The sequence below is a fragment of the Rhinatrema bivittatum genome, chromosome 1 (assembly GCF_901001135.1).
Source record: "Rhinatrema bivittatum chromosome 1, aRhiBiv1.1, whole genome shotgun sequence".
Classification (NCBI taxonomy): Eukaryota; Metazoa; Chordata; class Amphibia; order Gymnophiona; family Rhinatrematidae; genus Rhinatrema; species Rhinatrema bivittatum.
This window is the reverse complement of record NC_042615.1, coordinates 803,033,618-803,105,706: the sequence shown is the minus strand read 5'-3', so window position 1 is coordinate 803,105,706 and position 72,089 is coordinate 803,033,618.

Below are 72,089 nucleotides of genomic sequence, written 5' to 3'. Positions count from 1 at the left end.
AAGCTGGCAAACAGGAAAATGTTACCTGGATAACTTTAACCAGATATTCAGAAGAGCTTAGCGGGATAAGTATTGTGCTGAATATATCTGGCCCAGGCTATCCAGAGAATGTCATGTACATAACTCTAGGGCAGGTATTTTTCTGAGCAGGCTGATTGGATTTATACTTGATATTCTATGCTTCCTGAACAAAGTGAAACCGTACCCTAGAAACAACTCTAGCACCACCCTCTTTACATCCCAATTTCATTTTGTGTGGGCAATGAGTTGCCCAGCCAAAATTTACCCAGGGCACAAGGAGAAATATTCAGATAGCAAGTCTCGTTTCGGCTAAATCTGAAAGTTAGCCCGACAAACCTTTTGGATATTGATATTTATATGTTAGAGCAACAGATGGCAAAAAAAAAAAAAAAAAGCAAGCACTGATCTGAGACTCATGCAGTAGGTCTAAAAAAATGTGAGATTTATATTTCAAGCCCGGGTAATGGAAAGCTGCCTGGAGAACTTTATCTGAGTAACTTTAGCTGGATATTCAGTAGCTCTTATCTGGGTAAAAAGGGCTGCTGAACATACTCAAGTTTTCCTAGGCAAAGTTATCCAAGGCACATTCCTGCTCACTTGATTTTTTTTTCTTTATATAGATCTAGGGACCAGTGGCACCTGATCCTCTCCCTCCTGCCACCCCCACCCCCTGATTTAAAAAGTTGTAGCAGCTTGGAATTGATTGACCCCCAATCGACCTCAGTGGGGTTACAAAACACTAACCCGCAAAATATAAATATTGTAGTGGAGAACAGCATCAATCTCCCTTCCTCTTCCATATTCCTTTCCTTAAAAAAAACATGTGCAGTAAATCTCTACCCACCATCCCCACTCCTAAACCCTCCAAAATGTATCTAAAACCTAGTAGGGCGAGGGGAGGCTCTTACCCCCTCCCACTGGGCTGAATATTAAGTGCCGGTACACCAGACAGGTACCGGCACTTAATATTCATTTATTGACTGCACTCCAGAGTGGAAAGCCCAATCCTTGTTCGAACCTAATCCAATAGGATGGACTCTGTTTTGTCCACCATGGGCTTTTACATCTTATTTCCCTTTGCTTTCTTTCCTTCCTTACCTCTCTCTCCCACCATCTAAAGCTCGTGGAGTTACACATCTTCTTTGATGGGCCAAATACAAAAAAAGGTTTTGCAATTTAGCAACGTTCAAGCTTTCTCCAGGACCAATAATGTCCCACTTTTCCTTTCTAAAAGTAATGCAATATCTATATAGGTCACCATGGGCTCTGCTTTCAAAAGAGAGTTCTGCCATATGCACAGGAAAAGAAAATAACACATTTAAAAGAATTCCTTGAATTTAAAACGTTAGGCAGCTCTTAGCTCTTCATTGCTAATTTCAACCCTATTTTTAACGCAGTCACTTGCAATTAGTTTTTTTCAAACCTTGCTTTTAGGAGCCGACTTGTCTGCATTAATGAAGAAAACTGCTGGGAAAGAAAATAGCAAACTTACTAATCAGATTGTTAATCAGGTTATCCAATTCACATTATACAGAGACAAATTAAGATGGTTACTATAGTACCTCGAAAACGTCTGCTAAACAAAGTCAAAATTAATGACAAACAAAATTGAGTTTCCTTTTCTGGCTGATTTTTACCCAGCTGTATCCATCTATAAAAAGCTATCAAACAAATAAGCTCCCCATTAGTAGTAATGAGTCAGACATCTTTCTAACAACACCGACACTTTCCTTTCCTCAGTAGTTTGTGAAGCAAAAAAAAATGAAAGGCAGGGGCTAGGAGAAGTGAACAAGTTACATACACTGCGGAGCAGTGGAATTAGAAGAAAGAAACTGAGGCTCTTGTCTATTTTCTGCATGGAATTACTGAATAAAATTGTTTTTATTACTGCTTTCACAAAGAAATATCACATACACATGTCTAGAAGTGTATAAGTCAATAGGCAATTTAGAGACCAAAATCCATTTAAATGCATTTATCCATGTATAAGCTGAGGTTTAAAATGAGTGATCTATCAGAAAGATAAGAATACAAGAAAAGCCATGTCTGAATTAAAAAAACGGCACATGGCACGCTAACTTTAGGACAGGTCAGCTGGAGAGGATGGTGGTGTGTGGAAGGTGTGAAGAAAGAGGAAGGAGCGACATGAGGAGAGAAGGGAGAGGAGGAGGGAGGATGAGCAGGACGGAGGAGGAGGGCAGAAGTGGTGGGAAGAGGAGAGGTAGGAGTAGAAATAGGAGAGAGACAGGGGTAGAGATAGGGAGGAGTGAAGAGATAGGAGGAGGTGGGAGGAGGAAGGGGCTAGACAGGTGAATGTGGCAGGAGAAGGGTGGCAGGGCAGGTGCAGGAGGAGGAGGAGGAGAAAGGGAGGGGAACAAGGAGTGGGAGCGAAAGTGAGAAAAATGACACTGCTCCTGAAGTGGAAGTGGCAACCTGATCCTCTGGTAACCAGGCAGCAGGTCTGCTTCGTCTTCGCACTTACAAGTTCAGCGTCTAGGACAAGGAGTTGCTCATCACCGGGGTCCTTGAAAATTACAACCAGCTGCTAGGAAACCAGGCAGCAAAGACATCCAGGACAACCAAGGGCCAGATATGGCGTACCATCACCCAGGCCATATCCCGACACAAAGGAGTCAAGAGGACCAGAAGCAGGTGGCCCACCACTACCAAGACATCAAAGCACAGTTGAAAAACAAGATGGCAAGCCAGAACAAATATCTGCACTAGATGGGAGTAAGAGCCTCTTGCCCAATAATCCTGATGCCAATGGAGAAACACCTAATTCAACAGCTGGGACCAGACATGTTCAAGAGAATGGATAGGTCCTGGACACGATGCAAGCCAGGGCCAGTAAGTTCACATCTCCTGTAAATGTCAAGTCTGCCAGAGATGTCCATATTTTTTGGCATAAGATGCTCACATTAATGGAAGCAAAGGGCACATTTTATGCCCAACAGTACATGTGCACTTCTTAGTATTCATACTTATGTCTAGAGATGTGCATCGGGTGTCTGATCATTTTCGCTTTCGGGTTCGTGTGACCACGGGAAAATCTTGTTTTCCCATGGATCGGCATTTTTTTTTCATCAAAAATCATTTTTCGGCTTAGTGCACACTAACAGAAATAACAAAATATAACAAAAAGTAACAAAAATGAATGTTTTTTTGTTAGAGCGCACTAAACCGATAAATGATTTTTGAATGAAAATTCGGGGAAAATGCGATTGTTTTATCGGTTTCTCGATCCATGACGATTTAGGAAATGTCGTACGAATTTCCTAATCATCAAAAAATGATTGCACATCCCTACTTTGTTTCCACAGCTCTCATTCAAGAAACCTCCGGTTCCCGCCATGAATCCCCAAGGACCAGCAGCACAGCCCCGGGTCTCAGTGCAACCTTTCAACTGGATGCTTAGACCTAGTGGAGCAAGAAAGAGGAGGAGCAGCAGTAGCAGCCACCAGATCAGCAGCAGCAGCTACTGCAACCCCTTGGTCACCCCTACCCCTCAACACCAGCCTAAACTTCTCCAGCTTTATGGAGAGGACATCCCTGCCTTGGGAGGAAGATACCCAGACACCACCTGCCTCCAACATGCCACGTGACCAGAGGGATGCACCAGAGAGCCAGCCAGCTCAGCCTACCAGTCCAGCCATGCAAGCATTGGAGCCACAGACAATGCCTCAGCCACCATCAACCCCATTATTTGGAGCACCATCTGTAGCATCAGGAATGGATCTTACAGTCCAGAACACACTCAATTGCATCAAGAGGAGGCATGGGCTGCACCTGCACCATAATTGGGCAGAGATGGTCCAGCTTGAGGAGGGTTCAGGTTGCTCACACTCAGGCCATGCAGCAGCTGTCAGCAGCCTTTACACAAAGCCTAACCACCATCTCCACATCAATAAACAATTTAATGACTGGTGTCCTCCAACTTCTTAGATTTAGCTTTTTTATTTATTCCCATCCTCTAGCCTTTTAGGGATCCACAGTGTTTATCCCATGCCCTTTGAAATCCTTCACAGTTTTAGTCTTCACCACTTCCTCTGGAAGGGCATTCCAGCATCCACTAGGGATGTGCAGAAGGAAAAAAAAATGTTTCGATTTGGTTTTCTTTTTGTCGTGACCCAAATTAGTTGTATTAGTTTCATAGGGGGGAAAACCAATTCATTGATTACTTTTATTCGTTGTCCGTTTTCCCATTAAAGTCAATGCGGGAAGTATTTGCAGCCTATTTTTGGCTGCAGAATTGGGGTTTTCTTATCAATTCTGATGAAACTTCTGGGGAGCAATCATCAGAACGAGAAAAGAGCTCCAAGATACTTAGACTGTGGCAAAGTGGCACCAAAGTGGCATGAATAGCCTAAGGCACTGTAAAGGGGCAAAGGGGTACCAGGAGTGGCAAGAGTGCTTTAATAGAGGCACAAAGCAGCAGTGAGAGTGTCAAAAACACACCACAGCTTCAAAAGAGAGCACTGATAACAGTTGCATGAACCCTCGAAGGCAGCACGACAGGCAAAGTGGCAAGACAAGTGGCATCAACATCCAACAGCACAATGAAGGGGGAACATAGCAAGCAGAAAGAGTGTCAGAAAAAACCACAAGGTGCCGGTAAAGGGACAAAGCAGCAGAAAGACATTGAGGAACCATGATAGTGGCAAGAATACCACAAGGAGTAGAGTGAGTCGTCTGGTGTATGGCAGAATGGCAGAAAGTTGATAGGGGCAAAACAGGCTAGCAGAGCGGAAGTAGTCTGGTCCCTGTGATTTTGATAGGGGCTAGACAGGCTGGTCCCGGGGAAAGTTCCCTTTCCTTTGCACATGAAAGGGCTCCCTAGAATGGGTTTGACCCTAGAGTGGGGTGTTTCCGTTGGCGTCTAGTGAGCTCTCGCTGGTTTTTTAAAATCTTGTGGATGTAGCAGATATACAAACGAGAATTTTCAAGGCCGAGGCGGAGGAGGTTTCCATGTGAACAGCAGTTTAACAAGGGTCAGCGGGTGTTAAGAGATAGGGTGGCTACATCCGGGGAGAGTTCCCTTTCCTTTGCACTGGATAAATCTCCCTAGAATGGGTAGTTGGACCCTAGAGTGGAGCATGAGCCTTCAAGCGTGGCGAGTCGACGTGCAGGAGGCTGGCTACACCCGAGGAGAGTTCCCTTTCCTTTGCGCAGGAAAGGGCTCCCTGAAATGGGTTGGCCCCTAGAGTGGAGCACGCGCTTTCAAGCGTGGCGAGTCGAAGTGGAGGAGGTTTCCATGTGAACAGCAGTTCTGGTTCAACATGGGTCAACGGGTACAAAGAGATCCCTTCCCCTACCTAACCCACCCCCCAGCCCTATCTAACCCTCCCTAACCTTTGTTTAATAAATTGCGCCTGCCTCCGGACAGACGTAGGTTGCGCATGCCGGCCAAGTGCCGGCGCGCGATCCCCTGGCACGGCCACTGTGCCGGAGGCCTCGATCCTGCCCCGCCCTGCCCCACCCCTTTCACAAAGCCCTGGTACATATGCGTGTTCCAGGGCTTACGCACGTTGCCGGACCTATGCAAAATAGGCTCGGCGCGCACAGGAGCGGTTACGTGCGTAAATCCTGAGGATTTACGCATGTAGCCCTTTGAAAATCTGGCCCAATGTCTTACTTCCCCATTGACTTTAATAGAAAACAAATGAATGAAAGATACAAAGAAAAACATTGAAACAAACAAAATAAATCATGGAAGTAAATGAACCAAAATAAACTGAATGGAAAATGTTTTCAATGTACATCTCATGTGTTTTCACTTTCTTGAGGTGTCAATGTCACTCATCTTGATGTCTCCATTTCCACTTCATGCCTTTGGGTATTGATGCTACTTTGCACCTCTCTTATTGGTATGAGGTGTTCATACCACTATTGTTGGTGCACTTTGCTTCCCATCAGTGCCTTGGGCTTTTCATGCAACTGTTTCTGCTGCTTTGTATCTCTCCCCATGTCTTCATTGTGTGCTATTTGACTACTTTGTAGAGGTGTGAATCGTGTAATCGATCGTCTTAACGATCAATTTTGGCTGGGGGGGAGGGAAATCTGATCGTCGAGTTTTTTTTTTTTCTAAAAAACGTTAAAAATCGTAAATCGGGGGAGGGCAAGAAAACCGGCACACCAAAAAACCCCTAAAACCCACCCGAACCTTTAAAACAAATCCCCCACCCTCCCGAACCCCCCTCCCAAAAATGTTTAAAATTACCTGGGGTCCAGTGGGGGGTCCCGACGCGATCTCCTCCCGCTCTCTGGCCACCTCTGCGTTGAGAAATGGCACCGGTGGCCCTTTGCCCTTATCATGTGACAGGGCAAAGGTAGCACTGGCGCCATTTTGTTTCCTGGCTCCCGACGTCACGCGTGCGGGAGATCGCCCCCGGACCCCCACTGGACCCCCAGGGACTTTTGGCCAGCTTGGGGGGGGCCTCCTGACCCCCACAAGACTTGCCAAAAGTCCAATGGGGGTCCGGGAATGACCTCCTTCACGTGGGCCGTATTGCCAATCTTCAAAATGGCGCCGGCACTACCTTTTCCCTCACTATGTCATACGAGCGGGAGGAGATCACGTCGGGACCCCCCCACTGGACCCCAGGTAATTTAAAACATTTTGGGGGGGGGGATTCGGGAGGGTGGGGGATTTGTTTTAAAGGTTCGGTTGGGTTTTAGGGTTTTTTTGGTGTGCCGGTTTTCCCGCGCCCTATTTAACGATACAATACAAATGCCCCTGACGATAAATCGGGGGCATTTGTATTGTATCACGTATCTAATGATTTTGGACGATTTTAAAATTATCTGATGATAATTTTAATCGTTCCAAAACGATTCACATCCCTACTACTTTGCCTTACCAAGATTCTGTTCATTTTTTTCATTTTAATTCAGTTTATTTAATAATAATTATAATTTAGTTAAGGATATAATTTATTTATTTATATTCTGCTTTTCGGCATTTCAAAGTGGATTGCATTCAAGTTCTGTAGGCATTTCCCTATCCCTAGATGGTTTACAATCTAATAGGGATGTGAATTTGTTTAAAATGAACATGCAAAACGTGACAAATAAGGGCAATTTGTTTCATTCGGGGGGCCATCAATTCATTTCGGGCCCCCACCAAATGGAATAAATCTTATTTTTTGCATTCAGATGAAATGAATTCATCTGGCTAAGGCCTAGGGTCTCAGCCTATGCACAGGCCAATGTTGGGGACTCGGATGAGACCTGAGGTTCCTCACCCCAAAAAATCACTTACCTGATCCATCAGATATCCACGGAAGTGGCCAGGCTGAGTCCCGACACTGGGGCCTCAACCCAAACCCAGGATCGAAAGTGTTCTACACCAGTGTTAAATAACTCCGGTGTGACCACAACAGATGGCATCAATTGAAGCAGAAAAGAAGAAAGAAGAGAACATCATTGGAACTCCTCTGAGGCTTGGGATCCAGGCCTGACCCTGACCTTAGGCTAAGGCCAAAGCATTAGAACCTGGCCTCTAGGCCAGGCCCCAGCATTGGGCCTGGACCTCAGCCTGGGCTCCAGCCTTGGCCAAGGGCCTTGTGTCGGGACCTAGCCTCTGGACCAGATCGTGACATTGGGCCAAGCCCCAGGTGTCGGGACCTGGCCTTCGGGCCAAGCGTGACATCAGATCTGGGTCTGGGTCAAGACCCTGGCATCTGGACACAGCTTCCAGACTCAACCACGGAATTGGGCCTGGGCCTGAGTTTCGGTCTAGACCAAGGGCCTGTTCCCAGCATTGCGCCCGAGTCTGGATTGAGGCCCCAGTGTCGTACCTGTGTCTGGGTCGAGGCCCCAGCATCTTGCCTGGGTCCAGGTCAGAGCCTCGGCATCAGGACCCAGTTTACAGGCCAGATCATGTTGACAGGCTTGTGTCCGGACTATGGCCTATCCCCAGGCATTGGTCTTGCATAGGCCAAGAATGAAGTCCCAGTGACCTACTGGATCCTCGAACTATGCAAGGACAAGGCTTCAGCCTGGGCCTAGGCATTGCCAGTGGATCTCCATCAGACAGGGTAAGTTCGGGCCATGGGGGATCTTGGCACAGGCATTTTTCTGGGTAGTGGGAGGGAAGGACGGGGAGGCCCATTTTCTTTTTTTTGTGTGTCTTTGGCTTTGAGTTTTTTTAAATGTTTGATTCGTTTTTTTTCACATGAATGAAATGAATCAAACATTCCACAAACCAAAATTAATGAGAAAAATCCTCACAAAAATGAGCTGAAAATCGAAAACACATTTTTTCTCTGAACACCCCTACAGTCTAAGAGGGTCATTTACTATGCCATAATATTTTATTTCTGGTAGTGCAATTTATCCCAAGGGGGGGGTGTCCCTCAATCGTTCCCCCCCCCCCCCCCCGCAAAATATCATGGTATTTGTGCGATGCAATTTTTATACAGGAAAAATGCATGATAAAACAATGATACCACTAAACAGGCCGAGGACTGGCGGCTCACCTCTGCTGGGGCCATCCTTGCTTAAAGGGCCTGAGGCCCAAAAATCCCCTCTCTCAAATTTGCTGAACAGCTCCAGGGGGTCTTTTGAGAATCCTGCCACCTGTAGAGGTGATGATGACCCCCACAAGTAAAAAAAAAAAAAAAAAAAGACATTTTAAAATTCATGACATCATTCTGCCTCTTTTCTTATGTATGCTTTGGGGTAACCTGCATAGAAAAGCAGTTACTACCCTCCACAGAAATAGGTAGGTAACTTGTACCGAGCCACAGTTACTACCTTAAGAAATTGATGGGCCATCTGGTCTTTTTCTGCCATCCTGACTAAGTTACTCTGTTACTATGTATAAAACATATCCCACTACCCAAGCCAAATGCCCCCTTCAAAGACACCCCCCAGCATCAACCCACCTCAGCCTCCTCGTACCTCCAGATTTCAGCATTGAGATTCAGAGGGGGCCTGGAGCATCCCTTAGCCCGATAAGTGCCAGATTTCAAAATGGCTCTGAGCAGCCATTTCCTCTATCAAGTGGTGTTCTCTGGGTCATTTCCCCTATCACATGGTAAATTACATTTAATTAAAAATAAACAGAGTACACATAAAAAGAAATAACATACAATTTATTTTACAGAAAAACGATTTTAAACTGACATAGTAAAATACAAACTTATAAAACCCCAAACATATTTGTTACAATTTCATCTGTGGTACAGCCTTATTGTACCCTGATTCTGATGACTATGATGGCTCCCTGCTGCAGAGGCCTCCAGCAAGCCCTGTTCCCGGTGATCCAAACCATCTCTTCACTGCCAGCCAGCCTGACTATGCCTGTGATACGGGATCTTATCCTCTAGGAGCCCTCACCGAGTTTAGCCACCTGTCTTGCCAAATTCCTCCTCTCTGCCTGCACCACACCCAGACTCCAGCCCTACATAGCCTTGCATCACCAGTATACTGGTGTATTCTCATGGAGTCTCCCATATCTCCTTGACCTGGCCGCTGTTTCCTTGCCTCGCGAACCATGGGCCTTCTTGTTCCTTGCCTTGTAGTCTACAGGCCTTTTTGCTCCTTGCATTGCCTTGTGGCCTGCAGGGCTTTTTGCTCTTTACCTTGGAGTATCTAGGCCTTTCCTGGGGTCTCTCTGAACCTAGTTGTCTGCGGGCCTTCAGCCTTTCTGCCTTTGGGAGTCTCTGTTTCTTGTTCTGAGTTTTTTTGCTTTGTCTGGTCCTGTCTTGACTGGTCCTGACTCTGTGTGGTCTTGTCTCAGCCTGTATATATCTCCTTGCTTGCACTCTGTTGTGGTTCCAGTTCCAGTCCTTACCCACACTCTGTCAGGTTCAGCTCTGGTCCTTACCTGCACCCAGTCTGCCCAGCTTATAGACACTCACCATGATGCACTGCTGCTGCAGCCAAGCCCTAACGGGTCCCAGAACTCAAGGGCCCGACTTTCAGGGAAGGGGGCTGGCTAGGCGGAAGGCTGGCCCAAGCCTTGCCCTGCAGACCTGTGACCCTCCTAGGGTGGTGTTCCCTGCATCCAAGCAGGACCTCAGCCATGACAGAATGAGAAATCCAATGATCATCCGTAGGCGAAGAGCCCCACGCCCATTCCTATCTGGTGAGTCAGACTTTAACCTCAGTGCTCCTATCTCTGATCTCATGCCTTATTTTTCTTGCCCCATTTGCAAAATATGCAATCACCCACTTTTTCCTGTATGTTCCCATTGCCGATTTTTGATCCTGTGAAGAGGAGAGATATAAAACATCTGAGAAAATCCATATCAAGATTTGTGAAAATATCAGCACATCCAGGACCAGGTATGTCTCCGCACCATCTCAAGGATTTGAAACCAACTCCAGCACAGAAGAAAGCTGTGACCCAAGCCAAGCCAGTGAGTCTCCTAAAAAACCTTTTTACTCTTGACTTCTTCCTAGCCATAGCCAACTCTAACCCAAAATCTGCTAAAGGGGACCTGGCTATGGAACCCAAACCTGTAAAGTGGGGCTTTGGTCAAGCAACAATCTTGTGTTACTGGCAGTGTCTTAAACAGCATAGTCAAGGCAATCTGCCAAATTTAAGCCAAGTTTCTCATCAACAAAAGCAAATTTTGTTTCTGTTTCAGTACTACTTTAGCTTTCCTACCCTGGCCTCAGACGGCAGAAGTTTAAACAGAAAGAACTAGTTGAGTCAGTTCCAAGAACCCAGCACTCATCACGTGCAGGTAATACAATGCTAAGGAGATCAATTCTGACTCTTAGGAAAGCAGGGTGTGCCTTTGCTATGCCAGCCTTCTCTGGAACTCTCCTGAGTATGCAAGGCTCAGCAATTTGACTCCAGATTACTGTTCTCACCACAGCTGCAGTTCTGCCTTTAAAGAAGTTATGTGCTTCTGTTTGGTCATCATGCCAGGTAGAACTTCTTTCAATGTCTTCCGCATACTCTCCATTATCTTCCCAGCCAGAAGGAACAGTAATTCCACCTGAGGTTCTGCTGGTGGCAGCCCTGCCTCAGCTTCTAGAGGAGTCTGCTCCATCCATTCCACTCCGGGAGATGCCTAGTCCAGCAATTCCTCTAATGAGAGGCTCCACTCCTGCGGATCTGCTCCAGAAGGGACGGTCTATCCCAGCCAGTCTGCGCCCAGAGAGGGATGTCGTTACAGCCATCAAGCGCCATACAGCAGAAGCTGGTCTTGTCACTCAGGCCCAAGGAAACCCAAAGCTAGTGGTCCATTTGTCAATGGATCCTGTGCCAGAGGCTTCACGCTCCACTTACCCATGCCAGTGGCCTTAATCTCCAGTCACCCTTGTGCCAGTGCTTCTGCTTTTTTGGACATCCTATGTCAGAAGTCCTCTTACCCAGGCACCTGGACTGCCCAGAGTCTGACCTCCCAGTAGAGGGCGCTCTCTCAAAGGATAAGTAGGAAGAAGGAAGGGGGGAGGGGGAAAAGGGAAAGTCCTGTATGTTTAGGAGGTGCTCTAGTGCCCCCCCCCCAAAAAAAAAAAAAAGAATGCCTCTTGTTAAACTGACTAAATGTAAGCCTGCTATGGAAGCTCTCACATAGCCAGCAGAGATGAGTGATTAAAGACAGGATAAATCATAAAACTTTGTGTTGGCTAGTTATATTGACCTTTATGAACAGCTAACCTCCTTAAGTTAGATGCCTAATTTAGCCACCTATTTTCAACCATACTTAAGGCCCTACATTTTTAGTTGAAAATTCCCCAATATTCAAGGACCTAAAACTCAGGGATGAAATTTTGGCCTAATAGAGGTCTACATTAGGGGAATGACTAAGTTAGATGCCTCAAGCTGAAAATTAGTGCCAAACACCTACCTAACTTGTTTTCCCCTCCCCAAACTCTGCTCCTTTAGCCACCCACTTTTTTGGCTTTTAAATGTACGTGTCCTAGCGAAATAGGAGCCTACATCGAGGCATTCGACCCTAATGAATTTTCAGAAGAGCACATTTTGGAGCCTAACTCCAAAAGCTCGGCACTTAAACCCTTCGAAAGAAAGTCTCACAGCATCCAAAGAGTGAAAGAAAGAGAATTATATTTCTGGAAACTGCAAATGCCCAGCACCTTACATTCTGCTCAAGTGCTGTATCACATGGATTTACTCGATACAACAAAGCCCTTTGAAGCCTGATGCTGCCTGCTGATGCGAAATCTTCAAATACCGTATTGTATAGGAAATATCCGTCTGGGTGTTAATGTCCCTAGGGGTCAAAATGAAAATCTGTGGCTGCAACAAGAGACCAAACCAATTTCAGTTAAAATTAGGCCCCCCCCTAAACCAACAGAAAGATGCTTTCCAGTTCAAATCCTATTCTTGGTAGCATGTTCTACGTGATTGAAAAGACTAGTCTTTTGTCTTGGGTTTTTTTTGTTTTTAGAATGAGATTTTTCATGGCTTCTTTTCTTTTTTTTTTTTCCAAAAAGAACAGTATTCATTAAGTCATATCTGTGGAAGAAAGCCATCTCCGTTTGAAATTCATGGATTGATGTTTCAGTAAAAGAAAGGTGCATTGTTCTGACATATAAGCCTGCACTTTCAAGATACAGAGAGTGAGATTTGTGGGAGAAGAAAGAGAGAGAGGGGGGTATCTTCCCCTCCTACTGAAATGCCTTAGAGAAGAGGAATATTTACTGTTTATCAGGAACAGCATTTCAAATCAGTCTCATTTTTTAGTATACTTAAAGAAGGGTGATTATAAACCGTATGCTGAACGTGCCTCTTAAAGAATCTTAAAACATTGGCATGTATTGTGTGCCCAAATAGGTATTATGGTAGTTTAAAAAAAAAAAGTGAATTTTCAAAAGATTTAGGCTTCTACATGGGCTCTTTGAAAATTTACTAGTAGGTGCTTTTCTGCATTAGATGCCCAACTTAGGAGCCTAAATCAAGGCAAATGAATAGTAGCCATCCATTTAGGGGCTTAAGTTTAAATGACATTTCAGCTGAAAACTTATGGGTCCATATTCAGTGGCATTTCACTGGATAACTTGTGAATTATCCAGCTAAATGCCGACTTTTGAATATCTCAGCCACATATCTGGCTAAACTTTAGCCGTATAGCATAGGGACATTCTGGGGCCAACCCGGAGTGGAGTTAATTTAGCAAGACATGTTATTTAGCTAACTCCAATATTCAGAGTTAACTGGATAACTTATCCATCTAACTCAGGTCATGCTGTAGAGTAGTCCTAAAGTTATCTGGGTAAAGTTACCTGGCTAACTTTTAAGCTATTTGGATATATTCCATCATGTGGCTGAAATGCTGAATATCTTTCAAAAGTTATCTGAATAAGTTTATTCAGCTAACTTTCGGGCCGATTCAGTATGGTGCGCTCAGCCAAGTGCATCTTTAGCCCCCGTTTGGCTGCGCATTTTTGACGCGCTATTTTTACCCCTTATACAGTAAGGGGTAATAGCGCATGGAAAATGTGCGGCCAACCCCCCCCCCCCCCCGAAACTAATAGCGCCCGCAACATGCAAATGCATGTTGATGGGCCTATTAGTTATTCCCGTGCGATACAGAAAGTAAAATGTGCAGCCAGCTGCACATTTTACTTTCAGAAATTAATGCCTGCTCAAAGGCAGAAGTTAATTTCGGCTGGCACAGGGAAAGTGTACAGAAAGGAAGAAAAAACTGCTTTTCTGTACAACCTCCAACTTAATATCATTGCGATATTAAGTCGGAAGCCCCAAAGATAAAAAATCTAAAAAAGAAAAATGGGCCCGCAGCTCACGGGTTGAAAACCGGAGGCTCAATTTTGCCGGCAACCGTTCTCCGAACCTGTGGCTGTCAGCGGGTTCGACAACCGATGCCGGTAAAATTGAGCATCAGCTGTCAAACCCACTGACAGCTGCCTCCTTTTTACCGCGGGTCCTAATTTACATACCTTGGCTTCCTGAATTGTGTGCCAAGGAGAGTGGCCTGGGTGCGCGTCGGGAGAGCGCACACTTGCCGGTTCTCCCGCGAGGTTTTCTGTATCGGCCCGTTTGCAAGCCAGAAGGTGATTGAATACTACCCCATTAGACCCCTAGGTCTAATGGGGTAGTATGGCTGAATGCTGCATTGCGATTGCACACTCCACAAAGAAGCCTAAGATTGGCTAATAAAGCACTTTTATCAATTCCTACCATTAAATCGGCACATCTTAGTCAAGTTAGAGAAAGGGTGCTGTCAATTGCAGGATCAAAACTGTGGAATACACTACCAGTTCAACTGAGGATGCAGCAGGAGAAAAATAAAGTTAAAGCAGAATTTAAAACATGGTTGTTCAATGCGGCCTATAGCGAAGAAGAGAAAAAGACATGTATTTAATTGTACATTCACAGGTGGCTCTATTCTTAACCTTTAAATAATGCTGGAAGTATATATTTTTATGCTTTTTGTATTTTATTGGTTTAATATTTATGGTTTCATATGCTTTTCTTTTATGATATGAGATTTTTAAAATCATGAGAGGTCTAGAACGGATAGATGTGAATCGGTTATTTACTCTTTCGGATAGTAGAAAGACTATGGGGCACTCCATGAAGTTAGCATGGGGCACATTTAAAACTAATCGGAGAAAGTTCTTTTTTACTCAACGCACAATTAAACTCTGGAATTTGTTGCCAGAGGATGTGGTTAGTGCAGTTAGTATAGTTGTGTTTAAAAAAGGATTGGATGAGAAGTCCATTACCTGCTATTAAGTTCACTTAGAGAATAGCCACTGCCATTAGCAATGGTAACATGGAATAGACTTAGTTTTTGGGTACTTGCCAGGTTCTTATGGCCTGGATTGGCCACTGTTGGAAACAGGATGCTGGGCTTGATGGACCCTTGGTCTGACCCAGTATGGCATGTTCTTATGTTCTTATGTTCTTAATCTCTTTTAAATGTTTACCTGTTTTATGCTTACAATTAATTGTAATTTCTCTTATTGTATATTTAATGTATTGTTAACTGTTGTGAAGGCTATGCTGAGACAACGGTATATAAATAACAATAAACCTTAAACCTTAAACCTTATGATCGGTGGCTTGCGGGAGGGCCCTGCGAGCCATCTTACTTACCCCCAACGCCAAGCCTTAGCTGATCCTCTGACACTGAAGCCCACTGCCAGGCCTGCTGCTTCCAGGTGTCCGTCCTTAGGCACGCTCGTGCCCAACAGCCATGCTATTAAGGGGTCCATAGCAGTGGCACCTGCTGATGATATCATCGGCCCTGCACTTACTTAAGGGCTCCTCAGACTGCCTACCCTTGCCTCAGCAACAGGTCCTCTGGAGTCCTTGCCTCCCATTGTGTGTTGCACTTCTTGTGCCCTCTTCATGTTGCTTGTCTTGCCCTTTGCTTCGTCCATGCCTTGTCCTTGTTCTGTTCATGCCCTAGTCTTGTCTTCTGGTCATGTTCATCTGATTGTCTTATTTGTCTTGTTCCTTGTCTCTCTGGTTCCCTTCGGCTTGAATCCCTAGTTCTGACTCTGACTTGGATGCCCAACCTCACTTGCCTTCTGCCTGCCCTGACCTCTGTCCTGTTTCTTGTTTCTGCTGTCTGCTGCCTGCCCCAACCTTTGCCTGGACTCAGACTCTCTTCCTCTTGGATAGCCCTAGGAAGCCACCTAAGACCTGCCGGCTGCCAGAATCCGAAGGTTCAACCTGTGGGAGAGATGGCTGGGAGAAGTGAAGATCCAGCCTGTCCTGTCCAAGGGCCTCTCTGCCAGTTGTCTGTGCAAGCTTAGTGGGCTTGCCCAGTAGGTGGAGCTAATTGCACCAAAGCACTAAGGGTCCATTTTTCCTGACAGTGTTATACTAGGTTTGGCAGAAAATAAGTACCTAAAGGATCTAACTTAGGGGCCTAAATTTAGGACCTCAGCTTTTTTTGTACATCGGCCTCAAATGGGTTAGAAAAATATGATAAATTGGTATTTTTATACAAGCATTCCTCTTCTCCAATTCCTTTTAGGTGTTCATTAAGTCCTGTGCACTTCTCATGTCTTGCTCCTAATTTAGTCTACTATAGCTATATAAACCTAATAGCTATATAGGGGACAAGAAAACTCAAAGAACTGAAGCCTTTTACTTCTAGGTCTCAAGTTTATATCTGGCTCATATTTAGAGTAACCAAAAACATTTTTATTAGGGATGCAATTAATAGCCACTGCTATTAATTGCATCAGTAGCATGGGATCTTCTTGGTGTTTGGATAATTGCCAGGTTCTTGTGGCCTGGTTTGGCCTCTGTTGGAAACAGGATGCTGGGCTTGATGGACCCTTGGTCTGACCCAGCATGGCATGTTCTTATGTTCTTATGTGCAGGAAAAACATTTAATTTTGGGTTTTTTTCGGTGTATGTTTTTTTTTTCTCTGAGGTTTCATTTCATTTAATGCTTATTTGTTTATGTAGTTTGCAGAAACAAAATAAACAATTTAAAACAAAATAAAATGGGGCCTACTCAAGCCCTGCCTTGCACCCCATTTCTCCCACCCCTAAAAAATTTCCAGGAAAGGAAGTTCCTCGGCTTCCACTTACTTTGTCTGTGGGTAATCCCGATGATCAGCTCGACCAAGGACTAGTCCCGGCCTGAAGCCTGTTCCCATTGCCAAGGCCAAGGCCAATCATCAGGGACTGGCCCAAGGCCTACATCTCGGCCTGACGCAGGTGCCCAGCCCAAAGTCTATCCCCTTAGCAGATGCTTGGACCCAGCCCAGAGGTCAAGATCCATTCCTGAGGCCTCAGCCTAGGTTCAGGCCTGATGCCAGGGTCTGGCCTAGAGTACAGGTCCCGATGCCAAAGTCTTGATCTAGGCCCAGGCCCAGACTCAATTCTGGATACCATCTCTGAGGCAACTTGGCCCAGAGACCAGGTTCCATCACTGAGGCCTAGACCTAGGCCCAGGCCTGTTGATGCCAGGCCCTTCCGGAAGCCAATTCCTGATGTTGTGGCCTAGGCCCAAGACCAATGCTGGGACCCCAGCCAGAAATCTGGGTCTCATCACTAGGATCTTGGCCTGGCCTCAGGTCCCATGCCAAAGCCACACCCAGAAACTGGGTCCTGACACTGGGGTCCAGCCCATAAACTGGGTCCCAATGCCAAGGCCTTGGTCCAAGTCCAGGCTTGGAAGCCGGGGATGGCCTTTGAGATATCCTCTTCTATTGACATCTTCTTCAAATGACATTCTCTGCTTGGAGGATGCACCGTAGAGATATCTCTCTGGCATTTTCCTCGTGAGTGGAGGGCACTGTTTCGATGTATGGCCATTCATTTTAATGAGGTTTTCTTTTTTCAAAATGAAACATAAAAGCCCAATGAAATTTTTTAGCTTTTTCTATTGTTTAATTTTGAAAACGTTATAAGATGAAATAAGAAATGTCATTTCCTATATCATTTTCAACAATTGCACATCCTATATCTTTACCATATGAAAGCCATTCATGAGGCATACTGCAGGAAGTATGAGTCTGTGGTCTTACCCTAGGTCACTATGGCATTTATTTCTAACCCAGTTCATATTTTAAGCAAGAAAGCTGAGGGTTGACTTAGCATAGTGACTGAATAATGCTACTCCTTTTAGAAGTGGGTTGAGACAAGTTAGTCTGCAAAGTGGGGATGTTTGAACTATCACTACCTTTCCTGCAGTTCTTCTGTAAATAAATGGACCATCACTATATTCACTGCAATTCAGTTGCCATTTTTCAGGACTAATAAATTCACTAAAATGATCACCGACTATTTAAATATTTTTGTAAAGAAGCAATAGCAATAGCAAAAGAAATATGAAACTTACCTGGTTCTCAAAGGAGGTGGCTGATAAAATAAAAGAAAAAGAGCAGTGGTCAGGAAATATAAAGGATCCCAAAGGGAGGAACACAAGGAAGAATATCTGGTGAAACTGAGGGAGACAAAGAAACTAATCAAGAAAGCAAACATTCAAGTGGAAGAAAGGATTGCCAAAGAGGTAAAGTGAGGTGTTAAAACATTTTTCAGATACATCAGAGAAAGGAGAAAGGTTTGAAGTAGTATAGTGAAATTGAAAGGTGAAAAGGAGATAAAGAATTGTTGAAAATATTAAACAAATTCTTCAGTTCGGTGTTCCCTAAAGAAGACCCTGGAAAAGGACCATCGCTAGTTATTTATTTATTTATTTAAATACTTTTGATATACCGATACTCAAGACTAGTGTCTTATCGTACCGGTTTACAATGAAACAAGGGGTAACCGATTAACTAGGAAGATAAAGTTACAATGAACAGGGGATTTACAGCGTGGGAGAGTAGAGAGCAAAAGCATACGATTAACATAATAAATTGTAACATAGTAAGTGTTAGGGATGTGAATCGTGTCCTCGATCGTCTTAACGATCGATTTCGGCTGGGAGGGGGAGGGAATCGTATTGTTGCCGTTTGGGGGGGTAAAATATTGTGAAAAATCGTTAAAAATCGTTAAAAATCGAAAAATCGAAAAAACCGGCACATTAAAACCCCCTAAAACCCACCCCCGACCCTTTAAATTAAATCCCCCACCCCCCAAATAACTTAAATAACCTGCGGGTCCAGCGGCGGTCCGGAACGGCAGTGGTCCGGAACGGGCTCCTGCTCCTGAATCTTGTCGTCTTCAGCCGGCGCCATTTTCCAAAATGGCGCCGAAAAATGGCGGCGGCCATAGACGAAAAAGATTGGACGGCAGGAGGTCCTTCCGGACCCCCGCTGGACTTTTGGCAAGTCTCGTGGGGGTCAGGAGGCCCCCCACAAGCTGGCCAAAAGTTCCTGGAGGTCCAGCGGGGGTCAGGGAGCGATTTCCCGCCGCGAATCGTTTTCGTACGGAAAATGGCGCCGGCCATACGCGTATGGCCGGCGCCATTTTCCGTATGGAAAATGGCGCCGGCAGGAGATCGACTGCAGGAGGTCGTTCAGCGAGGCGCCGGAACCCTCGCTGAACAACCTCCTGCAGTCGATCTCCTGCCGGCGCCATTTTCCGTACGAAAACGATTCGCGGCGGGAAATCGCTCCCTGACCCCCGCTGGACCTCCAGGAACTTTTGGCCAGCTTGTGGGGGGCCTCCTGACCCCCACGAGACTTGCCAAAAGTCCAGCGGGGGTCCGGAAGGACCTCCTGCCGTCCAATCTTTTTCGTCTATGGCCGCCGCCATTTTTCGGCGCCATTTTGGAAAATGGCGCCGGCTGAAGACGACAAGATTCAGGAGCAGGAGCCCGTTCCGGACCGCTGCCGTTCCGGACCGCCGCTGGACCCGCAGGTTATTTAAGTTATTGGGGGGGGGGTTCGGGAGGGTGGGGGATTTAATTTAAAGGGTCGGGGGTGGGTTTTAGGGGGTTTTAGTGTGCCGGCTCACGATTCTAACGATTTATAACGATAAATCGTTAGAATCTGTATTGTATTGTGTTCCATAACGGTTTAAGACGATATTAAAATTATCGGACGATAATTTTAATCGTCCTAAAACGATTCACATCCCTAGTAAGTGTAACATAACACAGTTTAACATAGGAACGAATGTAGCAAGCTTAGATCATAGCTTAGATCATAGTTAGCAAGACCTTGCTTAGATCATAGTTAACAAGACCTTGGATAAGAGTGGAGTATGCAAAACTCTGATTACAGAAGAGAATGTATGGGGAAAAACTAGGAAAACTGAAAGTGGACAAAGCTATGGGACCTGATAAGAATACTGAGGGAGTTCAGAGATGTGCTGGCGGGTCCGCTGTGTGACCTTTTCAATAGATCCCTGGAAGCGGGAGTGGTGTTGAGTGACTGGAGAAGAGCGGTGGTGGTCCTGCTTCACAAGAGTGGGAGCAGAAACTACAGGCCAGTTAGCATCACCTCAGTAGTGGGAAAAGTAATGGAGACGCTGCTGAAGGAAAAAATAGTGAACTATCTACAGTCAGAAGAACTGCTGGACCAGAGGCAGCATGGATTCACCAGAGGAAGGTCCTGTCAGACAAATCTGATTGACTTTTTGGATTGCGTGCCTCAGGAATTGGATCGAGGAAGAGTGCTCAATGTGATCTACTTGGATTTCAGCAAAGCTTTTGATATGGTCCCGTATAGGAGGCTTGTGGAAAAAATAAGAAGCTTGGGAGTAAGCGCCAAGGTGGTGGCCTAGAGTACAAACTGGTTGACAGATAGAAGACAGTGTGTGATGGTAAATTGAACCTACTCTGAAGAGAGAGCAGTGTTAAGCGGCGTGTCGCAAGGATCAGTGTTGAGACTGGTCCTGTTCAATATCTTTGTGAGCGACATTGCGTAATGGATAAAAGGTAAAAATCTGCAACAGAGTGGATATACCAGAAGGAGTAGAGAGAATGAGACACGATTTAAGGGAATTTGAAAGGTGGTCGAAGATATGGCAGCTGGGATTCAATGCCAAGAAGTGCAGAGTAATGCTTCTGGGGTGTGGTAACCGAAAGAGCTGTATGTCTTGGCAGGCGAAGGTCTGTTGTGCATGAAGCAAGAGAGGGAGCTTGGGGTGATAGTGTCTAGCGATCCGAAGACAGCAAAGCAATGTCACAAAGTGATAGTTAACACCAGAAGAATGCTGGGCTGCATAGAGAGATGAATATTTATTTATTTACTGATTTTGTATACCGTCATTCGGTGAAGCCATCATAACGGTTTACAAGATGTTAAAAGAAATATACAATATGCGATATGTAAGAACATAAATACAATGCGTGATAAAATATCCAGTAAGAAAAAGGAAGTGATAGTCCCCTTGTACAGATCCTTGGTGAGGCCTCTCCTGGAGTATTGTGTTCAGTTCTGGAGACCATATCTCAAAAGGGACATAGACAGGATGGAGGTGGTCCAGAAAAGGGGTGGGGGTCTCCATTAATATATATATCCTGGAGGAAAGGAGGAGCAGGGGACATATGATACAGACCTTCAGATACCTGAAAGGTTTCAATGATGCACAATTGACAAACCTTTTTCCTTGGAAAGAAATCAGAAGAACTAGGAATCATGTAATGAAACTCCAGGGCAGACAACTCATAACCAATGTCAGGAAATATTTCTTTATGAAGAGGGTGGTGGATGCCTGGAATGCCTTTCTGGAGGAGGTGGTGAAGACAAAAATGGTGAAAGATTTCGAAGGGGCATGGGATAAACACTGTGGATCCCTAAAGGCTAGAGGTTGGATATGAAAAAAAGAGTGCATGGGGGTTTTGGTGTGGCAGTTAATACCCTTAGCCAATAAGCCTTCATACTGTTGATGCAACTTCAGTATTGCTCTCTGCTTTAATGGCAGGGGGAAAAGAGGAAAAGGGGAATTAGTTTCAGACAGCAACCAACAAGGACATTGGATTTTACGGTCTGGGAAAACAAATAAGCATGGGAGTAAATTTCTGTTGCGGCAGTTGCTACCCTTAACCAATAAGTCTGATACTTTGGATGCAACTCCAACATTGCTCTCTTCTTCAGTGGCAAGAGGTAACAGGGAATTGGACTCAGACAGAATCCAACAAGGGCCCTGACTTTGACGGTTTGGGAAACTAAGTAAGGGGGTGACTTGTATGGCATAGCAGATGCTACCATAAGCTTGCTGGACAGACTGAATGGACTGCTTTGTCTTTTTCTGCTATTATTTTCTATGGTTCTATGTATTAGCCCTCTTGCTTTTTTCTCTGATTACACATGTCTGGTGAGTTTGATGAAATTGTGATTGTCCAGTACGTCTCTCCTCTATACAGATAAATTCTGTTCAGAAAAAGTCCAAATCTGTGACAGTATGGGGGTAGATGTCAACCTTAAAAGTGTGTCAAATAATATTTCTTACCTTCTGTCTGTATGATAGGATCCTGCAATATAGGTACATCTGTTATATTGCAAGAGATTGTGTTTCATAGGACTAGATCAGATGCAAAAACTGATTCAAGAAGCAGCAGGAATAGATTAATCGGATTCCTGACATAAGGAAAAGCTAAAGAGCAAACAGGCTTACCAGCTTCAATATCATGTCACAACTTGTGCTACCTATTGGTGAGGAACATCTCATTAGATGAACTAAAAGCTTAGCAAGAAGGTGGGCCACAGGAGTCCCAGGGGCAAAGTTTGGAGAAGCCGCTGTTTCCTGTAAACCACTTTGAGCTGAACTTTTGGTTTAAGGAGGCGGTAAGTAAGTGCATCAACACAGCTGGTTCAAATAACTAATTAAGGCAACGCACTACTGCAAACAGCTAAAGCCAGATGAAAGGAAGCCGAAGCTTAGAGGAAAGCTGATAGTTAGGGAGCTGCTGCTGAGAGCTGTCCTAAAAGCACAGTGGGAAACTTCAAGCAAGGTTTGTTAGTTTCTGACCAAGTCAAATGCTCTTTTAAAGGGTGACGTGCTCTCGCTGTTTTAACTGCGAGGCTAGAGGTGAATATGGTAAAGGCCTCAAGTTGGTGAAGGTTAGGATATTCTTTATTCTGGTATCTTTTTGTTGTTGTTTCACTATTAATATTGAGCACTGCTAACAGAGGTCGGCCCTGACTGCTTCCAGGGTCACATAAAGAATAACCTACTTGAGACAGAAGGCTTGGTAATTAAGGGCTTGCACTACATAAAAGAGCTTTCCCCCTGAGCCTGGTGCGAACAGGAAAAAAAGTCTGTGTATGTGTTGAAGGAGGGAAAGGTCAGGGGAGAGCAGGGAATTCATTGAAATGGAAAAGTGAGACAGGGGGAATAGGAGGGAGGAGGCCAGGAACATATCAGCCAGAGTAAATAGAAGACCAGCAGTCCAAAAGGAGCAGATAAATAGGGGTAAAGGGCAATAGCTAGGGTAGATAGCAGTAGCCCAAGAGCAATGGCAGAATCTATCTCGGTTGTTAGCAAAGACAAAGGCAATGGGAGTAATTCACTCTTGGGCGGTGGCAGAGTCAGCTTTTCAAAGAAATCCAAAGGATCTTGACTAGGAAAACCAGGTACATAACAAGCTTGTTTCCAGCCCATCTGTACTTCACTGCCTATTGAGCTCCAAGACATTTCTCATTGACCCTTTGTTACCTCTTGTTTCAAACTGAGACACCTCATTCATGCTCAACAAGGATCACAGTTGCATCTAGAAAATCCTATGGAGGTGCACGCCAACATTTTTCATTTTGTTTTATTTCCATTTTGTTAATTTCACTTTTAGCAATGAATTTTAAAAAGTAGAATTTTTAGTGTGCAGAAACTCGAAATAGCCTGCGCTTCCAGACGGTGCACGCTCTTTCAATTTAGTGCGTTCTAAAAATAAAAAAAAGAAAATACATTTTGTGGGATCTTTTTGTCATTTCGTAAGGACATGAAACGACCCCCCCTCGCAGACAGCCACTTTCTCAAATTCAGCTAAAAGTACTTCTGGGTTCCCTAAGGTGCGCACTTTTAGATGCATTCAAAAGACCATTCCTGTGGGGAGGAAAAAGCAGGTGTATACATCTGGAAAAATGCGCGCTTGTTGATTGCCCAAGAAAGAGATTGGGACCCGTGGAGCAGCCACATGAGAGTCTGGGACCAGCAGTCCTGCCAGAGTCTTTAAACTCATACAGGCCGATATAGTAAAAAATGCGGGAGAGCAGGCGCTCCGTGCTGAGCGCCTGCTCTCCCAGCACGTGCCCAGGCACCTTTCCTGGGCATGCGCTTCTGGATTTAAATGAGGTGGTGCGCCAATAAGGAGGCGCTAGGGACAATAGAACATCCCTAGTGCCTCCTTATTAGCATTAGAGGTGGCTGTCAGTGGGTCCAACAACCGATGCTCTATGTGTACTGGCGTCTGTTTTCGATCCCGCTGACATCCACGGGTTAGGAAAATGGACGCTGGTAAAATTGAGCATCCATTTTGCTAACCGCTGATCAGCGGGCAGATTTTTTTAGACTTTTTTTTTTCTTTTTCTAGAACGTTAGTATTTTCTGCTTTTCTGTACACTTTGCCAGGATGCTCAGAAATTAACTCCTGTCCTCGGGTAGGTGTTAATTTCTGAACGTAAAATATGCGGCTTGGATGCACATTTTACTTTCAGTATCCTGGGCACTAATAGCCTCATCAACATGCATTTGCATGTGATGAGTGCTATTAGTTTTTGGGGGGGTTGGCTGCGCATTTTCGATGCACTAAACCTGCATAAGGGTTAATAGACGCGTGTTGAAAACTCACGGCCAATTGCAGGTTAAATGGTGAGCTTGGCCAAGTGTGCCTTACTGTATCGGCCTGATAGTAAATGAATTTTTTGTGGTTTTCTTATTGTGACCTCTCACCTCTCCCCTCCCCCTTATGGTCCTTTATTTGCATATGCAGTGGCTCAGTCACTGCACTCTGGCGCAGCACTGGCAGGGTGTACTCCTTCCTTTGTACAGTGCTGTTCAGCTGCCCTGGTTCACTCGACGGAGAGGTAAAATAAGGGGGGGGGAGTATGAAAGAGAGAGCAAGAAAGAATGCAAAAGGAATGTGTCACATGAGTCACGACGCTGACTCAGACTGGCATTAACGCTGGTGCTCCTAGCACTCCCACGACCAGCTGCCGTATTTTAATGGAGGCACTCTAGGAGAAAAGATGGGAAATCATACAAGAGAGAGAGAGAGAGGTGGAGATATATAGGACAGAAAGAGCAAGAAGGGTTTTTATTTTTTTTTTACATTTCATTTACATGATAGCAGAGGGTGAACTGGTGCAGGCTCGATTCAAATTCAATGCCACCAGGAAAGGGCGGAGAATTTTTCATAATGATTTTGAGGAAGGATAAACCAGTGGCCAGCGGCAGCACTAAGGACTAGAGATGTGATTCGGCCGAACCTTTTGGTTCGGCCTTTGTTATCAGCCTGCTGAGGGAAATTGTGGGCCTTTTTTTTTTTCGGCCCCAAATTTCGGGGTGAGCGCGCGCTAACTCCCCATTAGTGCACGCTAACCCCAAAAAATGAATTTTCCCAAAATTTCGGGAAAATTCCCTTTGTTTTTCAGGGTGGCCGAACCAGACGAATGAACATCCCTACTAAGGACTGGATTTTGGGAGTTGGGTGGTGATTACCAGTTCCAACGTTTGCCCATCCGGCTGTAAATGGAGAGGGATGACCCATGAGGTGAGAGACTCACTGTGACCGCACAACAGCAACACCTTTGGGTGGGATGAAAGGTGAAGCCTTGGGTTTTGCTCTGCTGTGGCTGTCAGGGCTGCGTTCAAGAGGCACAGAGTTGGGCATAATTAAGAAGAAAGGAACGTACAGGAAGATAGGGCCTCACTTTCAGGTCTGGACTGGTCTGTTTTTGCTTTTATAATTCACTGTTTCCATTTATGGTCCTCCTAAAGTTAATATTCAACCACTGGCAGTCCAGGCAAGGGATGCCGGTAAACTTACCTGGATAACTTAGAGGGGATATTCTGTGGACTATACCCAAATAAACCAAAGTTATCCGGATACATTTTATCTGCATAATTTTATCATGCCTCGTGTCCGGCATGATCAGACTTATGTGGTAAGTTACCAGGAAAGAGATAGATTTAAAAAATGTTACTCGTGCAAACATGGCCACAAACGAATGTATGGAGGCCGTGCATGAGCAATGCAAATTTGAAGAAGCTTTGGAATACATGCGCACATACCCATCAATTATAAGGGGGCGGAAAGGGGGCAGGGCTAAGACCGACGACCATAATTACGGATTTTAAAAAAAGCTAACCGTGGCACGTGTCCACGTGATATCCAGGATACTTTACTGCAGGTCCAGATGAGGAGCATGTCTAGGGATCTCGAGGTTTAGGGGTTTCAGCACAGCGTGAAGGTTTGGGGTCAAGTGGGGGAGGGGAGGGCTTACAGTAGGAAGAACCAGAGGGGACTGATTGGGAAAAAATGTTTTTTCCCTCGCATTCAAATTTGCCTGCATACACGTGTAAAAGCCGCTAAAGCCCTAGTGGAAATACGCACGGGAAACTTACTCGAGCTGCCTCTTAAGATTGCATGCACACATACGTGCGGCACGGAGACTTTAAATGATACGTGCATACTTACGCACACAATATAAAATTGAATCGTATATGACTGTTCATGTGTCGATACGTGCGTTTATGGGCGCAAGTGCGTTCCTTTTAAAATCACCCAGTAAGTTTGGTCCATCTTGAAACCCCCTCAGAATGCCACAATTTATCCAGGTAGATTTTATCTGGCTAAAAACTTGCCCAGATAAATTGGGCCCGTCCAATCTAACAGGATAAATCTGGCCCTGCTGGCCCCGGTTTATCTGGCTAACTCCCTTAATGTAGTTGGAATAAACTTCTGAATATTGAGCTCTTTATTTTAGTTATGGTTTTAATTGTATTTATGAATGGTTACACACTCCTTTGGCAGTTTAGAATAAAGGCTGGGAAGGTAATTTAGGAATGTTTGAAATATTTATTTATTTATCGTGATTTTTATTCCGCCGATTGCTGAAACCTGCAAGAAAACATAAAACACAATTCTACTAGATAAACAGTGCATTAACAATGACAAAGAACAAAATATTTAATTTAAAATCGTCAAAGCATTAAAAACAGTTACCTTATGCAAAGACTTTCAGAAATAAATAAGATAAATAAAATAGCAGGTGCAGGTGCTGACTCGGCTGGAAACTCTCACGTAGAGGAAAGTAAGGGGTAGCCTCGTGGTTAGAGGGAAGCCAGCGTTCAACTCCCGCTAAGGCTTCTTGTGACCTTGGGAAGTCGCTTCTCTATCTATCTATTGCCTACACTACCTGAATGTAATCTGCTTTGTCATGAAAAATGGAATAGAAATATTGAACATTTTAGGAACTTAGTTATGGCAAGTTCATTAAGCCCTCTATTTTTCTGATGCTCTTAAACGAGATTAGATGCATGCTATGCTATGTACAGAATTCTCATGTAAGCAAAATCTCTCTAAGGTATTTTGTAGTACTTGCTACAACCTGTGAAATATTTGCACTGTAATGAGTATCCCTCTTCTCCTGCCTTGACTTCCTTTTCTCTCTTCCCACCCTCATCCCATTCATCCCTTACCTATATCTCTCCTCCTGCACCTTACTTCTCTTCCCCTTACCACCTCTTCCCTGTCTCCCTCCACTCCCTAGCCGGACCTCAGCTCTTGCTCCCTTCTCCCCTTTCCCTAGCTGAACTCCCAGCATTCCTTCCTCTCTTCCCCAGCATTCTTTCCATCCTACTTAGCCTATCTTGTAGCCCACGTGGGCTGATTCACCCACCATAGTAGCTTTCATAGGCTGCTACCTGTGGCTACTTCTAGCCACATGGCTTCTGCTCATTCCAGTATGGAGGGCCCCTCAGTTGTGCCTTGTTCTGACCATTCAGGACTGCATTTACCTATAGTTGAGTATGTGTTGTTTCATTCACAATCTTGCAGTTAGAAAACTGTATGATTTCTTAGCTTAGCCTTTCAGTTGTGACACCCACTCTTGGAAAACAGTGCATGCTATGCATGAACAGTTTTGATGGCAATGTGCAGATTTTGAAAATAGCGGATGTTATTTACGAAGTATGCACATCGTGAACGAACAGTGCATGCTAAATGGACTGCGCCCTCCTCACAGTCATCGCCGAAGCAGCCCTGACAGACTGAGGACTGCCATGCAGGATATCTGTGAAAATGTTGCTAGCTGTGCATTTGAAAGGAAGGAGTATTATTCCTGACTGTGAGTATGTGTAGGCTGCAAGGGAGCATATTTGTCTCAGGAAAGATGAAATAATGAGTTATTTGATTTCTCCTGAGAACATATTCTGGGGAGGACATGGGATTTGAGGGGCCAGGAAGCATGGTAAACATAAAACAATGATATAAGGCATATGAGATATCTGTTAGGGAATTATATATGCCTGAACATCATAGGGATATGATGATGCTATTAAGAATATTATTGTCTGAGTAGATTTAGATTTCTGTAATAATTTTTTTAAGATGTCTTTCTAGTTTTAGAGATGACATGAGTGAGTGTCATAGCTTTGTTAGTTGCTTTATTTGCTATAACATCTTTCATTGTTATATCAAAGTATTTTTCGGTGAAAGAGAGAGTCTGTTTGTGTGTCAAGCATTATGAAGAATTCCGCAAATTTAAGCATGGACAATTGTTTTTAATTTCATGGCTTTCCTTCATGATGACATTGGCATTTGGGAATGTGAAACAGGTTCCCATCAAGATCAAGGGCTGCATGAAACCCGATTCACTCAAGACACAGCATTGAAGCACACATTTTCAACTCAGCAAGCTGATGATTGTTTTTTTGTCCCTCTATGCGCTTGATGCTTTGCACATCACTGAACTGGCAGAATGGAGTTTTTTTGTTTCTAAATAAATTCATGTTAAAATACTTGCTTATAAAGTACCGGAACTGTGAATGTGAAAACCTTTCAAGCTAGATAGGACACGTCAAATAAAAAGTAACATTTTCCATTGTTTAGATGAAGGATCATTTTAAAATGGAGTCTTCCAAGCAGCAAATCACAACCACCTGGAATATATGCTGAGTAATGAGTATTAATCCATAATTCCATTGCCTTACAGAGGCAATGATCATCCTAGTTAGTCACTGTTAGGAACAATGGAGTTCTTCCCAGTCATTGCACAACAGCAACCTCTGCTGGTCAGGCTGGATGTGCACGTTAGGTTCTGAAGATGCTATGGGGCCGATGCAATACAGTGCCCTTAGCCTAGTGCACAACTTGCCACATGGTTGGACATGTTGGAATAACTCCTGACGCAATAATGGGATTAATGTCAAGTCTGCACATCTGACGGAGGTTAGAGAGAGAACATAAGAAATTGCCATGCTGGGTCAGACCAAGGGTCCATCAAGCCCAGCATCTTGTTTCCAACAGTGGCCAATCCAGGCCATAAGAACCTGGCAAGTACCCAAAAACTAAGAAGATCCCATGCTACTGATGCAATTAATAGCAGTGGCCATTCCCTAAGTAAAATTGATTAATAGCCATTAATGGACTTCTCCTCCAAGAACTTATCCAAACCTTTTTTGAACCCAGCTACACTAACTGCACTAACCACATGCTCTGGCAACAAATTCCAGAGCTTTATTGTGCATTGAGTGAAAAAGAATTTTTGCCGATTAGTCTTAAATGTGCTACTTGCTAACTTCATGGAATGCCACCTAGTCCTCCTATTATTCGAAAGTGTAAATAACCGAGTCACATCTACTCTTTCAAGACCTCTCATGATCTTAAAGACCTCTATCATATCCTCCCTCAGCCGTCTCTTCTCCAAGCTGAACAGCCCTAACCTCTTCAGCCTTTCCTCATAGGGGAGCTGTTCCATCCCCTTTATCATTTTGGTTGCCGTATTTGGTTGCAGTATCTATCACAGGTCCTAAACTCTGGAACTCCTTGCCGGTAGAACTAAGACTGCAAACAGATAAAAAAAAATTAAAGCTGATTTAAAGACCTGGCTTTTTAACAGTGCTTACACAATTCCTAGTTAATATCGTAGTTTTACTATGTTTTAATTTAGCATAATATACTTTTAAGATAATTGACTATTCGATATTTATTGTGCTTAGCTAAAACAAAGTATTTTACTTATATTAGCACTTATTATATCATTTGATAATTTTTAGTTCTGTTTAGAATTAGACATTGCTTTTTTAACTGTTTATATCTATTAATTGTTTTTCTCATTGTTTTATGTTTAATTATTGTAAACCGATGTGATGGATTTCTGATACGTTAGTATATGAAAAGTAATAAACTATAAACTAAACTATATCATATCCAAAACACATGTCCAAACTTGTGCATAGCTAATAGAGCTCATCACATGTAAATGCCATGTTGATGAGGCTGTTAGCTAGTAACCTGATGTAAAAAAAAAAATCACCATGCACCCAACATGTATGTTTTAACCCTCAAAAATTAACGCCAACCCCGGAGCTGGCATTAAGTCTTGAGGGTTCTTAAGTCTGTGGTTCCTCTGAGTTAATATCATAGCGATACTAAGTAGGAGGAACCACAGAAAGCAGGAAAGGAAAAACAAAGTCTTGACAGTGGTCTGGTGAGGAAAACGGATAGAGATGTGAATCGGAATCGGAATTAGTTCGGATTCCGGTTCCGATTCACATGTGGGTTTTTTTTCATCGGGCCCGATCGCGGTTTTGTTTATCGGCTGCGCCATTGATCAGCTGCGCCATTGATCAGCCCCTGTCACATGGTAGGAGCACAAGATGGCGCCGGCCATCCAGTGCTCCTACCATGTGACAGGGTCCGGCCAATGGCACGGATACCCTGTCACATGGTAAGGGCAAAGGGCCATCGGCACCATTTTGATTACTGGCAGCCGACGGCCCGGGAGCGGGAGATCGCTCCAGGGACCCCCACTGGACCACCAGGTACCTGTAAAAGGTTTTTGGGGGGTCGGGAGGGGGGGGGAAGGTAAGGGATTAGTTTTAAAGGGTCGGGGTGGGTTTAGGGGTTATTTTTGTGTGCCGTTTTTCCCGCCCTCCTCCAAAATGATAAGAGAACCCCCACGATCAATATCATGGGGTTTTCCTATCGTTTTGGGGGAGCCCCCGATTTCTGACGATTTTGAAAATATCATCCGATATTTTCAATCATCCGAAGCCCATTTCACATCCCTAAAAACAGATGCTCAATTCACCCATATCCATTTTCCTAACCCGTGGCTGAGGGTGCTTGATGTTAAGGATGTACTAGGGAAGCACAATTTCCTTTAGCATGTCCTTGTTAATGCAGCTGTTCATTTGCATATCGCATTGCGTGCCCAGGAAAGGTGGATGGGTGCATGTTAGAAAACAGATGCCTGGTTTGGACACCTGTTTTTTTTTAGCACATCCATGTTGCTTCGGCCTGTATGTCAGGGCTTCTCAAACTCTGGTGCTTTAAGCCTGCAGTGCACACTGGTAAGGTTTTCAGAGAAGGTAGCCTTGTCCTTCAACCATGGAGCTTAGGCACTAAAGGTTAGCATGCAAGAAAAGGCCATTTTATAACTACATAGGTTGACGCGAAGCCTGTATTTCAATTTTACATGCTGACTTTCCTCCACATTTTCGAAGCAAATGTACGTATACAAGTTCGCTTTGAAAATGCTTGGGAGTAATTGTCCTCGCTGAGCACAAAATAACCTGCAGAATGTTGCACCCTATCTTCATAGGAAATAACTTGTGAGGGTTAATTTACGCACATGCTTGAAGATTAAAATTCTGAGCGCAAGGCCCAACTTTGCTCCTGGGATGCCTTTTCCCAGTGTGCGTAAAAGTGTGCATGAAATGGGGCATGTGAGTTCTGTTACTTGCACTTTATAACAGCCGTTCATGTGCTGAAAACTGTTATGAATGTAAATGGCTTTGGAAACTCGGCCTTTAATGGATGACCAGAATAGCAGGCTATGCATGAAGAGGTCCATGTTCAAAAGATTTAAGCAGGGAAAATAGGCGCTTAACCTCATAAATCTGGCCTATGAAAAACAGATCCCCTTTGTCCGCAGAATTTGTTTGTGTGGAAACAGTTACCTGGACATAAAAGAAGGCAGCGTTGGAAATGTGTTGAGCATGGACTAATATATTAAGCCGGATGGCACCATACTGCGTACATTTTCACTAAATTTGTGCAGACAAGTCAGTTTGGGCAAATATCAGGCTTCAGGTGAATCCAGATAACCATACCTGAATATTCAGAAAAAACCTATACAGGTAAGTTTCAATAAATGTCTGGAAAATGAATGCAGATAACTTAATTGCTAAACTTCTTACTGAATATGGACCTTTAAGGCTCTAGAAATACATGCAAAACTGGAGTCATTAGTGCAAACCCACATGTAAATGATGGAACATCATATCCAATTAGAATTTAGTAATCACAGAATGGATAGTGTGGTGTCAGCTCCTCCAGGCTATCTTTAATGTGCGCTCACTAAAGCTTTAAAGTTAATACCAGCTTTGGACTAGCTGTTCACTCTTAGCATGCATGCTGTGTCTTAAATCATCCATGCTAACTATCCAAAACCAAAAGGACCAGTTAGCAGCACAGGGGATTTTAGTCCCCTAAATTCCACGATCAAAATCTTCCTCCCCGTGTAGAAGACCCCACCCACACAAATCGAGATGAAAAGCCTCATCAAAGGTTCTCTCCCATTGAGGCCAAACCCATCCATTGAGAGGACTCCCCATGAAGGTCATACTCTCCCTCAAGGAATCAAGGCACTCCCCCCCCCCCCCTCCCACCAGGCTTTTCCCCCAATCAAGACTGAGCCAGTACCTGAACCCCTTTGACTTCTCGAGAATGGATCTTTTCCATTCTGGAAGATCCTGATTTTCCTTGCCAGGAGGCATAGGAGTTGCCTTCTTCCAGCACTGCTGTACCTCTCTGAATGATGCTACTTAGATGGCAGAGTGCAGTCACACTATGGGCCAGATTTTAAAAGCTCTACGCGCTTAAAGAGCCTTATGTGCACCGGACCTAATTTATAAAGGCCCAGCGATGCGCGTGAATCTCCGGGATGTGTCTAAGTCCCAGGGCTTGCAAAAGGGGGCGGGGCACAGGCCTCCAACACAGCAGCCATTTGCTGCTGTGTCGAAGGATTGGATGTCATCAGACTGCCGGCAGGCGCAAAAGGTTTGATAAAAAAATTTTTTGGGGGGGGGGTTAGAGTAGGGCTGGGGGGGGGAAGGTTAGGGGAAGGGTGGGAAAGTTAGGTTAGGAGAAAGGGAAGTTCCCTTCCAGGCCGCTCCAATTTGGATGACCAGAATAGCAGGCTATGCATGAAGAGGTCCTGGGAGGGAACGTGGGAAGCCTGCGAGCATCAGTGCATGCAAGGTGCATTAGTGTGCACCCCCTTGCATGCGCCGAGCCCCTATTTTATAACTTCCACACGCCTGTACGCGCAAGTTTTAAAATCGGGCGAACATGCGTGCGCACCGGGTAATGCGCACACATGTATGCCCGTGCGCAGGTCTTAAAATCTACCCCTATGGGCCGGATTTTTAAAGCTCTACGTGCATAAATCCAGTGGATTTACATGCATAGAGTGCCTTACGCATGCCAGGCCTATTTTATAAAGGCCTGGCGACACACATAAAGCCCCGGGACGCGTCTAAGTCCTGGAGCTTGCAAAAAGGTGCGGGGCAGGGCCAGAGGCCTCCGACACAGCGGACATTTGCCGCTGTGTCAGAGGATCACGTGCCAGCAGGCTGCCAGCGCGCGCAACCTATGCCTGTCTCCAGGCAGGCACAAAAGGTTTGATAAAAATTTGGAGGGGGGGTTAGAATAGGGCTGGGGGGGAAAGGTTAGGGGAAGGGGTGGGAAGGTTAGGTTAGGGGGAAGGGAACGGGGGAAGTCTGCGGGCTTTGGCACGCGCGAGGTACACTAGTGTGCGCCCCCTTGTGCCTGCCGACCCCCGATTTTATAACTTGCGCATGCCTGCACGCGCAAGTTATAAAATCGGGTGTACGCGTGTACACACACTCGCAGGTCTTAAAATCTACCCCTATTTGTTTAAATGAAAAAAAAAATCCACTCCCCCCCCCCCCCCCCCCCCCGAAACAAAATTTCTCCCAAAGAGTGGCCAAAAATGAATGGAAAGAACTAAACCAAAAATAGTTTATCTGCATAACTGTAATGATGAATATTGTTTTATGGGGGTGGATCCAACCTTCATGGAAATAAGCTTGTGAAGGGAGGGGGAGGGGCCCAGCCTTGATGAGAAATCTTTGTTAGGAGAAAGGCTTTTGTGGAGTTGGTCCAACCGGATGGATAGATTCTTTTCATTGAGTGGGTCTGGCATTGATGAGATTAAGGCATCCTTCCTATGAAAGACACAATTAGAGGAACTTATTTGGGGGATGCATTTATCGAGGGCTGTGAGGAATGGAATTGTTCTTGCTAACGGGCTCTTTTCACTTTTAGCTAGTTAGCATGGGGAATTTTGAGAAACAATGTCCACAGGCTAAAAGTTATTGGTTTAGCTCACACCCGCAATTGCACATCTATTAAAAAAAAAAAAAAAAAAAAAACAATTTTGGTGGCTTTGCAGAAAAATGTATTGCATCACATATTAGGGAGGGCTTTAGCTGGCTAAAATGTTTGACATGTGCATTCCAAAATAAGGTTAGCGTGAGAGTAGTGCATAGCAATCTCCCCTCCCCCCCCACAATATGTATGCAAATCTGATGAATATTCATTGTGGATATCCTGAAAACGAGACATGTCTGCAACCCTTGCCATGAACCCCTGGCCTGTTTCCCCTGATTATGCCAGGTCTGTTACTGCAAGGACCACGTTATGGGAAGAAGGTTACAAAAATGGGTGAAAAATCCCCCTAGTATAAAAAAAAATATATTGAAAATATGGAGGAGTTATCTTGCATAAGACATAGCAATACAGTATATTCTGTGCTTAAGTGCTGGCAGAATGTGTTTCCTGTACTGCTGTCTATTCAAATGTGCTCTGACTTTTACCACTTTAGCATTTCTCATGCCAGAGATAAATATGAGATGCGCCAGGGAACGAAGCTCGACAGACAGCTACAGGAGGAAAATGCAGGATGGACGAGGGATACTTGTACAACAGTAAAGCAGAGCAGCCATGCTGTATACCCTTTAGAAGAACCTTAAATCATTGCTTCTCTATCCGAAGGATCTGCTGTCCCCGGGGAAAGAAATGAATGGAAATAAATGACACCTCCATCTAAATGGGTTTCTCTATCACAAAGGTCATAGCAATTTGGTGTTTTATGCAGTTTTTCACTACAGCCCTGCCAGATGCTCTATCACTATTTCAGAATGTGCTGATGAGCTTTTCTGTCTATGATCTGTAAGTCAGCTTGGTGTGAAACTCCCTTCCCTCTTGTGGGTTTTTTTTTTTCCCTTTTCCTTTTATTTTTATTGGGTTCTCTCTTTCTAGGAAAGGATCTCCTGCAAAGCAAATCCTTGCAGAGCCTTTGATTGCTTTCACCTGTCGGTTCAGCTGCCTCACTGAATTTGACAGCCTCCCGGACACAAAAAAAAAAAAATGACAGTGTTAATTATAAGCGTGTACCCTGTGCAATATTCCAGAAGTTAACTGATATTCCACCTTCTCGGGCACCTCAAAATGGATAACATTCAGATACTGCGTGCATTTCCCTAGCTCCGGAGGGCTTAACAATCCAAGGGCCAGACTTACTACGGCTTTGCTCCCATTCTGTATCTATGGGGGAAAATGGTTAGCAAATCAGGTCCTAACAGGGTCATTTATCAAAACGTGATGTGGGGTTATTGCATGTGGCAGGGTGTTATCGCGTCGTGGCGGTAACATTTAAATGAGGGAAAGGGGAGGGGGTTAGGGCAAGGTTAGGGAAATTTTTTTTCCCGGTACCGCTACGGGCGATAATGTTTTAGATGTTATCGCCGGCAGTAGCACCGGAAATCACGCCACTGTACAAGGTGACGCTATGGGGGGGCGATAGTGTGTGCCTCGCTGCAACCGCGATGGGCGAAAACGCACCGGGTGCACATTATCGCTCCCCCCACCCCTTTTTCCTTCGCGGCTCATCATTCCGCTGTAAACATCGCGGAATGATGAATCCCCCTAGAAGTTTGTAAGTGGGGCAACGGAGAGGGAAGTGACTTACCCCAAGTCATTAGGAGCAGCAGCAGCAGGATTTGAAAGGCACTGCTCTAAGCACTGGGCTACTCCTCCCCTACTGAGCATTAGAAGTGAGAGGTTTTACCTAAGTCGCTGGATTCTTGTTTAGTTTTTTCTAACCTGCTTCATTATATGATAATCTCAGCCTCATTAGCCAGAGTTGCAAATAAAATTGATCCATATCTGCCGTTATTGTCACAAATTCATATTACTCTTTCTCTGTCTCTTTTCTGCTGAGTCAGAAATCATGCCATGATGAGTGTGGTTGAGGCCACAAAAACTTCCCAGTCAGGTATCTTAGGCAGAGGCGCACCTGAAATATGTGCTCTTGCCCCCCCCCCCCCCCCACACACACACACACGATTCACTCTCCCTCTGTCTCCTCTGGATCCCTTCACTCAAAACTAGTAAAACCATACAATTCCAATGAGCTGATGATGATTAGAGTGACATCTAATAATTAAGAGCTCATACAAAATGTTAATGTTTTTTTAAAACAGCAATAAAATATTCCAAAGCAGACATATCAGATACCCAATAAATAAAACTAATGATGGAAAAATTCCCCATTCTCCATATCTGAGATCTTTTGATTTCCAGTCACCATGAGCTTGCCTTGGATTAGTAGGGCTTCATAAAATGTCTTCACATACATACACGATACAGGTAGAATCCAGTTCACTCTAACACACACACACACACACACACACACACACACACACACACACCAGGGGGAGAGCGGTGGGATGCTCATGGAAGGAGTAGAGCAGCCCTATATATATATATATATATAACATCTCTCAGACCAAAACAGCACCAACTGCTAGCACAGAATCCTACCACTAAAAGACACCCTCCACCACCATGACACCCAAAGAAACCTCAGATCCAAGAACACCGGCCTAAACACCAGACCCTAAAACACCAATGTACCTCCTATTAGGAAAACAGAACAGGCCAAGCTGTGTTATTATTTATTTATTTATTTGCTTTTATATACCGACATTCATTAGGGTATATCATGTCGGTTACATGTTAACGCAGAGAATAGAAAGACTAAAGTGTCTTATTATTATTACATTGTAAGGGAGGTAACTCAACAATTAATGTAATTACATTTTAACAGAGGGGAAACATTGTAATGGAAGTAACTCAACAACTTAACAATTCAGCATCTAATATAATTACATTAGGTAGGTGGTAGGCATCTCAAGAATTATTACATTGTATAAATAAGTACATAGGAGGCATTGTGGAAGTTATTGTGATATGCGGGCATGCAATAGGGCTTAGTAGCATTCTGACACTTTCATTTTATCATGAGATTGGGATGGGGAGGGGGAAGGAGGTTAGACCTGTGGGCTGGTAGGCTTTTTCGAATAACCAAGTTTTTAGATTTTTTTTAAAGATTGGGTGGATGTCACCAGTCTGAGTTGTGCAGGGAGTGTGTTCCATAATGAAGGGCCAGCTATTGATATGGCACGTTCTCTGGTTGTGGTGAGGTGTGCTTGTTTTTTGGAGGGTATATTTAGCAGGCCGGTGTTCTTGGATCTGAGGTTTCTTTGGGTGTCATGGTGTGGAGGGCATCTTTTAGCCATTCTGAATTTTTATTGTAGATGGATTTGTATAGTAGGGTTAGGGCTTTGTATTGGATTTTGTGAGTTATTGAGAGCCAATGGAGGTCTTTGAGGATGAGTGTGATGTGGGAGGATCGACTGCTGTTTGTTAGGGATCTGGCTGCTGCATTTTGGAGTAGTTGCAGGGGTTTGAGGGTGGATGAAGAGAGCCTGAGGAGGAGGGAGTTACAGTAGTCCAGTTTCGAGAATAGGAGGGATTGGAGTACTGTCCAGTAGTCTTGATTGAAGAAGAGGGGTTTGAGTTTCTTGAGGGAGGACTTGTAGCTTGAAGTAGCTCTCTTTCATTGTTGCATTGATATGGTTTTTTTAGGTTGAGCTCTGAGTCCAATGTGATTCCTAGGTCTTTTACTTCGGTAATGCATTGGCTGAATGGGTGAATGGGCATGGGGTCTTGGATGTTCTTTGTGAGGTGCTTGTTTGTTATGTTAAGCATTTCTGTTTTTGTGTGATTGAGTGTGAAGGATAGCTGCGAAAAGAGGTTTTTTATTTGAGCTGAGTAAGATTCCCGCAACACTAGGGTGTGTTGCATGTTTTCTTTCATGGGGAGAAGTATCTGGACATCATCTGCGTAGATGAAGTAGTGGAGGATCAGGCTGGAGAGGAGTTTGCAGAGGGGGAGCATATATATGTTAAATAGGGTGGAGGAGAGAGAAGAACCTTGTGGTATGCCATGGGGGAGTGGGAACTGTTTAAATTCGCTGTAGTTTAGCCGCACTTTGTAGGATCTATTAGATAAGTAGGTTTCAAACCATTTTATGGTTTTGTCGCCTAGTCCAATTTCTGTTAGTTGGGTTAGTAAAGAGTTGTGGTTGATGGTGTCGAAGGTGGCAGAGATGTCCAGTAGTATCAGGAGGTAGGAGTGTCTGGCATCAAGAACTCTCAGGGTGGTGTCTGTGAGGGATAGTAGTAGCATTTCGGTGCTGAGTGATTTCCTGAATCCACGTTGAGTGGGATAAAGGATTTTGTGTGTTTCCAGATGTTCTGAGAGTTGGTGGCTGACAATTTTTTCCAGGATCTTCGATATGAAGGAAAGGTTCGAGATAGGTCTGTACTTAGCAGGGTCGGATGGGTTCAGTTGTGGGATTTTTTTAGAATGGGTATTTCTTCAAGGAGAGGGTGGTGGATGCCTGGAATGCCCTTCCGGAGGAAGTGGTGAAGACCAGAACTGTGAAGGACTTCAAAGGGGCGTGGGATAAACACTGTGGATCCATAAAGTCAAGAGGCCGCCAATGAAGAGTGGGTGACTCGCCATAATGATGGCTACTGCCTGGAGACAATACCCTTATTCAATAAACATACACATGCTTACTGAGACTCCAACATCGCTCTAAGCTTCAACAGCAAGAGGAAATGTGGAAAAAAAGGATTTGCACTCACAAAGAGGGGAGTAGCTGGCTTGTTACGGCGGTTACTACCCCAAACCAAATAAGCCTGATACTTCACTTTCAAAGCATATACAGCATAGTTCTCTGCTTCAACGGCAGGGGAGAAGAAAAAAGGGTTCGCACTCACAAAGCGGGGAGTAGCTGGCTTGTTACGGCGGTTACTACCCCAAACCAAATGTGCCTGATACTTCACTTTCGATGCATATCCAGCATAGCTCTCTGCTTTAACAGCAGGGGAAAAGAAAAAACTGATGCTTCACGCATATCCAGTATAGCTTCAACAGCAGGGGAGAAGAAAAAAGGATTCGCACTCACAAAGCGGGGAGTAGCTGGCTTGTTACGGCGGTTACTACCCCAAACCAAATGTGCCTGATACTTCACTTTCGATGCATATCCAGCATAGCTCTCTGCTTCAATGGCATGGGAGAAAAACTGATACTTCACGCATATCCAGCATAGCTCTCTGCTTCAACAGCAGGGGAGAAAAAAAAACCTGATACTTCACGCATATCCAGCATAGCACCCTGCTTCAATGGCAGGGGAGAAGAAAAACAACCAATAAGGGCTGTATAACATAGTCTGGGTAAAACAAATAAGCATGGGTGTAGCTTGCTTATTGCGGTGCTTACTACCCCTACTACCCCTAACTAATCAAGCTAGATATTTCACTTGGATGCAGCTCCATCACTGCTCTCTACATTAATGGTGGGGGTGGAAGGGAAATAGAACCAAGAGCTAAGAGAAACAGATAAGTATGAGAGAAAAAATGTGTGAAGCTTACTGGGCAGACTGGATGGACGGTTTGGTCTTCTTCTGCCGTCATTTCTATGTTTCTATGTTTCTATATTAAGGCACACTTGAAGGCTTCGGGAAAGAGGCCTTGTTCATTATGTTGGCTATACCTGCTTGCAGAATACAACACCCTTTTCCCATATGCAGAATGCACACAGACCCTCAACAGATACACAATAAAGAAACCACAAAGTATAAATAAAAAATATGAAGACAAAAATTGAACTGGAGACCACTACCAGCCAGACTATGTAGTGCAATAAGGGGAAAATAGAATCACCATTCCTCATAAAACAAACAATAAAATCACTCTCATGCATTTTCTTTCTCACACCCACTCATACATGCTTTTGCTTTCTTTTACACATACTCTTTCACACACAACTCACATGCTCTATTTCATACATAGTCTCACTGTCTCACAGTACCTACACTCTCACTTTCTTTCACAGCCCTCTTTCTTGCATGCTCTATTGCTCACACACACTCTCTGACTCACGTCTGGTCAGGACCTGTTCCATTCTTTGGCTGCTAGTGGGATATGCTACACTAAGGATGACCTTAGAGGAGTGGGGGGCCCAGGGTGAATCAGCCAGAAAGGGGCTCCCTACCCATGATTGAAGGACAAGAGGGCTTCTCTTCCTCAAGATTGAGATTCTACTCTGCACTCCCCCAGAAGACTTCATAACACCTTTTCCCCTTCTCCCAAGACACCTTATGCAGGCCCCACCACAGTCTATGTCCCCCTCCAAAAAAAATCCCTTGAACCTTTCCCTTCCAACCAAGATTCTATCGACAAGCATTCTCCTCTCTTCCCAGGTACCAAGACTCCAGGAAACATTTCCTCCTCTCTCCCTAACCCTTCTACCATTGATTCCTCTGCACCACACGGGAAGATACAAATAAAAGGCACCGTCCCTTCCTCTGTGCTAGCAGATGCATGCTGCTGATGCTTCCTGCCGCTGTGCAGCAAAAGCTATTTGGGGCTGTTGGGAGTGATTCCTGCAACACAAGGAGGTGTCTGCTAGGTAATCGCTAAATCACGGATTCCAGAGCAATTGCTCCAGTTTACCACTCCTCACAATGTTCCATTTAAGGATTAGGTTGCTGTATGCAAAAACCTTTGCTCGTGAGCAAAAGATTTTTGTTTCATTGCCCTGTGAGTGAGTACTACTTTCTTTGCAAACAGCCTATCAATTTTATGCTCACAGAATCCCAGTCCTTAGAGGAAAGATCAGTAGCAGCATGCACACAAATTTTCTCACACACATACACACACACACTCCAACACACACCAACAAACTTGTATATTCACTCATTCTTTCTCATGCATAGGTGCTCATTCTCACAAACACACACACAGACACACACACACTCATGCCTCTTATTCAGTCTCCAGATTCATGCATATGAACTCTCACAGTTCTGCTCCTCTTCTGCGCACACGGTAATTGCAAATCCTTCACTGCCAAACGCTTTGGGGGCGGATTTTAAAAGGCCCGCGCGCCAGCGTGCCTATTTTGCATAGGCCGCCGGCATGCGTAAAGCCCCGGGACGCGCGTAAGTCCCGGGGCTTTCGAAAAGGGGCGGGAGGGGGTGTGTCCGGGGGCGTTCCTGAAACGACGCGGCGTTTCTGGGGCGTGCCCCGGTGTTTCGGGGGCGAGCCCGGGGGCATGGCACCGGCCCAGGGGCATGGTCGAGGCCTCCGGACCAGCCCCCGGGACCGGAGGCGGAGCGGGGCTGCCAGCCGATGCGCACAAAGTTAAGGGGGGGGTTTAGATAGGGCCGGGGTGGTGGGTTAGGAGGGGAAGGGAGGGGAAGGTGGGGGGAGGGCGAAGGAAAGTTCCCTCCAAGGCCGCTCCGAAATCAGAGCGGCCTCGGAGGGAACAGGCAGCTCGCGCTGGGCTCGACGCGCGCAGGTTGCACAAATGTACACCCCCTTGCGCGCGCCGACCCCGGATTTTATAAGATACGCGCGGCTACGCGCGTATCTTATAAAATCCAGCATACTTTTGTTTGCGCCTGGTGCGCGAACAAAAGTACGCGCTCGCGTATTTTTTAAAAATCTGCCCCTTTGAGAACACAAACCCTTGCAAAACAAACACACTTAGAAACTTGCCAGACCGTACATACCAGCACTATCTCAGGACTCAAACAGCAGCAGTCTTATCTATGATATGGCAGCAATGCAAACATTATACTATTCCCTAGAACCACTAATAAACCACCTGGGTTTAAGAGAACAAGCCATACTGCTACAAAGCCCTACAGAAAATCTACATGCCAGCAGAAACATAAACTGCAGTGCCACCAACTGATTTATCCTTAATGTGGTATCCAACATTCGTCAAAATATATATGGAGGACGATGGTTTGTTGGTGATTGTGAGTTGGATGACGCTGGGTGACCTGGATGGTGCCAGGGCATTGAAAACAGCATATATATGAAACTACCATCACTCGCTTACAAATATTTTTTATATGGGGAAGCCACTGAATGGCTGAACGCAACAATTAGACTGCATACTCCTCAAAGAAACCTGCGGTCAAGCAATAAAGCCCTGCTTACCATTCCAACCATACAAGTGATAAATAGAGCAATCTCCATAGCTGGCCCTAAAATATGGAACGAACTACCTGAAAACCTAAGACTTCAGCAAAATATCCGAGATTTTAAAAAAGAGCTTAAAACATGGCTCTTTCACAAAGCCTATAAGGAATACCAGCAAACTCAGTAATAGAATACATAACAGTAAGCAAGAAATAGCATAACAATAAAGAAACAGCAGAGTTACCTTTATCCACTTATTTTTTATTTGGGCTCTTAATTAATTTATTTAATTTACTATTTTTAACTAATGCATATGTTTATTTTACATTCTTCTTTTATAAATACAAGTTTTAACATCTTATATTTTTATGAAGTAATATTGTTAATTTAATGTATTTACTATTTTATTTACTGTATTCTCTTTTTTAATCTATTTTATTGATTTCCTTGAACATTGTGTAAACCATTGTGATGGATTGTATCTTAATGACGATTTATAAAACCTGAAAAATAAATAAAATAAATAAATAATTGCACAGGCAGAACCTTACTTAATACAGAATAAAGGACTACAAAATAGAAACAGAAACTTGGAGACAAAAATAAAATGGAAAGCCCAAAGGAGCAAAATACAAATATGTAATGCACATTCCCTAAGTTAACATATGCAAGCATGGCAAAAGTTGTTCGGTGTAAAAAACGTATTTATTAATTACAGTGACGAAGCACAAATGCCCGACTCAGGCCGGGTTTCGCCAGTACAAACAGGGCTGCTTCAGTGGCTGTATAAACAAATACAACTCAACATTTTAGAATCTATAAACATCAATAAATAAATAAAGAAGTACACACAAAACAATAATATAAATATTACATAAAAAGACACAAACACATTTTTATGTAAAAAGACAATTGAAAATCACTAATGTAGAGCCAGCCACAAATGAAACATGAAAAAATACAAGTGAATATGACTATAACCTCTGTTAGTGCAGAAGGTGCAAAGAAATGATGACCATGCGGATCACAGTTATTAACAAAGGGTTCTTTATCCCAAAGATATGGAAGACAACATCAAGACAGGTGCTATACTAGTAAAATGACATATATATGCTCCTATTACAACATAATTACATATATAAATAAATGTACAAATATTAAGTGTAATGTGTAAATAAATATAAAAGCTGTGGCTACATTCAATGTTGTTGTTTTTAAAATAACTAGATATTAATAAAGTTTTGGCTCTGAGTTAAATCAATAAATAGACATTAAACCCAAAATGTACTAGTAACAACAGCCTTAAGCTTCAAGTTTCAGCCAAATTAAAACAGTGCAACTGTAATTCATAAGAGTGTCACTATATGAAAAGTAAAAGCAGGCAACCTCTGCTGTCATGCTATCACCACTGCTGCTCTTTAAAAGCGGTGTATGTCAGTATCAAAATTAAAGCCCCCTTAGCCAACAAAAATCTTAGCAGAAAGCATAATTTTCCACAAAAAAATATATATTTTTAATCTTAGAACACAGCGTCGAACTCAATATCGAGATTTTAACAAGGTTTGAAGGGTGCATCATGATGTCACCGTGTGCAAAATCCTCTGTTGTCATACTGCTCCTGCATTTGCTCTCATTTGGGTACATTTTAAAAAAGTACGCCAGATTTTATAAGATACGCGCGTAGCCAAGCGTATCTTATAAAGTCCGGGGTTGGTGCCCGCAAGGGGGTGCACATTTGTGCAACTTGCGCGCGCTGAGCCCTGTGCGCGCTGCCCATTCCCTCTGAGGCCGCTCCGAAATCGGAGCAGCCTCAGAGGGAACTTTCCTTCCACCCCCCAGCACCATCCACTCCCTTCCCCTACCTAACCCACCCCCCCAGCCCTATCTAGACCCCTCCCTACCTTTATTCGAAAAGTTGCTACTGCCTCCAGGCAGTAGTAACTTACGCACGCCGGCTGTCTGCTGGCACGGTAGGCCCCAACACAGTCCGCTGTGTCGTGGCACTCGGCCACTCCCCGGACCGCACACACGCCCCCGAACATGCCCCCGAGCCAACACTACGCCCCCTGGCCACGCCCCTGACCGCCCCTTTTTGCAAGCCCCGGGACTTACACGCATCCCGGGGCTTGCGCACACCGGGCCTATTTTGCATAGGCTCGGTGCACACAGGGCCGTTTTAGAAGGGTTGTGTGCGTACCTTGTGCGCACAACCCTTTTAAAATCCGGCCCATTATTCTTAATGAGCATTTGTATACCACTACCAAAACTAAAACTCCACTAATAAAATACTTTTAGTTTTAAACTAAATTTCTAGGCAAAAAATCAGGTTCTAAATTGTGCTTCTTACTCCAATTAGTCAGCTGTTGAAAGTGCTCTGCTCCCGGTCGGTGTCTCGGCAATCCGGAAAAGTCAAATGAAAAGTTTCCTGCCGGCATCTCACTTTATATATTCTTATAAAAATGTGTAAAATATGAAGTTTAATTAAAAAAAACTATATAAAATTGCACATGTTGCACACATATGTTTAATGAAAATATGTAAACTAAAAAATAATTTATTAATAAAAACTACTTGAATCTATTATAATGCTAAAAAAAAAGTTATTAAAATGTAAAAGCATGTGACAGCAAACTAAGGGGGTCATTTTCCAACCGTATCGCACGCAAAAAGGGACTTTTCGCGTGCGATAGCTAAATCGGGTTGGATTCCGCACCAGAAGGGGAGGAGTCAGGGCGGCATCGGGAAGGATGCCATGGAAACTTCGCTGATGGCAAAAGGTAAGACTCCTTATCTCCGCCAGTATAGCACCCAATAGCACCACCTTTCACGGTGGTGCTATTGGGTGCGAAAGCCGGCAGTGATAACTCCACATTGGTACGATTGCTGCCGGCTTTCGCAGGCCCGCCCCTAGCTTCGCCCCCCACCCCCCATTACCACCGGATTCTCTAAGGTCTGTGACCTTAGAAAATCTAGGCCTAAAACATTAAAAATACAAGTAGTGGCTGTGAAACATATACTGTTTTCTCAATTAGTCTAGACCAGTTGCACAAACAGATAGAAACTATGGGCCGGATATTCAGAATTACGCGAGCGTGTAGATTTGTGCGCGCAACCCGGCATGCACAAATCTACACCCGATTTTATAACACTCCCCTTTGTGCACCCCTTTGTGTTATTTGTTTAATATGCTCCTTGTTATACCTTTTGCTTAATTGTTAAGAACTTTGATTTTGATGATTTTATTTTTGTAATCCCTTAGCCTCAGGTACAAAAATTTTAGATTGTAAGCCCTTTTAGGGGATAGTGAATTACCTATTGTACCTTATTGTAAACTGATGTGATATCTCTTTTTGAAATGAACATCGGTATATAAAAATCGTAAATAAATAAATAAATAACATGTGCGGGCAGCCACGAGCATGTTATAAAATCCGGGGTCGGCGTGCACAAGGGGGTGCACACTTGTGCACCTTGCGCGCGCCAAGCCCTAGGGAAGCCCCGATGGCCTTCCCCGTTACCTCCGCTCCCCCTACCTTCCCCTCCCTTCCCCTATCTAACCCACCCCCCAGCCCTACCTAAATCCCCCCCTACCTTTGTTATCCTTTTGTACTGTGCACTCTCATGTATATAGTTATAGTTACAGTTCTATTGCATTGCATCTACTCATTGATGTTTGTTATATGTAAGGGCTCCTCCCAAAAGTTAATTGTATTTTTCCTAATTCACTAAGTTATCTGTTATATGTAAGGGCTCTGCCTAAAAGTTTGTGTTTATTGTAAACCGATGCGATGTGCGAACGGATATCGGTATAAAAGAGATGTTAAATAAATAAATAAATAAATCCTATTTACGCCTGCCTTTGGCAGGCGTAACTTGCGCGTGCCAGCCGGCTGCCAGCGCGCGATTCCCTCGGCATGGCCGCTGTGCCGGAGGCCTCGGTGTCTCGGGGCTTGCGCACGTCGACGAGCCTCTGCAAAATAGGCTCGGCACGCGCAGGAGGGGTTTGAAAGGGTAACGCGTGTATCCCTTTGAATATCCGCCCCTCTATCTATCAATATTACATTGTGTCAATTAACTAGTGCAAAGAGATGGGATGCAATGAAAAACTTTGTAAACAGCGACACTCTTATACTAACAGCGATCATCATATTATGATCAAATAATTAAAAACTTATGCAGCTTAAATATTTTGTCATTTGATGAATTTTGTGTAAAAATAATTGAAGATAAATTATTTAAAAAACAAATAATTAATGGTCGCCCTTATGGCATAAAACGTTTTGCAATCAATCAAAATAAATTGCTATTCATGAAGATTTAAATAATGTAGCTAGGCTATAGATAAACCGTATATTCAATCTCTTGATTTAACCCTTGCAGTGCTATATTTTAAATTCATAAATATATTTTTGTTCTAATTTTAGTAAATGGTTATCAAGATTGCCACCTCACCATGTTAATATAGTCTTATGGATTACACAAAATTTATATTCATTAAATCTGTGGTTGGCCATGATAGAATGTTCAACTAGTGGTTTGCCTTCCTTTGTTCTGTTTACAGCACTTCTGTGTTCAATGATCCTTTTATTAAAGGGTCTAATTGTTTTCCCAATATATATCTTGTTGCACGGAGAAATTGCTGTGTAAATGACCCCTTCGCTTTTATAATTAGTAAAACTTCTCAACATGAGAATTCTATTAGTTGTAGGGATAGTAATGCTGCTAGTCTTAATATTTACATTACAGACAGTACAGCTGCTGCATGGCCTATGTCCTACTGGTTTGATCTCTTGATTTGTTTTGAGTGGTAACCCAGCTGGAGAAAGGAAATCCTTCAAGTTTTTATCTCAACTATGAGTGACCATTATATCTTTATCTTTAAATGCTGGCAAAGTCTGCATAATATGCCAATGTTTCTTCAAAATGTTAGTGATATTCTATGTAACATATGTCATTGGACAGATGATCTTCTCATGACTGGACTCAACTCTGGGTGTCAGCTTTTTTCTTCTATTCTACTCAGAAATTTGATGCCAGGGGATGTGGTTAGTGCAGTTGGTGCAGCTGGGTTTAAAAAAGATTTGGATTGGTTCTTGGAGGAGAGGTCCATTACCTGTATTAATCAAGTTGTCTTGGAAAATAGCCACTGCTTTTATTAGCATCAGTAGCATGGGCTAGATTTAGTTTTGGGGTACTTGCCAGGTACTTATAACCTGGATTGGCCACTGTTGGAAACAGGATGCTGGGCTTGATGGACCCTTGGTCTGACCCAGTATAGCATGTTCTTATGTTCTTATGATTTATTGCACGAGAGAACCCACTATCAATATATCTTTATGGATAAATTATATCCAGAAAATACACTTTCATTTCATTAGATCTATGATGAAAAATATTATCATCAGAACATCAACCTAATAAACGAAGGTTGACCGACGTGCCGCAAATGCGCAGTAGAGAGCAGCTCTACCGCGCATGCGAGCACGTCGGTCACAGTGTGCCTCTTAAAAATAAAAATGGCGCTGTAGGAGCGGCAGGAGAGGCGGCCCGAAGACCCGGAGCGGCGGCCCGAAGACCCGGAGCGGCGGCGGCGGCACCGGCCCGAAGACCCAGAGCGGCGGCGGCCCGAAGACCCGGAGCGGCAGTGGTGGCCTGAAGAGCGGCGGCAGCGGCACCGGCCCGAAGACTCGGGCTGGAGCGGCGGCAGCGGCGGCCCGAAGACCCGGAGCGGCGGCGGCATGCGCGCGAGGGAGGGACAGACTTCCTTCCGTCCGTCTGTCCCTCCCTCGCGCGCATGCCGCCGCCGCTCCGGGTCTTCGGGCCGCCGCTCCGGGTCTTCGGGCCGCCGCTGCCGCTCCTGCCGCTCCGGGTCTTCGGGCCGCCGCCGCTCCGGGTCTCCAGGCCGCCGCTCTGGGTCTTCGGCGGAGATCGACTGAGGGGAGGAGGGAGAGAGGAGTGACTGAGGGGAGGAGGGAGGGAGGGGGGAGAGAGGAGTGACTGAGGGGAGGAGGGAGGGAGGGGGAGAGAGGAGTGACTCAGGGGAGGGGGAGAGAGGAGTGACTCAGGGGGAGGGGGGAGGAGGGAGGGAGGAGTGACTCAGGGGGAGGGGGGAGGAGTAACTGGGGGGAGGGGGGAGTGACTGGGGGAGGGGGAGATAGGAGTGACTGAGGGAGGGAGGAGGGAGGGGGGGAGAGAGAGGAGTGACTGAGGGGAGAGAGTGGGGGAGGTGGGAGGGAGCATGAGGGGGAAGGAAATGATTCAAAAAAAAAATGTTAATGTTGCCCGTTTTAACGGGCTTAACAGCTTGTAATCTACATAATCTGAGGAATTGCGAATATGGAAGATTCTTTAGAAGGGATCTACTATGACAGCTATTGAATTCTAATAGTTTGTTAATATCTGTGGGTTTCAAATATATATCAGTTGATAATTTACCATTATTGAACTCAATGAGAATGTCTAAAAAATAAATTGTCTTTTCGTTTGAAGAAAGGTTGAATTTGAGATTATCATCCAGGCCATTAAGCCAAGTATAACACAAATTCAGTTCTTCATGGTTACCTTTCCAAACAATAAAAACATCATCTATATATCTTTTCCAAAGTAAAATATTATTGACAAATGCATGATTGACGAAGAACATTTTTTAAAATTTAGCCACATATAAGCCATCAGAAAAAGGTGGGACAATAGTCATTATGGACCATATGCAATATATCGCTGAGATTACCAGACATCTATCTGATGTTACTTTTTACTCTAGGATTTTAAATGATCCCACAAACAAGATAAAACAAGAAATAGATTCTATTTTATCGATAGCGAACAGTGATGGCTTTCTTATGAAAAAAGAGATAAATTTTTTAACTGTAGATCATCCCATCATGCCCACTATTTATGTCCTATCTAAGATACACAAATCTTGGTGGCTGTGTCAGATAATCTCTGCAATAGGTTCTTTGTTAGAACGCATGTCCAATTTTACAGATGCCTTTTTAAAACCTTTGGTTCCTTTGATTCCATCTTGTTGTGCAGGAGGTGGACCCTTGGGCCGAGGTGGGATTGGCGCTACCCGCAGTGCAAGTGCTACGGGTCCCCACCATTGGTAGTGACTGATGGAGGCTGGCTAGAGCTTCGCCAATACCAGCCCTCATTCCCCACAGGTTGAGCCCTTGGATACCAGGGCCAGTTGGACTTAAGTGGGCCTCCAGCTGAGGTCTTCTCTGGGATGACGAGGAGGTCAGCCAGGGACCAGCAGCAGTAGTAGAAATTGGTAGTCTGATCTGAATGAGGCAGAGTCAAGGAAGTATAGGAGGCAGGCAGAGGGTATCCGGGTAAGAACAGGCCAAAGCCTGAAAAATCAAGTCCAGAATGAAGATGAGTGGAGCATCGTAGAGCAGGCTGAAGTCAGGGCAGGCAGCAAGCAAGGAGAGTAGCAAGGCAAGCGTGGGTCAGTACCGGAAGTCAGCAGAGGGATGGTCAGGCAAGACAAAGGTCAAACCAAGAGACAAGCAGTAGCATGGTCAAGCGATGCAGAGGTCAATACCAGGAGACAAGCAGTAGCATAGTGAGGCGATGCAGAGGTCAATACCAGGAGGCAAGCAGTAGCGTAGTCAGGCGATGCAGAGGTCAGTACTAGGAGAGAAGCAGTAGCGTAATCAGGCGATGCAGAGGTCAAAGACAGGAGGTCAGTCAATGGAAACAAACAAGGGCAGACAAACACAGGAACAGGAATGGGTACCAAGGTCAGGAACAGGAACACAGGCAAGTCAGGAACCAGGAACACAGAGTGAACGCAGGAAACAAGCAATTAAGGACACGACCAGCATGGAGACCTGTTGCCAAGGCAAGGAACCGTTGGCTGGACCCGGCCTTATATACCAGGGGCCGCGGGTGAGGTTCCTGCTGCGGCCCCCTTTAAAGAACACCTGATGTGCGCGCGCCTAGGGAGGGGCACGGTGCAAGATGGCAGCGTCTTCCCCATAGATCACATTGGGAGGCCCGCCACGGAGCAGGGATGTCCGCTGCGGAATTGGAAGCACAAGGAGTGGCCCGGGGTCAGAGGCAGCAGCCACAGCCGTGAGAGCTAGCAGAGCCAGGCACTGGAGCAGGCAAACGGGGGTAAGAGGCCTGGCCGCAGGCCTGCCTTGGCCAGCACACACAACACATCTTATGTGAGAGATGCTGCCCATATCATCACCATTTCAGATAATTTACTAATTATGGATAATGATAACATACTAGTCACAATGGATGTTGAATTCCAATACACAAATATACCATTATTAGGTGCCCTAAATATTATTGAAGAACACTTATCGAACAGAAGTACACACAAATGTATTTCCACCCAGTTGATCATGGATCTTGCCAAGATCGTATTGACATTTTTTTTTATTTAATAAACAGATTTTTATGCAAATTAAGGGTATGTCCATGGGTGAGTGGCCCCTTTGATTGCTAATTTATGTGTGGCTTGCTACGTTGGCTCGGCTTCCATGTTGTTTCTTGGGACCTAAGATAACATATGCCAATCACTAAAAATGTATATTTTATTTGTTTTACCTTTGCTGTCTGATGTTAGTTTTCCAAACAGTTGGTCACAAGCTTTTTGTTTCCACCTTCCCTTTCTGGTCTTTTCCCAATTCCTTTTACAGGGTCTCCTTTTTTTTTCTCTCTCTCTCTCTCCACCTGTCTTCTTCCCTTCCTCTCTCAAACACACACTCAGACTCTCATTCTCACATGCTGTCTCTTTCACATGCTGTCTTGCACATGGCTCTCAATTTCACATGCTGTCTCTCACTCATACATACCCATTGGCTCTCTTTCACATGCTTTTTCACACACACTGTTCTCACTTTTACATGCTGTCTCTCACACATACACACACACAATCTCACTCTCACAACATACAGGCTAAATCCCACACAAAATCTCTCAACTCTCTCTCTCACACCCACTCTACAGGGCCTCAGCCTCTAGGCCTCCTCTTTGTGGGTTGCCACGGGATGGGTTGGGCAGCAGTCCTGATCTTCTCGGGCTGCTGCGAGATGGTTTCCATGGTGGCCCTGCCACAGATGCTGCTCCTCTTCCTTCCTGCCCTCGTGTCTCTGGCAATGTTTTTCTTCCGGGGCTGTGCGGGCAGGAAAAAGGAGCATAAGGAGGTTTGGTGTTCTCATTTTTTCTTTGGACTATGGTGGAATAAACTCCTGCACGGGGTGAGGATAAAGGTTGTACATGGCCATGTACATGCGCAGTTTAGAGAGAAAAGTGTTCCACATCCCCCTTCTGCTCCCCAGTGATGATCCTGGTCTCCACCGGTAATCAACTTCTTTTAGGCCACAGGCATATTGAGTTCTGTCTGTTCTGGTGGGGTGAGGGCCTGCCAATGATACCCCCTCCTAGTTGGCACCTGGGGCAGACTTCCCCCCTTGCCCCCCGCCCCCCCTTAGTATGCCACTGATTTTAGGAAAGGATGGATTTAGGATTTTACTGCCCCTAGGCAATGTTGTACTGTAACTCTTCCCCCTCCTCCCTTAGAGGTTTTACAGGGTAGTGGAGGGTTGTTCTCTGCTGAATGAGATTCAGTGAAGCTGGAAGGCAGCACATCGTCAGCCAGCCTGCTGCCCCTAACATGTTTGCCACACTAGGCCCAGCAAAATGCATGCCTATTGACAAATCCAGAGCTGATCTTAGCGTAGCTTTGCTTATGCTTCCAAACTGCCTTCTTGTGGCTGTAAAGTATGGATGAGCGACATTGATTGTGCGATGGATATAATTTTCAGTTAGTTATTAATCTGAAAGTGGTAACTTTACCTCAATTGTAAATGTTCAAGTGAAGAGCTGATATGATTCTATAGGAGCTGACATAAAAAAAATAAAGTTGAGTACCTAAATTAATTGAGTTTGGCTGAAAATTGATGCCTAACTTTAGATTTGTAAAAGAGATTGCCACAGTTAGGCCTGCTATTCATTAGGTGCCCAAATTTGAAAATCAGCCATGAGCACTTAACTTGCTTCCCTAGTGCCTGATCCCCCTACCTGGCTCCACCCACTTTCAAGGGGCCTAAATTTAAGTGCTGGCAAGGGGCAGAGCATTTTTCAGAAGCCATACACGCAAGTGTATGTCCACCCATACATTGCCCATTACATATCCAGGTAAAAGGTAAGCATGGGGATCAACAATGTTTGTATGTGTTTATAACTGGAAAAGATGAAGTGCTCCCAGCAGGGTGTTTATGTCAAGGGGGGAGGGAGATAACATGTAGATTACATTTTCAAATCTATCCACCTTATTTTCAAGGAAAAAAGTAACCACTGAAAAATAAGGTATAAATGTCTGCTGATGCTTTTCTCTCAGGGCAGTTCTCAAAGGGAAAGTATTTTCTGACTTTTTCATTTTGAGAACTGGTGCAAATTCATGGGCAATATTCCCTGCTAGCTTTGTACTGATGTCCAGGTTTGAAAATTGACCCCTATAGAGTGTTAGACAGCTCTTTCTTTGGTAAGGTTGAGTGGGCATTTCGTTCATTTTATGAACCTAGTGTCTGGAAAAAAAAATGGTGAGAACTAAGAGCTTGAAATCTGTCAATGAATTTCATAAAATTGGTTTTAGCTGAAAACTTCATATCATTCTTCTATAAGAAAAAAAAGTCACAATTCTTAAAGGTTACATAAAAAAAAAATACAGCAATTTTCACGTAAGTTTATTTCCAAAATGTATCCCTGGTGGTGTATATCTTTTTATATAGTGTTACAGTTTTTGTTCCAATCTATGTGAATGGGTTCGGATGTGGACCCTTGGTCCAGAGGGTACTCACCAAGGATCAGCCTTGAAGAGCTCTTCTCCGGAAGGGGGAGTAGAGTAGTCGCGGCGGACGTCAAGGCGGGCAGCAAGCAACACAGAGTCCAAGTCCGGGCAGGGTCAAGGCAGGCGGCAGGCAAACACAGAGTCCAAGTCCGGGCAGGGTCAAGGCGGGCGGCAGGCAAACACAGAGTCCCAATCCAGGCAGGGTCAAGGCAGGCGGCAGGCAAACACAAGGTCCAAATCCAGGCAGGGTCAAGGCAGGCGGCAGACAAACACAAAGTCCAAATCCAGGCAGGGTCAAGGCAGGTGGCAGGCAAACACAGAGTCCCAATCCAGGCAGGGTCAAGGCGGGCGGCAGGCAAACACAGAGTCCCAATCCAGGCAGGGCCAAGGCGGGCGGCAGGCAAACACAGAGTCCAAATCCAGACAGGGTCAAGGCAGGCGGCAGGCAAACACAAGGTCCAAATCCAGGCAGGGTCAAGGCGGGTGGCAGGCAAACACAGAGTCCAAATCCAGACAGGGTCAAGGCAGGCAGCAGGCAAACACAAGGTCCAAATCCAGGCAGGGTCAAGGCAGGTGGCAGGGCAAACACAGAGTCCAAATCCAGACAGGTCAAGGCAGGCGCAGGGCAAATACAAGGTCCAAATCCAGGCAGGGTCAAGGCAGGTGGCAGGCAACACAGAGTCCAAATCCAGACAGGGTCAAGGCAGGGCGGCAGTCAAATACAAGGTCCAATCCAGGCAGGGTCAAGGCAGGTGGCAGGCAAACACAGAGTCCAAATCCAGACAGGGTCAAGCAGGCGGCAGCAAATACAAGGTCAAATCCAGGCAGGGTCAGGCAGGCGGCAGGCAAACACAGAGTCCAAATCCAGACAGGGTCAAGGCAGGCGGCAGGTAAACACAAGGTCCAAATCCAGGCAGGGTCAAGGCAGGCGGCAGGCAAACACAAAGTCCAAATCCAGGCAGGGTCAAGGCAGGCGGCAGTAAACACAAGGTCCAAATCCAGGCAGGGTCAAGGCAGAGGCGGCAGACAAACACAAAGTCCAAATCCAGGCAGGGTCAAGGCAGCACCAACAGAGAAGCACAGAGAGCAGCCACTCTGGAACCTGTTGCAAGGCATCCGATAGGTCCCAGGGAGAGGTTTAAATCTCCCTGGGTGATGACATCATCTTCCGGGGCCAGCCCGGCCCCCACTGCCATGGCCCCTTTAAGAGGCGGGGTTTGCCGCACTCTCTTCGACGCTGCAGTGCCGACGCCGGAGAAGTGTGCCGCGGTCCACGCGCCGAGGGAAGGCCCCGCTCTGCCGCACGAAGGAGGTAGGGGATCCTGGCCGGGGGCTACCTCGGCCAGGAAGTCACGACAGTTTTGGCCTAAATTGTCAGATGTGTAAAAACTTCACCAAGCAAATAGAAGGGATAAGTGACAGTACTATCTGCCAAGGAGAGTTAAAAAGGTTACTTTGGTTAGAACATGCATGAAGAAATGAGGATATTGATCTATAGATAATTCATTTGGAGCAGTGTAAGCTAATCAATTATAAAACAGTGTAACCCCCTTTTTGGAGAAAAGGTCTCCTGTGTGTGTCAGAACTGTAGGTGCTTCTCATGAGGTAAGAGGCTAAATGATTAAGACAGGACCAGGTCTGGGTATTAAAATAAGATTACTGATTAATACTAAAAAATGAAAGTCCATTATCCAGAAGTGTGAATTTACATCTGACTGATGGTACACATTTGATACTGGGTAGGTAGGTGTCCTTTTACCAGACCTCTGGGTAGAGCCCATGGTGACTTTATATGCGCAATCCTATTGGAGGTGAGCCCAACTTTTATGCAAAAATCCTACTTATAGTCATCATCTCCTTAGACACCCAGCCTGCCCTGGTCCTTTGGTTGTAGAGATCTGGAATGGATCTCCTGCTCTTATTCCTCTGATTATCTCATTCTTATTCTCTGATCTTTCTGGGAAACTTCTCTTGGGGAAAAGTCTGCAGGACCAGGCTAGTTCTCAGCTCTGCAGTCCCAGTGGGGAAGGTGAATTCAAAAACCTCCCCACTCTTCTTAAGTCCAAAAAATTCATTAAAACTTAAACTGGATCAATTTTCTGCCTTCACTGTCTCTCGCAGCTGGATCCATCACTGGTGCTTGCCCACCTAGAGTAGGTTCACAGGTCTTTGGTCACCTGGTGAAAGCCCTTTTGCCCTAATGGGTTTCAGGCTTACAGATCTATCTCTCTGTGAATTATAAGAAGGACCTTCAGGCAGGGAGTGTACTGGGAGGTGTCACTTCTAAAATAAACTCCTTGGGGTGAAACTTGGAGGCCCCACCAAAGTGTGGAAAAAATGCATGTTTACTCCTTGACTGCTTCCTCAAACTTAACTCCCAGTCAGATCGATACAGTAAGGCCGCGTTACGAAGAGTGCGGCAGTGCCCGGCGCACCCTCGTTTGCCCCACGCACTGTTCTGATCACATACCGCTCGATACTCTATTTAAATTGCTTGCAAATGCAAGCCGCGTCTGTGAAGCGTTAGGCGAAGTGTTAGGCCCGCGCAACCCATTTTATTTAATTTATTTATTTATTTAAAAACTTTTCTATACCGTCGTTTAGTGATGCACCATCACAACGGTTTACATTTAGGCACAAAATAGGTTTGGTTTCTAAGTTATTCATGGGGTGCCAATACTTTACGGTTACATAGATTAAAATATACTCTAAATGAGAAGTGTGTTGGGGATTCTGTTGATATGATACCGTGGTAATCATATGTGAAAGGACATTTCAAATGACATTTGAAATGACAGGCACCAGGAAGTGGATCCCAACTTTAATCCATGAAAACCTAAAAACCGAAAATCCCCTCCTCCCGAAGCGGCTCGACATGTGCCAACTTACCTTTTGTTGCTTTTCAGCCCCTTCCCTTCCCTGCTGCCCTCCGGAGGGGGCAGCCGGCGGCGAAAGCGGCTCGCAGCGGTCCCCCCCCACGCAGGTCCCGGTTCTCCGGGCTCGGCAACAGCTAGGACTCCATCGGCCTATCGATTTGGGCGCTCCAGCCTAACCTCTGCACAGCTCCCAGACTTTGCCAAAAGATGGCACCCAACTTGCCTCCCCTCCCCTTACAGCGTCCATAAAATTTATCTAGCACGAGTCTGGAAACCCACCTTACTAGCCCTCCCCCCATACACAGCACCTAGAAATCTGCCCAGTGTACCCCAATCTAACAATTCTCACTGTCCCCATTATCCAAAGTACGACGAACACTACCATCACCTGCGATTCAACCTCCATCATCCAAACGTACTTCAGACCCGCAGTTCATTTCCTCCCTTACACATACCCTCCAAACACACATAGACGGGCGTGCTTTCATTGTCCGGAGCGCCCGTCAATTTGGGCGCTCTGGCCAATGAAAGCGCTCTTGTAAATGTTGTAAACTATCTTGCGATATTTTGCCATTGTTACTTCTTCGTTCAATTAGAGTTCCTATTTCATTTTGCTCTGCTGCCCTATCCTTTCCAGCTGCTCTCGCCCCTACCCCCCACTCCTCCCTGCTCTCGTCTGCTCCCCCTCTTCCCCCCCGTGTTCATTGTCTTTTCTGCCTGTCTACGTTTTTTGTAAACCGGCCTGATGTGTTCCACGAAGGTCGGTATATTAAAAGTGTTAAATAAATAAATAAATAGATGGGCGCGCGTGACGCATGCCGTGACGTCACGCGTGCCCGTCTATGCGCTTTCATTGGCCGGTGCGCCCAAATTGACAGGCGCTCCGGCCAATGAAAGCACTTCCCCCCCCCCCCCCCCCCCGTGATGTGGGCCGACTCTGGCGAGAGCGGCCTCAAGTCGGCAGGGGTGGAGCAGGCTGCCCCTTCCCCACCCCTTTCAGCTTATTTGCCCGGTGAATTTTCCCAGGGCCTAGAGGCTGAAATATCCCTGAATGCATCCAGAATGGATTTCTTTCTCCCAGAGATCCCAGGTCGCGCCCCTGGCAGTGCAGGCCTTGCGCCTCAGCTTCCTCTGTCCCCATTTCTCTCTTCAGCAGGGGAGGTCTCCCCCCAGGGTAGGAAGGCATTAGCCAGGAGGAGTGCTGTTAGGTCATCCGTTTCACATTCCAGAGGCGGGGTACGACTTCCTGGGCATCGTTTAAGGTGGGTGGGCAGAGGGTGGCCCCCCCGGCAGGCTTGCTGGTCCCTAGCAGCCAGGTACCTTTGCAGCCCAGGAAGCTGGTAGGTAAGGTACCTCCCCGCGGTTTAAGGGATGAGGCGGTGTGGCCCCCCCTGGCAATTGCTAGCACAGTGAACAGGAACCGTGCTAGTGCCCCAGCCAGCGAGCAGCTCCTCCGTTTGGCGTGGAACGTTAGGAGTGGCACACTTGGTAGTGACACCATGGGGGAAGCAAGAGTACGATCCGAGAGTGCTCAGGGTTGGGGGGACACTGTTATGGTCCCTGAGGGGACGCAAGAGGGATGGTGTGGTTTTGGGGGGTTGCCGACATGGGGTATCCACAAGCCGGTCGGTAGCCCATTCATGCTAGGCGAGAGCACAGTAGGCAGCAGGAAGGGTGAGAGGAGTGCAGGGACTGCAGGTGTGGCTAGCGCCCCTCCTCCTAGAAAGAAGTCAGCTCCGGGGGTTATAGCAGGGGTGCAGCAAAGACAGCGTGGGGGCAGTCTTCTCTTTCAGAGACGGCGGTGGAGGACTTACCAGGGACGTCCCAACAAGAAGCATGGAGGGAGCAGGAGTATCACCCAGACTTACGCAGATGGGATGTGAGCAGTTCCCCGTATACAGCACAGCCAGCAGCAGTCGTCGGTGATAGCATTGAGGTGTTGGGTTCAGGTAAGCGTGAGCAGGAAGCGGCGCAATGTCATCCCAGCCGTAGTAAAAAGATCTGTTTGTCCCATGTCCTCAATTCATTGTCCAGCGCATCATCAGGTTCATGCAGTTCTTCGGATTCTGGGCTCGTTTACCGATCAATTTTAAAATAGGGGCCGAAGCATGACGTAGGGCATGTAGCAGTGGCGCCATTATCAGAATTGTGGGAGGGTGTTCCCAGGTAGCTCAGAAAGGGTATACGCAAGAGGAAGTTTGTTAACATTTTTCGTTTATTGGAAGGTAGATGTAGAGCTAAGAAAGGAAAAAAGAAGGGTAAGAGGGAGGGGCAAAAAATTCCTAAGAATATAGTGAATTGGGCTAGGGGTTTTTTACAATTGGCAAGTGTAGTCGGACATTATGATCTATCGCAGTACAGCGCTCTCCTTACCTATGCTGATAATATTTTAGGGGCTTTTAAGGATTATGAAGGTTGGGCTTGTCTCAACTACGATGAAAATTTCCAGGACAAAATGGCGGGTAACCGTTACATGTCATGGAGCTGCCAAGATATTCATTTGTGGCTAACACAAATGATGGTAAAAGGGGCGCGTTTTAGCAAAGGCGGGAGAGCTGTTAGTGAGGGAACTGGGGGTGCATCAGTTTCAGGGGAGGTGTTGGTGGATCGGGTTCCTTTCGAGCCATTGGGCAGGTCGTTAAACAAGGTACTGGGAACAACAAAGCCGCTGCAGGGGGAATGGATGTGTGTTGGCAGTTTAATAAATTCTCCTGCCTCTTTCCGGATTGTAAATTCCGGCACGCTTGTTCAGCATGCGAGGGTCATACCAGACACCAAATGTACCCAGGGTTCAGGAATGGCCCCACCTAGAGGGGGTAAATGAGGGAGTATTACAGACTAAGGCGGAGTCCCAATAGTTTTACAGGAGTTAGGTCAGTGGCTTCAGAGTTATCCAAATAGTGTAGCGGGTTTCTTATTTAGGGGATTTCAAGAAGGTTTTGTTATACCGTATCGGGGCCCCAGAGAGGTGAGCAGCAGGAGGAATGCCAGGTCAGCATTCATCCATGTTGATATTGCCAGAGCTAAATTAGAAGCAGAGGTTCAATTGGGGTGGATAGAGGGTCCATTCACTTGTCAGCTATTTGATCAGATGCATTTGTCATCCTTAGCAGTAATTCCTAAGAAGGCTCCAGGTAAGTTCCGACTGATTTTAAATCTATCATCTCCGAAAGTTGCATCCGTAAATGATTTCATTCCTGAAAGTGTTTGTTCAGTGAAATATGCTTCATTTGATAAGGCAGTGGCGTTAGTCCATCTGGCCGACAGAGGCGCACTCTTGGCGAAAGCAGATATTGAATCGGCTTTTTGATTGTTGCCTATTCACCCCGCGAGCTTTCATCTTTTGGGCTTTCATTTTGAAGAGCATTATTTCGTGGACCATTGATTGCCTATGGGTTGCACGGTATCTTGTGCCCTTTTTGAGCCATTCAGTTCGTTTCTCCAATGGGTGGTCGAGCAAGGTACTGGAAGTGACAGTTTGTTACACTACTTGGATGGCTTTCTGTTTGTTGGGCCAAGTCAGTCAGGTATGTGTCAACCTGGGAGTTGTACAGATTATTAACAGACAGTCAGCCAAATGCAACATGGTGTCTCTTATTGCGTGAACTGGTGTTTCCCTGTTTGATCTGGAATGTGCACGTAACAGCAAGGCATGTTCCAGGAACGAGAAATCTGATTGCAGATGCTCTTTCTCGTTTTAAGTGGTAGGTTTTCAGAGAGCTGGTACCGCAGGCAAAGTCAGACGGAATATCTTTCCCGGAGCATCTGTTGACACTTGGCCTACAGCAGCATGGTCGTTGATCCAACAATCAATAGCCCCGGCCACTTGTACAGCGTATACCGGGGGATGCAGGGTGGTGACACACTATTTATGGACAGCGGGATGGTGCGGTGGCCTGATTGAGGAGCCTGGTATGGTGAAATTTAATTTGTGGGCAAGGGAAAATGGGTATTCACTATTCATTGGCATCAGTGCGTTCCCAGATAGCAGGGTTCACATTCTTCCAGAAGTTACGGGGTTGGGGCAATCCAGCATTAAGTTTTGTGGTGAAATGAATGTTGGGGGGTTGGGGTAGGGAGAGGTCAGAGGAGATGGATAAGCAGCTCCCATATGATATGGGGATCTCATAGAGATAGTGGGGTGGTTGGAAATGGTTTGTTGGTCGAGGAACGAGGTACTACTATTTTGCACGGCTTTTGTAATGGCATTTTTCGGTGCCATTCAAGTGCAGGAATTGGTAGCAAGCTCAAGAGTGAATGTGCAGGATACTGGTTTATGGGCCAGTCTCGTGTGGGTATATAGTGGAGTGGTTAGGTTCTGTATTCACCATTCAAAAGTAGACCAAAGGAATCAAGGTCATGTGATAACCTTGATACCAGAACGTGATGTGTCAGTTTGTCTGGTGAGATCCATTCAGGATTATGTGACAGTGAGGCCTGTGGTTCCTGGTTCTTTCTTGGTGCATGAGAATGGGGAGCTGTTAACGGTTTTTCAATTTTCAACAATTCTGAAGTGGGTGGTGCAAGGATTGGGCTGGAATGCCAATCATTATACATCCCATTCAGAATAGGAGCAGCTACTTCAGCGGCGGAAATGGGGTTCTCGGAGCAACCAATTCGAGCTATAGGCAGGTAGAGATCCAAAGCCTTCGTTTCGTATGTTAGGAAATAAGTTGGTCAAAGAATTGAGGCGTGCTGGATTTAAAAAATGTTCTTGTTTTGCAGAGCTTGTGTGCGGGAATGTGCCTGGGTGCCTGGGTCATGGGCCATTCTTTTGTTCATTGGGCTCAACAGAGGGTGGAGAAGCAACCTTACAGGGAGCATCTCACACTGGACGACAGAGGATGGACAATCAAGTGGTTCAGTATTCGGGGAATGAAATGGTGTCAATTGATATCCTTTCTGCAAGAGTGGGTCTATGTGTGGGGTTGTCTGCAATTTTTATTTATTCATTTGGGAAGCAATGATATTGGGAGTTGTCCATATTAAATTGGATGCCTTTTACTTGGGTAGGGTGGTCCGACATTATAGTTCGGTTATATCATAAAAGTGATCCTTTATGGAAAAGAGGGTGACAAAATTAAACAGACAGATCGGTAAATGGGTTTTGTGGCAAAGGGGTTTCTGGGTGTGGCACCAATGGTCTTGGGAGGGATTAGCCGGTCTTTTCCGGAATGATCAGGTGCATCTCTCTGATGTGGGCATTGATTTGTTCAATAATGCCTTGCAGGAGGGATTCGAGCAGTGGATTGGGTAAGTTACAAGGGGCCGCAGTGGGGGAACAAGAAACTGAAGTTGTCTTATTTAGTGGCGGTAAACCCGAGCCCAATGTTGTTAAATGTTATCTATTTACTGTAAAGGGGCATTCGGGGGGGGGGGGGGGAATCTTGTATAGTTTGGGGATTGCTACACAAGATGGCCAATGAGCAAGAGAGGGGCCGATGCTCAAGGCCGCATGCTTACCCTCGCTGGGACGAGGTGGGGCAAGGCGAGTGATGGACAATGAGTAGCGCTACCACTGGGGGCATGGTGGGGGGCTAATTGGTGTTGGAGGGGGGGGGAAAATGGTGGGGTTGTTTGATTTTATGTTAAAGTACCGGGTTCAGGTTCAGGTTATAAATAAACTGCGGCCTTTTTTTTAACCCAAAAAAAGTGGTGGGGGGGGGAGGTTCCTGAGGAGTGGGAAGAGCGTCTCAGCTCTCCATGTGAATGGTTCTTTGCTTCTCTGTTTACTAATGAGGATGTTGGGGAGATACCAGTTCCGTAGATGGTTTTCCAGGGTGATAAGTCAGACGAACTGAATGAAATCACTGTGAAACTGGAAGATATAGTAAGCCAGATTGATAAACTAAAGAGTAGCAAATCACCTGGACTGGATGGAATGCATCCTAGGGTATGGAAAGAACTCATAATTGAAATTTCTGATCTATTATTTAAAATTTGTAACATATCAATAAAATCATCCATTGTACCTGAAGACTGGAGGGTGGCCAATGTAACCCCAATATTTAAAAAGGGCTCCAGGGGTGATCTGGGAAACTATAGACCAGTGAGCCTGACCAGTGCTGGGAAAAATAGTGGAAACTATTCTCGAGATCAAAATCGTAGAGCATATAGAAAGACATGGTTTAATGGAACACAGTCAACATGGATTTACCCAAGGGAAGTCTTGCCTCACAAATCTGCTTCATTTTTTTGAAGGCGTTAATAAACATGTGGATAAAGATGAACCAGTAGATGTAGTGTATTTGGATTTTCAGAAGGCATTTGACAAAGTCCCTCATGAGAGGCTTCTAAGAAAACTAAAAAGTCATGGGATAGGAGATGATGTCCTTTCGTGGATTACAAACTGGTTAAAGGACAGGAAACAGAGAGTAGGATTAAATGGTCAATTTTCTCAGTGGAAAAGGGTAAATAGTAGAGGGCCTCAGGGATATATACTTGGACTGGTGCTTTTCAATATATATATATATATAAATGATCTGGAAAGAAATACGATGAGTGAGGTTATCAAATTTGCGGATGATACAAAATTATTCAGAGTAGTTAAATCACAAGCAGATTGAGATACATTACAGGAGGACCTTGCAAGACTGGAAGATTGGGTATCCAAATGGCAGATGAAATTTAATGTGGACAAGTGCAAGGGGTTGCATATAGGGAAAACTAACCTTTGCTGTAGTTACACAATGTTAGGCTCCATATTAGGAGCTACCACCCAGGAAAAAGATCTAGGCATCATAGTGGATAATACTTTAAAATTGTCAGCTCAGTGTGCTGCAGCAGTCAGAAAAGCAAACAGAATGTTAGGAATTATTAGAAAGGGAATGGTTAATAAAACAAAAAATGTCATAATGCCTCTGTATCACTCCATGATGAGACCGAATCTTGAATACTGTGTACAATTCTCGTCACTGCATCTCAAAAAAGATATAGTTGCAATGGAGAAGATACAGAGAAGGGCAACCAAAATGATAAAGGGGATGGAACAGCTCCCCTATGAGGAAAGGCTGAAGAAGTTAGGGCTGTTCAGTTTGGAGAAGAAATGGCTGAGGGGGGATATGATAGAGGTCTTTAACATTATGAGAGGTCTTGAACGAGTAGATGTGAATCGGTTATTTATACTTTCGGATAATAGAAGGACTAGGGGGAATTCCATTTTTACAGCTGCTGAAGTAAAACTTCAGCAGCTGTAAAAATATAGTTAAAGCACAATTAGCTTTAACACAATTAGCAAGTAACACATTTAAGACTAATCAGAGAAATTTATTTTTCACTCAACGCACAATTAATCTCTGGAATTTGTTGCCAGAGGATGTGGTTAGTGCAGTTAGCATAACTGGGTTCAAAAAAGGTTTGGATAAGTTCTTGGAGAAGTCCATTAACTGCTATTAATCAAGTTTACTTAGGGAATAACCACTGCTATTAATTGCATCAGCAGCATGGGAGCTTCTTGGTGTTTGGGTAATTACCAGGTTCTTGTGGCCTGGTTTGGCCTTTGTTGGAAACAGGATGCTGGGCTTGATGGACCCTTGGTCTGACCGAGCATGGCAATGTCTTATGTTCTTATGTTCTTATTTTACTTTTTCAACATTTACTTAATTTTATTCCATAAAAATAGATGTATTTGCCTCTGCATGTTAAAGAGTGTGATAGGTCTTAAAACATGTACCAAAGAAGTCAATTTTATTACCAAATCAAGATGTAAGTCTTGTTCAAAGGGTTAGATCAAAAAAATAAATGTAAATCAGAATCCACTAGGCTCGAGCTTCGTGGATCATCAGTCTGTGAACATTATTAATATTAAACGTATCTCCAATAATTATGAAGCGAAGTAAAACTTCAGCAGCTGTAAAAATATAGTTAAAGCACAATTAGCAGTATATTTAAAAGAAGAGGAACGAAACGGGTTTGCATTTTTGGCAGCTAACTCAGGAGAACTTGTTGGAAGAGTGTCATATCTGGCAGTGACTATTGTCCAAGTGAACATAAATTAATCATCACAAGCATAGGCCTCATTTGCAAAACTCTTTTCTAAGGGCATTGCTTTTTAGTGCCTGGAGATAACTGGCATCTGTGTTTGAAAGAGATCCAGAAATCCAAGAGGTTTTCTGAAGGAATTCACTCAGTATACACCTTTCTGTTCCAGGTGCTAAAATATAGATTTTTTTTTTCTTTAAAGCAGAAATCAGGAAACTGGAGGAAATAACTCCTCCCCCCCCCTCAGAAAATAGTTTCATGAAATGAATAATATTGAGCACGAAACCTACCATGGTCTGCAGCGTTAGTAACAACTATGAAAATCTATTTCTTTCAGACCTGAAACCCAGGAGAGAATGAAAGATGACAATAGTGACAATAGTGCAAGCTTTGGCAGAAGACAGGGGTATGCAGTAACTGAAAGAATATTCAGCAGATTGAAGAGGGTTGCCCTGAGACAGACAAGCTTCCTGCAGAGAGGCCTTTGTCATTGGCACGTGCGTCTTTATAGGATAGAATTTTCAAAGCAGCATGCAGGGGTTGCATTTGTAAAGTTAGCAGATATGCTAAGATATGCAAGAATGCACAACAGTAAGCATGTAGTAAATTAGTGTGTTTAGGACATGTGATAGCATGGTTTGCAAGTGCATGCGTATGTCTGTATTTTATAAACAAAGTATGCGTGTATTATCATCAACTATGTGTGAATGCTTTTGCAAATGCTATTTAACATGACAAATTCAAACCTCACTTGTATTTTCAGAATCTGGTGCTTGGCTACTGGTGAAGAATCAATATTGCATACAGTACATGCTTTCAGTCTTGCACGATCATGCGAGTGCATGCATACATGCAAGGTTTCTACAGTAGCATACACATTTGTAAGTGCTACACATGCGCATATCTGCTAATTTTACACATGCATAGATAGGCATAGTTTAATGGGGCAAAGCCAACATGGATTTAGCCAAGGGAAGTCTTGCCTCACAAATTTGCTACATTTTTTTGAGGTCATCAATAAACATGTGGATAAAGGTGAACCAGTTGATATAGTATATCTGGATTTCCAGAAAGCATTTGACAAAGTCCTCGTGAGAGACTTCTTAGCAAACTAAAAAGTCATGGGATTGGGGCAGTGTCCTATTGTGGATTGCCAACTGGTTAAAAGGTAGAAAACAGAAAGTAGGGCTGAAAGGTAAATTTTCCCAATTGAGAAAGATGAATAGTGGAGTCCCCAGGTATCTGCTCTGGGTCTGCTGCTTTTTAATATATTCATAAATTACCTTGAAATAGAAACAGGTGAGGTGATCAGATTTGTTGATGACACAAAATTACTCAAAGTTATTAAATCGCAAGAGGATTGTGAGAAAATACAAGAGGACCGTGCAAAGCTGGGAGACTGGGCATGAGTAACTCTCAGCGGGGTTTTAACCCTAAGGGCACACAAACTTATTTGTTTCTCTTCAGGGCTGCTCCGGCAAGCAAATTCCATCCCATACTTAACTCTTAATCACTGGGGGGAATCTTTTTTTTTTTTAATTTATTTATTTATTTATGAAGTTTTACAAATTAGACAAATTATTACACTTTGTCAACAATGGTCATCTTATATATCTTTCAGCTTTTCAACTAAGCTAAAGATAAGAATAGCAGAAGAAAGAAAAATTATACTTATTAACTAATACTAATATTAGTCAAATCTAATCTTCTTCTTTTTATAGGGGTAAACTCTCGCCTGTGACCCAGATGATGTTATGCTGCTCCTAGTCTGTGTGTAGACTGTAGGTGCTTCTCATGAGATGAGATGCTGTAATGAATAGACAGGACCAGGAACTGCATATTAAAATAATAGTTTACTGATTGGTATTCATAAGTATCAGTATACTGAAGTTTCATCTGTCTGTATTCATCTGTCTGTATTCATAAGTATCAGTATACTGAAGTTTCATCTGTCTGCTGATACAAGTGTAGTTCGAAGTAGTTAGGTATCCTTATATTTAGGCATCTGGGTAGAGCTCCTTGGTGACATTTAATGCAAAGGTTCAACCAGCGGCTATTCGGGAATCCTAGTAGGGGGTCCCCAACCTCACAGCAAAAATCTACCTTAGGTCATCTTCTCCTCAGACAACCAGCCCGTCCTGGTCCCATAGTGTGGAGATCCGGTTGGGTTCTCCCAATCTTGTTCTTCCATCCTTGCTTGTTGTTTCTGGGGGGACTTCTCACGGGGAAGGTCAAGTAGGATCAAGCGAGTTCTCAGCACTGCAATCCCAGTCGGGAAGTGGGATCCAAAAGTTAGGGGTGTGCATTCGGTCCCTACGTATTGGCAATCCGCAACGGATGTTGCCATATTCGCTGTATTCGTGGGGAAGCGAAACGTATCGCGATTCCCCACGAATACACGAATCTTCGCCGAATTATTCAGCCGCATAAATAAATCAATTTAAGCAAACCCCCCACCCTCCTGACCCCCCCCCCAAGACTCACCAAAACTCCCTGGTGGTCCAGCGGGGAGTCCGGGAGCCATCCCCTGCACTCTCACACCCTCGGTGCCGGTTTCAGGGTCCAAGCCGACAAAAGGCTTAGACCCTGAAACCGGCACCGACAAAAGGCTTAGACCCTGAAACCTTCCCCCCCCCCCCCAAAAAAAAAAAAAACCTATCTGACATGCGGTATCCGATGCTCAGCTGCTGCTTCTGGATCTGTCTGTGTCTCCTGAATTGTTGGCTGCTCAGGCCTGCACCAATGACTGCGGCTTGGCACTCCCAAGGATCTGTCAGCCTGTTCTCCTGCAAGAAAGGAAACAGTAAAAAAATGTGAAAGCTGGTTTAAGCCTTTGGCTAACAGAAATAGCAGAGGGCTTCCTTTAAAGATTTCAGCAGCAAGCATGACCCACAACCTTAGGCCTTGAGTACTAACTCCTCCTAGCAATTTTCAAAGCCCTTGTGTATCTCTGCAAGCTTTGTACAGTATATGTTTTCACATCCTGGCACGTGATATTATTATTACACATCTGGGTGCATAGATAATACTGGCACTAAATGCATCTCTGCAATGTGACTGCCTACTACCATGCAAAGGAAAGCTGCCAAAATATGCTTGTATCACTGGCAGAATATTTGAATAATTGTGGTTTGGATTTTACAAATAGTGGGGCCGATGCGATATGGTGCTCTGAGCTGAGCGTACTGTTAACGTGCAATTGGACGCACGTAAAATAGGCGCTAATCAATCCACCTAATACAATAAGGGGATTAGCGCCTATTCAACGTGCGTCTAACGCAGAATGAATGTAATAGCGCTCTTCACATGCAAATGGCGAGTTTATCGGCGTCGGTTTCCCTTACTGCCATACGGTGGTCACGAAAACCGATGCAGGGTTTATTGGTGTCGGTTTTCGTGACCAGCGTACGGCAGTCACGAAAACAGTCTGGGACTCTAACGCATCCTTGCTAACGCGACCCCCTAATTTAAATATTGCATGGCACCCTCCCCCTTTGGGGTGCCATGTGCGTGTTAAGAGAGTGGGCGCTGACTGTTCAATGCCTGCTTTCTACGCGCCTGAGTGTGGTCAGGTAAATGATAGTCACAGAGAGAGAAATTTAAAAAACAAACAAACCACTGAGTGGATAAATTGTCCAGCTAAAGTTAGCCAGATAAGCTCTGCTAGATATTCATGTGCTGGGACTCTGCTAGTTACTAATATTATTCCTATGTTGTTTCTAGCAGTGGGTTGTAGGAGGGATTTTGCTGAGGTATGAGATTACTCCCCATGCCATAACCCCATTGTGGGGAAGCTTGTGTGAAATATAAATGTTCCCATGAGCATGCTCAGTTTTTTTTTAGTGGGTTTGGTGTGGGTAGTTGACTAGAGATAAGTTGGACAACTGGAGATTCACCCAAGATCTCAAGCATTTGAAGAAAAAGTGTTTTGAATGAAGGAGATTTTGAAAAGACTTTTGGAAAGATTGACAAGTGCCAAAGGGAAGGGCATACCCCCGCTATGCCAAAGGACTCCATCAAAGATCTCTTTGCCTAGGCGAGCAGGATCAGCTGGGGTGAAGAGAAGTTTTGAGGCTTTTGAGAAAAGAACTTAAGAGACTTGGATTTTAGGAAGTTTGGATTTATATTTGAAGATGTTTGACTTGTTGGAATCTAGTGCAACATTTTTGTGCTTGGGGATATATTTTTCCATCTGGCTAGTTTATGCTGGAGCTACAGTCTAGTTATGCCACTCTCATTGGTGAGGATATATTTTCTATGGATGAAGGTGCAAGAGAGAGGAGAGAAGTAAGAAGATCTATTCTGGACAAGGAGACCATATGTTTTATTTTGGTGATCTGCTGTATGCTAGGCATATGCATTTCGATAATCTAAATTTGAAAAATGAAACAAATAGGGCCAATTTGTTTCTTTCATTTGGCCCCAAAATGAATTGAGGGGCACCCCTAAATTAAATGAATCCAATTTCTTTCCTTTGTTTAAAAAAAAAAAATCTCATGTCGGGTCTAGACCCAACAGGGCCTCACCTAGGGAATAGGCCGAGGCTCAAAGCAGGGGCTGCATTCTACACCCAAGCATGATTCCAGTACTTTGGCCTAGGCCTAGGCTTGAGACTGGGGCCTTGTCTAAATAGGGAATGTGGCTTATGCCTGAGTGCTAGGCCCGGGTACTGACATCAGGGTCTAAGCCGACAAAAGGCCAAGACCCCCCCCCCAAAAGAAAACAAAAACAAAAACACTTATCTCACGGTTGGAAAATTTCCTGACCGCCACTGACCTGATCCGTTGTAGCGTCAAGATCATTGCCAGTCCCAGGCCTGATGCCAAGTCCCAATGTCTGGAACTTGGCCTAGGCCAGAGCCAGGGCCCAGGCCTGACTCTAGGACCTAGTCCAGACAACAGGTTCCCACACATGAACCTCAGTCAGACCTAGGCTTGATGATGAGGCCTGACCCAGAGACTGGTTCCTGAAGCAGGGAGCCCAGGTATTGTACTAGTCTTCATTTCTCATTTTTCAGGCTTCTTTCTTCAAATGTCATAATCTGTGGAGACGCACCAGAGTAAATTAACTCTGGTGCATCTTTTTCAGTGGAGGGAGCCATTTTTTCCATGTACAGCACCGAATTCCAGTGGCTGGACCCTGACATCAAGTCGTGGGCTTGGACCAAATTCCAGGTGTCGGGCCTGGGTCTGGGCTCTGGCCTAGATCAAAGCCCGGGCATCGGGCCTGGGCTTGGGTCAAGGTCCAGATATCAGGGCTCAGCCTCCAGACCAGGCCAAAATATTGGAGCAGCATAAAAAGTATGGCTTAGGTCAAGGCCCAGGCATCAGGACTTGGCCTCTGGGCTAGATCCTAGCATCAGGCCCAGATCCGGGCTCTGGCTGAGGCCCAGGCTTTCGGACTTGGTCTCTGGATATTGCCCCAGTGTTGGGCCTGGTCCTGGGCTCTGGCCTAGGCTGAGTCTCAGACAGTGAGATCTGGTCACTGGGACAGGTCCCAGTGTTGGGCCTAGGCTCTGGCCTGGGTCTGGGCCAGGGCCTAGACTGGGGACCAGCTATATAAAATTTGCACCTGAAGAAGGACTTACTGGTGCAGATTTTTGAATAGTGTGTGGAAGAAGAAATCTCCAGTTTTCTATGTGATTCATGAGGATTTACAGTATTTTTCAACTGTTTGGACATTTGACCAAAATGGTGGTGTTCCCATCATTGAAGCAAGAAAATAGCGGTTTCACACCAAAAGCCCATGACGACAGACGTAGTGCGCAGAAACAGTGAACGGAACAAGACTTCATCACTCAGCAGCCATTATGTGTAAACCAACATTCATGGATAGCAGGCATGTGAATCGGGCTTCGGACGATTGAAAATATTGTACGAAAATATCGTACGGAAAAACGGCACACAAAAATAACCCCTAAACCCACCCTGACCCTTTAAAACTAATCCCTTAGCTTCCCCCACCCTCCCGACCCCCCAAAAACTTTTTACAGGTACCTGGTGGTCCAGTGGGGGTCCCGGGAACGATCTCCCGCTCCCGGGCTGTCGGCTGCCACTAATCAAAATGGCGCCGATGGCCCTTTGCCCTTACCATGTGACAGGGTATCCGTGCCATTGGCCGGCCCCTGTCACATGGTAGGAGCACTGGATGACCCATGCCATTTTTAAAGATGGCACCGGCCATCCAGTGCTCCCGCCATGTGACAGGGGCCAGCCAATGGCACGGATACCCTGTCACATGGTAAGGGCAAAGGCCATCGGTGCCATTTTGATTAGTGGCAGCCGACGGCCCGAGAGCGGGAGATCGCTCCCGGGACCCCCACTGGACCACCAGGTACCTGTAAAATATTTTGGGGGGGTCGGGAGGGTGGGGGAAGCTAAGGGATTAGTTTTAAAGGGTCGGGTGGGTTTTTTGTTTATCAGCTCGGGCGCAGCCGATAAACAAAACCGTGATCGGGCCGGACGAAAAAAAAAGCACGATGTGAATTGGAACCGGAATCCGAACCAATTCCAGTTCCGATTCACATCTCTAATGGATAGAGCAATGAGTATCAGGGAATATCTGTCCTGCCTGCCACACCCTGTCATGCAGGAGCACAGCAATGGTGAAAGAACAAGAGCATGATGCCAGAAGCAGCGACCCTGAAGCCTGGGGAATTGTTGGGCCTATACCACATGTGACAAACATGCACTATTTTTACCATTGAGGGCGGCTCCAGGTGTCCATGTAAGAGTGTATGATGACGGCCTCTGCAGAGGTCAATGAGTGCCATATGTTCCAGCGACCACAACCACTGGCCCTGCAGCATTGCAAATGGTAACGGTGATGTTCCTAGGGCAGACACTAGTGTGGGGGTCTGAGAGAGAGAAACATAGAGGCCACATTGTTGAGTGTTCTGACCCATAGGTTTGCTCGGTGCCAGGCTAGGCTATTGCCTCTTGAGGAAGCCAAGCATATATCCAGTGACACTGGGAAGAGACAAACGAGATTTAATACCCTCAGAGACAGTTACCCAGTGTGTAGCGGAAGACCAGTATCTCCAGTGAACTCCCTGGAAAAGACTGTTGCAGTTGCTTCAGCCTAAAAGAGTGTGGCAGACCCTGACAGGATAGTGGAGGAGGTAGTCTGTAGGAGTTTGGCATCCAGTGGGAGCATACAGGAGGAACTCTAGTAGGCCAAGGCTGAGGAGGATGTGGCTCAACTTGCCCAGGCATGATCCTCTACTATGGGGCATGCATGAGTTATGTGTTCTAGCCGCAGTTCAGCATCATTAGCCAGGGCCTATTCCTCCAATGAGAGCTCCCTGGAGTTCCAAAGCATTTGGGATGGACGGATCATTGTAAAGCGCAACAGTGATTCACGAGAGTGGAATGAGGCAGTAAGTGCTGCCATGGCCTGCCAGAAGTTTGCTATTGTAGACACCGCCCCCCCCCCCCCCTCCAAAAGCAATGTTGTTGTGCAAGGCCCTAGAACTATGTTAGAATTCTGTCAGATGTGCCTTGATGTGACTTTTACTCTTCCATTAGTGGAGGTGCCCAGTCGTCAGATGCTTTCTTTGGGTGGATACTCTGAGGAGTGTGTGTCACAAGGCAGTGGTGTTCCTGGAGATTTTGTTGTTTGGAAGTATTGGACCATGAGCTTTTCATCGAAGTAAGGGACCAATCATGGGTTGCCTCAGTACTGTGGAACTTGGGCATTCCTTGAGGTGGGTCTCTCCTGCAGAGAAACTAGTATGGTACAAGGTACGGACACTGTTTGCATTGCTGTCCTGTCGGAATATTACACATTCCCAGATGATGACAGATCTGCTGCTGGGGCTAGCTAGAGTTAGCTGAAAAACTTATTCAGCTAACTCCTAATATTAATGTTAACAGGAAAAGCTTCAAATGTAACTGATCCCTGCCTTTGAATGCACCTGAAATGCCAATTACTTATTTGGCTAAAAATTATCCGAATAAGTGTTGGTGACATTGAAATGTTGGCATTTAATTAGATAACTTATGAGTTATACAGCTAAATGCCTTTGAATATTGGCCTTTTCATTTTATGTTCAGTGGCCTACTTGAATAGTTATCCACCATTGGCTCCTTTCAAGTTTCAAATTTAATGAACCAGCGCTATACTTTGGGAAACTTTAAAAGCTATAGTACAAAAACGATTAAAATTGGCTGCAATGCGGGCTAAAGAACCTCTTATCAAAATCAGCAGGCTGAGCCACACCTGGCTTCATCTCTTTGCATGCATGGAGATGTCAGTCTGACTGGTTTAGCCTGTCCCTTTTGACGTGAAGGTGCATTACTAAAAGTCTAGCATTAAAGCTTAGCAAGATTTAGAGAGACAAGTGATCAAGCTAGAGAGGCTGCATAAAGGTAAAAAGTGATGCTGAGGGAGGGGGCATCTTCAGCAACTATCCACCACCTAAGCCAAACTTCACACAGTTCTGATTGATTTTATTAATAATAAATTGAGGAAACTTAAGTAAGCATACTATAGATAA